Consider the following 54,790-nt stretch of genomic DNA (forward strand, 5'->3'; position numbering starts at 1 on the left):
TGAACAGGCCAAAGGTTGATTCTAGCCCTTGTAGGACCAACACTGCATGGAGATCACACATGCTGACATAGAAATCACGCAGACCGACGAGGAGATATCACACACACACACACGCACGCACGCACACACACACACATATACACACACATGCCCAGCATTCACGGAGGAGCCCTCTTCCGTGCTCTATGGTAAAATACCACCACCTGGGGCTTCACCTCAAATTCCTACCTCATCCCCACAAAAACGAGACAGAGGGTTTCATCACTGGTGTTTTCACCACTGTGCCTTTGGCAAGAACTGGTGTGGCACCCCCACGCCCACTTGTCCCCTGCTAGCACAGCTCAGTGCCATTTCAGTGAGACCCCTGCCTGGGGAGCTTGTCGCCTGCCCCCCAATCCTCTCAGAACCTCCCACAGGGAGGCCAGGTCTCCTCGCCCTCAGCAGCCGGGCCCAGAGCTGCCCCACGCTGCGGCCCCGTCCCAGCGCGGTGTGGTCGGGGCCACTGCCCCAGCCTGGGCACCTCAGGCAGGAAGCTGTCAGAGGCCAGGGCCGCCATTCGAACTGGAGCAGATGGTTTTACCGGGAGGAAGTTGACAGTTCAACTTCAAACACGGCTGACGCAGGCCTCGCACCGCCTGCTTCCCTGTCACACCCCTGCCCGCGCCTGCCCACCCCACCCCCTCCTCCCCGAGAGGGAGACCCAGGACGAGACGCCTTTCGCCCACAGGTGCCGAGCTTGCCAGGGCTGAGGCAGGAGGAGGCCGCGCCCATGGGGTTCCAGCAGCCGTCGCTGGCCGCCCTGTACCTGCTGGGGGTGCTGGGTGAGTACCGAGGCACGTACCGAGCTCCTGGGACTCGGGGTGCAAGCGGGGAGATGCCAGTTCTCAAGTTGGTCTGATGCAGGCTCAGCACATGTCCCGTCTCAGGAGCATCAGGGAGGGTTGGGGCCACCTTGCCTGTCTCCCCAATGTCCCTTGACCACCTGTCCCAGCTCGGCTTTGTTCTTGTACTGTGGGGGTCTTCCTGCACCCTTCCACGTGGGACCCAGGCAAAATCAGACTCTCAGCCCCCATCCAGCTCCCCCTGCCCACCTTGAGTGCCCAGACTTGACCTAGATACACCCAGACCAGGGCACCCATGGTCTGCTGGGCGGTTCTGATGGCACTCTGAGCACAGTGGACCACCGCAGGGTGGGGGCTGCCTCTGAGAAGGCAGCTGAGCATGTGTCAAAGGTGCTCCCCTAGTTCCAAGTCCCCCCGACTCTGTCCCAGAGCAGCCGCAGCCCGGCGGGCCAGCCAGGCTGTGAGCGCATACTGGGTCTGCTCAGAACTGGCCCAGAACCTGGGCCAGTGTGGAAGAATCTGGGACCTCTGAGAAGCTTGGTTGGGGGTCAGGCTAGAGGTGGGCGAGCCTGGGGCCTCCTGTTTTCCGGGAGGGAATCCATGGAAGCTGGCGGGCTTCCCACTTATGACACGTCGAGGGTGAACTGGATGAGGTCTGACCGCTTCGCAAGGGTTTGGAGGGTCTGCGGGGCGAGAGAGATGCTGACCTCAGGCCAGGTGGGAACAGGGGGGCTATCGCTTCCTGGTTTGGAGGGAAAGGACCTGGGGGCCACTGGCTACCTGATCAGGGAGGCTTAGTCCCTCCTAGACAGGCTGGTGAGTAGGGCGAGTAGGTACGTGTGTGTGTGTGTGTGTGTGTATGAGAAGGGGTGTGTGTGTGTGTGAGTAAATGCAGGTTTACCATCCACCGTGCGTCTGTGATGATGTCCTGGTGCACATGTGTTTACACAGCTCTTCTCGCATGAGCGCAAGACACACAAAACGCCTTCTGTCCCCAGGGCAGAGGCCCAGAGATGGAACCCCCCTGAAGAGGTGCTGCGGCCTCCTTGGCCCTGGGGATTCCTCAGACTGGGACCTTGACGCCACCAGGGTAGGGCAGCTGGCCAGGCTCCCAGCTGGGTATGGGCAAGGGGTCCTGCTCCCTGGGCCTCCCATCTGAAGCCCATCATGGGCCCAGGCTCCCCGCAGGATCAGGCAGCTCCCAGAAGCCAGCAGAGCCCAGAGTCAGGGAGACTGGGAGGCAGCACCTTCCCCGGGAGTGCAGGAACCATCTAGAACCCCAGGAGCTCATGCTTTCCGGTGCGTTTGTGTGAACTGGCGGAGGGTAAACACTCCCATTGCTCCGTGGCCCCCAGCTTTCAAAATGCCTTTAAAGCCATTTTCTTCTGTAAGCTTCACAACAGCCTAGGAGGGAGGCGGGCCCAGTGTCCCCCATTTTATAGTCAGGAAACCAGAGTTCTAGAAAAGCTGAGAAGCCAAGCTCAGGGCTCAGCATCTAGGGAGCACCAGGGCCGACCCCAGCCCAGCACCCCTTCTCTCTTGGGGGCTCCTATAACCCTAAGAGCTCAAACACACCAAAGCCATTCCCACAAGTAGGAAAAAGGCTTCGAGTCACAATTACCTTGTGCAGGCATGTCCTCACCAAGGGCAGGGGATGATGAGGGCAGGGGACGCCGAGGGTCAGGGCTTGGGCTACACGCCAACAGCACGCATACCCTTTGAGCCATTCCGGGAAGGGACGCCTGGCCACTGGAGCCCCGAAGATGCTGTGTCTCCTAGCTGGCCATCAGGGCTGTGACTTGGGGACCTTTGGGGCACAAAGATGCCCATGATGCACCTGGAGTGGTAGTGACAGCTGGTACCCTCTGTTGCTGCCTTTAGCCCCGACCTGCCTGGGACTCACCTGCTGGGGCAGGGGGTGGGGGGCACAGGCAGCCCTGAGGGTCATGCCTCCCCACCAGGACTGCAGAAGCCAGCCCTGGGGTAAAGCCATGGGCTCTGCAGCTTGGATTCTGGTCTGCCGCTTGCCAGCTGAGTGACCTTGGACCATTCTGTAAGCCTCAGTTTCCTCCTCTGTAAAATGGAAATAATAAGAGTATATATCTCGTAAAGATTTGTAAGGGCTAAACGAATCAAAGACTATAGGCTCTGAGTAGGAAAGTCAGTTCGAGTGCAGTTATGTGCCCAGTAAACATCGACGGTCCCAGTTACTATTACCATCATTGTCGCCAGGGTCGGGGTGAGCAGGGAACAAGTCGGGTAGGACGTGGTGGTGAGTCTAGCCAGATGCCAGCCTGGCCATCGAGCCTTCTCTTTCCCAGTCCCCTTCCCCGAGGGTCTCTCTGAGGTGGTGGCGTCTTTTCGGAGACTCGGAAGCAGGAAGGAGTGAGGCAGAGAAAAGGGTGATGCGTCCCGTAGGGGTTGGCAAGAGCGAACACAGCAGGCAGGATAGGCCCAAGAAGGGCTGGGCACCTACAGGAGATGGCGGCCTCAGGGGCTCTAGCTTCGGGCAGTCTTCCCCGGCCTGCTGTTCCGGCCTGCAGAAGCTGAGGCCCTTGCTGGCTCTGGGTGAAAAGCATCCAGCACCCAGCAGCCCAAGCTCCCCACCCCCATTGGGGAATAGAGGAATCTGGGGACTCCAGGGCCGGCACTGGCTCTTCCAGTCACTCTGCCCAGCTCCAGCACTCCAGCGGGATAATCCCCGCAGAGACCAAGGAGGGGTTTCAACCCCCTAATGGAACTGATTGAACACTAGTCTGTGTGTGTGCATGTGTGTGGGTACAGGTCTGAGCCCAGTGTGCGTGCTGTGTGCGTGTGTGCCACGTGCCTATGAGCCTGTGCGTAGGGGCTGTGTGTGCCTGCCTGTGTGTGAAGGCCTGTGGGGCTTGGAGTCGTGCAGACTGGGGCATGATTTCTGTAGGGCCCCTCACAAATGACAAGAATGCTTCTCAGAATCTCAGCCTTCTCATCTATAAAATGGGGATGACCAGGGCACTCACCTTCAAGGTTCAATGCAATTGTAAATCTGGTTCATTCAGTCACCCCAACAGCAAGCCTTTACTGAGCACCTACTATGTGCTAGCCACTATTCCAAGCACTGGGGACACAACTGAACCTTCGAAATCCCTGCCCTGGCAGATCCAACGTTAAGAATCTAGGTGTGATGGGGAGACAGTGACGGCATGGGTGCTGGGAGGTCATGGGTGGGGTGGGGCTGAGGGGTTGGCAGTGTCGGGCGCCGTGCTTACCCAGGGAGGGTGTAGGGGGTCTCACGAGAGGATAATGTTTGGGCAGTGGCTTATAGGAAGTGAATGAGCATGCCGTGGGGGCCCTGGCAGGACGGTAGATGGTCCACTGTACCTTTCCAGGTCCACACACCCTCATCCCGGACCTCAGGCAAGATGTGTTTGGGAATTTTCCAGTATGGATCATACTGCATGTGTACTGTGTGCTCATCACCCACCAACGCGGTCTCCGCAACACCCGCTAACTGAACATGTTCCCATTCAGTGGAACGTGAACTCACACCCTAAGAGAGACTCCTAAGGGCTGCAAACATCCTCCCGCCAAGTGCACTAGAAAAGATTTCTGGTTTGGGGTTCTGAGGGGCAGGTGAGGGACTATAGCCCCAGATCACTTCCTCCGTCCATACTACCATCACCATCATCATGTCCGGTTCCCACGGGAACCCTGAAACTCCCTTTTCCCTTGGGGCTCCGCTGGGACAGATGCGGTGGGAACAGGATAGGAAATTGGTGGTGACTGTTAGAAGCAAAAAGTGTCCTGGGCCCCAAAAAACACCCATGGAAACACCCAGGGTGAGCCCCTCCCTCCTTTGCCTCAGTTTCCCCTATCTGTACCCTGGGGTGAGCTGGCTCCAGGTTCTCCCAGTGGTAGATTCCCGTAGGGTCCTGTAAAGTGATGGTGATGGGGTTTCATGTCCTGACGCTACCATCAGCAAGCTGTGTGACCTTGGCCAAGTCACTCGGCCTCTCTGAACCTCAGTTTGCTGATCTGAAAATGAGAATGAGCATGGGCCCTTCCTCACAGGGCTGTGGGTGGAAAAAAACTTTGGGATACGTGAAGTTCTGAACAAAACAGAGAGCTCGTTTCTGTCACAGTGGAGATGCATATGTGGCATGAAATTCATGCAAATTCGATCGGACACAGCAGGCCACCAGCGAGAGAGCAATCACAATGTAGACCGTGACGGCCATCGTGCTTGTGATCGGCTCACATCCTCAGGTTGGCGCAGGCCCCGCAAGCAGGATTAGAGGCCCAAATCTGCCATTCCTTAGGCAGGCGCCAGTCCCCAGGCTTCTCCTGGCATAAGCTCAGTATGACTCTCTGTGTGTCTTGCCCATAAAGAGACTCCTGATCAAAAACCAGCCAGTGCCTCTGGTGCTCCACAGAAGCAGAATTTGGGGCCTTTGTGATCTTTGTTTCCTTCGAGCTTGATATGGACGCGGTGTAGACCCCGCTCTGCTGACTGGTGTCGTTTCAGAAAAGGGGCTTTCCGATCTTCCAAGTCAGCCTCTCATCAGATGATGAAAGGAAGAAAAATCCAGAACTCCCCCAAAAGGCAGCCCAACGTGGGGTGTTCGCGGTGATTTGATGAGACGTTTGCTGACTATTAGACGGACTCATTGTTGGAAAAATAGAACATCTGACTTCCGAACCGGGCTAAGTCCTTCTGTTTCCTGATCTGGGAGACTGGGTGATGGCAGCCCCCTTCAGTAAGGCTGTCGGGAGTGGGGTCTCCCGTACAAAGGGCTCGCCCTGGGGTTGCACCACGTAGGAGTGCCGTGAGGGTTCACTCTCACTGTTCCCATCAGTTGCATCCCAGCTCCCACCAGGACCCCGCCGCCTTGCCTCCGCTTCCCGGCATGTGGCCACTGCAAAGGATGTGCGCAGGTCCCAGCAGGGTCTGGGAGCGAGCCCCGGGGCGGCCAGCCTGGACCAAGCTCTAGCTCTGCCGAGTCCTGCAAAGGGGAACCGCGAACACGGAACATTTGCCAACAATTCCCAAACCCAAACGACTCTGCGGATCTCTGGAAAACGCCTTTGGTGCAAATCCTGACCTGAACGAACAGCAGACTATCTATAACCCCGCGCCTCCCACATCATGCGAAAATCCATATGTTCTGCTGCAGAACCCATCACGAGTTGGAAGCTGGAGCTCCAGACACGGGAGAGACAGTAGGGTGCCTCAGAGGTGCTGGCCAGCTCTCTCAGGCTTTCTCAGCCCTGAACGCAGCCTAGGCTCGGCCACTCCAAGCCCGACATCAGGGGACTCCAAAGGGGGGCGGGCAGGGGAGAAAAGGGGTCTTTGGAGGATTCTCATTCCTGGCCCCAGCTGCTCAGCTGCAGCCATGGCTGGCGGATTAGGAAATGGCCATGGCGTCCCTCGTGGGCCTCGGGGTCTCTGGGCTTCTATTTGCAGCTCCTGTAGCCACAGAGCCATGGGCCTCAGCCACACGCGGAGCTGGCGAAGCCACAGCCCCGGACTGGCCCAGAGAGAACCTGAGCCCAGTCTGCAGGGCTCCAGGGAAGGAGGCTACTGGTCACACCCCTGGGAGGAGCAGCTAAGAGAATGAAAATAGGTCTTGGACAATGAAAACCTGAGCATGTCTCTGGACGGACAGAAAGAAGAAGCATCCAGAAGGCTCCGGGTCAGTCACACATCTCACCGACCACTTCTGCTCAGTCCCTGCCAGCCACTGAGATACATCAGGACCTGAAGGTTATAGAACAGAGAAGTCTGAACAGAGAGGAAGCTGAGGATGGGGGCATCTAACTTCCTCATTTTACAGATGAGGAAACCAAGCCCAGAGAGGTTGAGTGACTTGCCAAGATCACAGAGCAAGTTCGCAGAAAATGCTCCTGAAGGTATGTTTCACTAACGGAATGCGATTCCAAGTTCACTCCCGATCATCAGGTCTGTACACCGTGAACATACCAAGAGTGGTGAAGGGACGGGAGGCACCTTGGGCCAGCAGTCAAGAGCACAGAGTCTGGGCAGATGTCTTGGCTTTGAGTCCCAGCCCCAGCAGTGACCTGCGGCATAGCAAGTTAGTTAGTTATTCTTCCACCACTTCTTCAACTATAAAATGGAGATTAAAATAATAGTATCTACTTGGACACCTGGGTGGCTCTGTCAGTTAAGTATCGGGCTCTCGGTTTTAGCCAGGTTGTGATGTCAGGGTCGGGTGTTGGAGCCCCACGTCAGGCTCCGTGTTGGATAGGTCTGCTTGAGGATTCTCTCTCCCTCTCCAGCTGCCCCTCACCTCACTAGCACATGCTCTCTCCTCCTTCTCTAAAATAAATAACTCTTAAAAAAAAAAATAGTACCGGGCACCTGGGTGGCTCAGTAGATTAAGCCGCAGCCTTCGGCTCAGGTCATGATCTCAGGGTCCTGGGATCAAGTCCCGCATCGGGCTCTCTGCTCAGCGGGAAGCCTGCTTCCCTCTCTCTCTCTCTGCCTGCCTCTCTGCCTACTTGTGATCTCTGTCAAATAAATAAATAAAATCTTTTAAAAAAAAAATAGTACCTACTTCATAGAGCTGTGGTGAGGTTTGAGAGAGTTAACATATGTAAATGCCTGGTACCTGTGAACTCTAACAGTGTTTCCGGAGGTGATGATGATGATGGTGATGGTGATGGTGTTGTTGTCGTTGTTAATGGCTAACAGTCATCATGATGGTGGTGATGGTGAGGCTGATGGAGGTAGTGATGGTGATGATGATGGTAATGGTGGTTGTCATGGTGATGGTAATGATGCTGATGGTAGTGACGGTGAGGGTGATGGAGGTAGTGATGGTGACAGTGATGGCGATGGTGATGGTGATGGTACTCATGGTGACTGTGGTGACAGTGACAGTGATGGTGATGATGAAGGAGGGACAATCCAGGAAATGCTGCTCTACCGAGAACATCAGGTACCCAGAGGGAGCCAAAGCCCTGGGATTCCTAGACGCCCTTCCTCAAAGAGCATTTTGGGGATTTTACTTGGTTCTCCAGCTTGTTCCGTCTTTCCCAAGAATGTTCTCTGAAGGGGGCATAGGTCATCCTGTGTGAGATCTGCGAGAACAGTCTGGTCCAGTCCCTGTCCCCAAGGGCTCCAATGTCTGGGGGCTCAAGCCCCTCCTCAGGGACAGGGTCTGGGCTGTGTTCATCTCTGCACCCCCAACTTGGCACTCTGGAGACACAACTAGGTGGCCGCGAGCTTGGTTTTGGAAGGCAGACTCACGGTTTCAATCCAGACCCTGGCAGGTGCTAGCAGTGTCCCCCTGGACAGGGCATTCTCCCTCTCCCAACATCGACACCATGAATATATTCGACTCACATCATGAAGCCATGTGAAGAGTAACAATGATATCCATCAGGAGCGACCCTGAGTGCTGAGTACACAGTAGGTGCTCAATTATTGGTAGCTGCTATTAATAATGAATGTTGACTGGATAGAGTATGAAGGTCTGAAGTGGGAAGCAGGAGTGGTGAGCCCTCTTGTCTGGCTCTCCACGCACCCCAGGCCAGCAACGCTCCCTGACTATCCTCCCCGTGCCTGCCCCAGGCCCCATGGGCTCCAGCATCCCCAGCTCTGAGCACCAGATGCGGAAACCTCACGGTGCGATGCGGGCGTTATTACTGGGAGCCTTGGCTGGAAGGAAAGGGCCAGCTGGCGGGGGCCTGTCTTCCCTTACAGTTCATCCACCAGCTCCAGAACACTCAGGGAAAAACAGGCTTTTTTAAAACACACTTTTTTTTTTTTTTTTTCTAAACACGTGGCAACAATTTCTCAAAAGCAATTTCAAGCGAACCATTTACTCCCTAAAGTCATCACCCTGACTGTCCCGGCTCCCAGCTACGGAGCCAGCCCAGGGGTTAGACAGAGGGAAATCAGAGCCCCTACTTTAAGGCTGACAGAGCTGAGCGGCAAACATGGAGGGGGCTCTGAGGCCACACAAATGCACACCCCCCCAGGCCCACCCAAATCCAACCTCCATCCGCCCCAGCCACAGAGAGCACTGTGCCGCCCGGCTGTGTTGTCTCGGCGCCCCGCCCCCATCTCCGAGCTGACTTCCTCCTCCAGAAGCTGAGCCACTGAAGATACGTTGCTGTCATGTCCATCCTGCCACCAGGATGCTGGAAAGTAGCACATGATGCTGGCGGCTCCCGCTCTCGGCCGTTCCTCTGGTTCTCTACAGCTGCGACGTTCAGACTCTCTTAGACTGAAAGCAGAGCTCACGAGGGTGTCACACTGCAGCCAGATGCAGGGAAAGGGCTCCCTTATCCTCACAACCAACCGTGTATTCTAACATTCTCTCTTCATAGTCTATGCACCAGAGGAAAATCCTTTTTACTGATGTTTATATAAAAAGTAAAGCTTTAAAACGGGGAAAACATGGATAGTTGCAACCCACAGAGTTGGTTTCATGACCCACCTGGGGGTTCTGATGTGTAGTATGGAACCCGGAACCCCATACCAGGGGGCTGCAGAAGAGACCACTACTCAGGCTGTGGGCGGGTGTGAGATGGGGTGGGGGGCAAGAGAGAGGCTCCAGTTCCTGACCCTCCTCTCTCCTTTCCGCAGTCACTTCCTGCCTCGGGGGGCCCTACCGGGAGAACTCAGGTAAGGAAGAGCCATACAGAGGCCTGGACCAGGGGGTGATGGTGGGGAGCCATGATTCCATCGGGCTGTAGGGGGACCTGCCAGAGTGAACCCCACCCCCACAGAGCGAGAGAGCGCCCCAGCACGCACAGATATGGACACCCACACAAGCGTACACATTTAGATGCCCGCGTGCCTACAGATGCCCTCAATGGCCATAAAGCTCCACCTGAATGCTGGTTCTCGGGGTAATTATTACTGGGACCCACTCACCACGCACAGAAAACATACTGGCCCATAACGCACCCTGCACAGTCCTGTTTCCTACTCAGTCCTGCCAGGTCTCCCTAATCAAAGGCATTGGCAGCTGACGCTGTGGAGAGGGGCTGCTCCAGACTGTAAAGTATGTGGAATGCTCTGCCTTCAAGATCACACGTGAAGAGGCTAGTGTTTCCCCAAATAGGGCTCCTGGAATGCACTGGATAAAAGCTAGGCAACACTGGCGACGTCCCTCACTGGAGACTGATTGTGTATACCGGCCTGGAAAAGGCTCTGAGAAGTCCTGCAGTGAAAAAAACCTGTTCAATACTTTTTTTTTTTTTTTTTTTTAAGATTTTACTTATTTATTTGACAGAGAGATCACAAGTAGGCAGAGAGGCAGGCAGAGAGAGAGAGAGGAGGAAACAGGCTCCCTGCAGAGCAGAGAGCCCGACGCGGGACTCGATCCCAGGACCCTGAGATCATGACCTGAGCCGAAGGCAGCGGCTTAACCCACTGAGCCACCCAGGCGCCCTGTTCAATACTTTTTAACTCAGCCGTTCTCAGACTCATTTCACCCCAGACCTCATTCTTTTACGTCTCCTGAGATAACATCATGCTGAATGTGTTTTGGGAGACATGTGCTGGAGGGTCTCACGAAGCCACGTGCAACCAGAAGGAGCTGGAGAGGCCTTAGCAGGCCCCTGTCCAGGACCTCGAGCCCTTGCAGTGGCATCCTAGCTCTGAGCTCTACCAAGTGCTTTGTCCATTCTAAGCCCCAATTTCCCCACCTATAAAATGGAGAGAACATCTGCTCCCGGGTGAGGATTCGGTGAGTCAGCTCCCTGGGGGGAAAGGGGCAGAATATCCTGCCAAGGCCAGGAGTTGGACAAGCCCCCTTTGTCGCAAACTAGTCCAGTGACCTTGCCAAGCCCTAGCCCTGTGCTCTGGGCTCCAAGCCCAGAAAAAGGTAGCCTGTCTAGAAGTTTCCAACAGGGAAAAACCTCCACCTCCCAATCACTTGGAAAAACCTTTTACATTAAAAGGAAGGAAGAAAGGAAGGAAGGAATCATGAACAGGTAACACAGTTGCCTGGCCGAAATCTTTAAAAATATACAAAGACCTGCAGTGACACATCTCATTCCCATTTCTGTCCCCCATCTGCCCAGTCCTTCCCCCCCCTAACACCCCAGGTAACAACCACATGGATTCCTGTCTTTTCTCTCCTTCTAGAATCTATGCAGGTACAAATATATAAATATCCTTATTTTTTTATTTCATGGAGCTTTATAAAATCACCCTAGCCCCATTCTGACCCACGATCCAACAATTCCACTCCTTGGTATTTACCTAAGAGAAACGGAACACGTGCCCACGCAGACAGACATCGGCTCAGGAACGTCTCACGCGGCTTTGTTCCCAGCAGCCGAACAGTGGCTAGATAAACAAATCGTGGCACAGCCACACAGCGAGCCCTCATTCCACAACAAGAGGGAACGGGGTGGGTGCAGTGATGCAGAGAAACTCCGAATGCCGCAGAAAGGGGATCAGATGAGGAAAACAGGACAACAGAAACACAAACATGCGGCCCGATTTGCGTGATTCCCCATACATAAAATTGGAGAGCAGGCAAAACGCGTCTCTGGCGACAGAAAGTGGATCCGTAGGCACCTGAGGCTGGATGCAAGGGAATCGGCCACACCTGGGCACGAGGGAACGTTCCAGGTGATAGACATGTCTACCTCTCAAGTGTGGCAGTAGTTCCAGACCTGGATGCGTTCGTCAAGTTCCCCTGAACAACTCTCACGTGCACACATTTCACTGGGTCTAAATCGTACTTCAATGACATTGGTTTGAGAAATCAGAGAGAGAGAAATAGAACAAGCACCAGGCCCTATTTCTAATGAAGCAGAGTTTGCAGAGTGGGGCGATCCTGCTGGACAGCGGGGTCCTGAGCACCCCCTTGCCCGCTGCTCTGAGTTCCCCTCTGCTCTAAGGTCTCCAGCCCCAGGGGCCCAGCTTTGGGGGACTGCTTGAGTGTCTGGGAAGCCCCCCTCCTTGCCATGTCCCCGAGGACAAAGCTCACGGGAGCCAGGCAGGCAGCCCCCCGGGATGGAAGACAGCCTGGCTGGGTAGGAGCCTGGCGGGGAGAGGGCAGAGGAGGGTTCCCACGGAGGGGACCCCCCAAACACACACCTCTTTGACCCCCAGGAAACATGGTGAGACTGACAGGCTCCAACTCACCGTGCCAGGGCCAGCTGGAGGTCCTCCTCGGTTCCACATGGCACACAGTGTCTCGGTGGAGCTGGAACCAGGGTACGAACCACAGGGAGGACAACACGCAGGCCTCAGAATTCTGCCGGAGCCTGGCTTGCGGGAAGGCCTTGATCTTGGCCCACTTCCCTGACTTCAACAATCCCCAGCACCCGGTCACCTGCTACGGACGCCTGGGATCCTTCTCCAACTGCAGCTACAGTGAGGCCAGACAGAGGAGCTCTCTGGGCCTGATCTGCCAAGGTGGGTGACTAGCCGGCCACACGGGTCCCCTGGGCCTGAGCACCAGCCCCGGGGGAGGCTGCCCAGGGCCTGGGATCTGGGGCCCAAGCCGGCAGGTGGAAGGGGGGTCCTAATGTACAACGATCACCCCCAGACACATAAACTGGTGGGAACTGGAGGGGAAAGGCTGGGGGGGTGGGGCTGGAAGAGATTGAAAACCTGGTTCTGCCATTGCTAATGTTAGCATCTCCTCTTAACCCTCACTTACCAACGGTAAAATGGGCCGGCGCTGCCCCCCCCACAACAGAATGCTTAGAGACAACATGTGGGTCAAGTGGGCCTAATGGGGCAAGCGGCACTTACATCATGAGCTCGAGGTCTCTCTCCAAACCATCCAGTACCCCCAACCCTCCCCCGACCCTGCCTTCTTTCCCCCCAACTTCCAGTCCTCCGTCCCGGGGCTCCTGCCCCTCCCTCACTGGAGTATCTCGTTGCAGAGCCTCCGAAGACACCACCTCCTCCCACGAGCCTCCCACCCACCACCACTCCAGAGCCCACAGGTAAGAGAATTCGGAGGTTCCCGGGGGCAGGGAGCGGGACTTAGCCAATAAGAACACGAGATGCCCCGTTGCATTGGAATTTCAGGTGAACATGATGAAGTTTAGTGTAAGTAGGTCCTGAGCAACATTTGGGAGCTCACCACCCCCCACGGCGGTCGGCCAGTCTCTCCTTTGACCTTGTGTTGGAGCTGAGAAGCCGGCAGCAAGCAAGCCCCCTCGCCCCCACAGCCGGCTGGGCGACACTCAGACCCGCTCCCCGCTTCGTCCCTCCACAGCTCCTCCCAGGCTGCAGCTGGTGGCCGGGCCCGGGGGCCTGCGGTGTGCCGGCGTGGTGGAGTTCTACTACGGCAGCCTCGGGGGGGCCATCAGCTACCACAAGCAGGACCAGGACCGGACCCAGGACCTGAAGAACCGCATCTGCGCGGCCCTCCACTGTGGCTCCTTCCTGAGGCACCTGCCAGAGGCCGAGACAACCAGGACCCAAGATCCGGGGGAGAGCAAGGCCTTGCCGATTCGATGGGAGATCCAGAACGCCAGCTGTGCGTCCCTGGAGCAGTGCTTCAGGAAAGTCCCGCCCTATGAGGGTGGCCAAGCTCTGGCCCTTGTCTGTTCTGGTGAGTGAGACCCCGTGAGGACCCAGAGGGCGCCCCAGATCGTCCACCATCACCTGTTCCCGGAAACCCCTGCGTGGAGCCCTGGGCACTGGGCACCGAGGAGAACGGGAGGGAAACAGAGGGCGAGGCTACACTCCCACCTAAGGCCCCGGAAATCTCCGCAGAGTAACACAGAACGAGCTCAAATGCACAGGTCGCCGCTCGGGAAGGTGGCATCAGCCAGGACTTCCAGGACGAGGCAGAGTCTCCTCAGGGGTTTGTTTGCTGGGACAGAGGAGAGAAGTCTTTTTAGGTGGGAATTATGACTCATGCCAAGGATCAGAGCAGGTGGTACACTGAGGGGGACCAGCCTTCCAGGAGGGCAGTTTGTAAATTGCAGAGACAGATGGGGCCGGAGCAGGGGTGACAAGTAGGAGGTCCCCCCAGCACAGCAGGCAGAAGGAGCCTGAGCAGGTCCCCACAGAGCTCCCCGGAGAAGCTCCTGCACCATGACAGGAAGACTGATGAATCTGGGTGTGGCTGAGGGGAAGAGACCCAAGAGGATGGTCTTAGGGACCCCAAAACCAGGGTCGTGGGAAGAACAGAGGAGGAAAAGGCCACAGATCAGAGTAAGAACAATCATAGCATGTCTCGGGAGGGAGTACGCCCCCATCACCAGTCCGGACTATAAGAAGTCAGACTTCCTGAGCACTTCCTTGGTGCTAGAGACCTTCCCAGGATGGTCGTTCATTTTCACAACCTGAGGAGGTGGGTGCTATTATTATCCCCACTTTACAGATAGAGAAGCTGAGGCTCAGAGAGGTTAAATTTCTTGCCTAATATCACAGAGCATTAGCAGGGATTTCCACTCGAGCAGCGTCACTCCAGAGCCTGCGGTCCAAGCCTCCACTACCAAAAGCACCAGCTACATCAGGCTGGTTAGGAATGCAGGTGCATTCCGATTTGCATCTCAGCAAGGTCCTAGGGGGGTGTGTGCACACTTCTGGAAGCCTTACTCTGGACCACTGGGCTCTCCCGCTAGCACACAGGTCCTCACTCCTCAACCCCGCCCAGCCCCTGGATACCTGGTGTGGATTAGCAAGACACAGCCCCCTCCAGGTAGATGCAGGCCCCCAGGGTCTCTCCACCTTGCCTTCCTGCTGTCTACAGCCTGCAAAACCAGATGGGGAGGTCTTGCCTTTGAAATTCTGTTCTAAATAGAACATTTACTAGGGCCTTTTAGATGGATGTTGCTATGGAAACTGCCCAAGCTGGTGTGATCACGGCTCACTCTAACCTGAGCACAGGTGTGCCTCAGCTCTGGAGCCCAGGCCCCACCTCGACAAGCAGAAATGGATTCAGTCCTTTCATGAAAGCCACCCCGGAGACTGGACAGAAGGATTCCTGGGTTCTGTCCCATCCCTGAACTGCCAGGACCCAGAGCAGGAAGTGTTTCCCATCCCTGGGCCTCAGTTTCTCCCTTCTGAAAAGCCCTCCCGTCTCCCAAGGAGCAGCAGGAGAAGGAGAGGATGGTTCTCCGAGGGACGTGGACCCGGAGGGAGCCTGCTTCTCATTTCCCTTCCCTTAGCCTCCCCTGCCTGGAGGCCAACCCCCTCCCGTGGCTGCCACGGGCATCGCCACTCCGCCAGCTTCTTCCCTGAAAGCACCCATGATGTCACATCTCAGGATAGCTACCAGCAGTTGCCCACACATACCAGGAAAAGAGCTTCTGGGGGAAATGCTAGAAGATGTGAGAAGGAGGGAAGAACAGAAAGGAAGGTGATCCCAGCAACCCCCCCCCAAGCTGGGCTCTGCCAGCGGCGGGCAGCTTAGGGGGCGACACATGGCTCCAGTGGTCAGGCACATAGACTAGGGACCAAGGGAGCTCCTTCCAAACCTGCCACCTGCCCTCCATTGCTTCTCCTCTCCAGATTTCCAGCCCAAGGTGCAGAGCCGCCTGGTGGGGGGCAGCAGTCTGTGTGAAGGCTCCGTGCAGGTGCGCCAGGGCAAGCAATGGGAAGCCCTGTGTGACGTCTCCTGGGCCAAGGGCACCGCCAGGTGGGAAGAGGTGTGCCAGGAGCAGCAGTGCGGCAAAGTCAACTCCTACCGGGTGCTGGATGCCGCCGAGAAGACCTCCCACGGCCTCTCCTGTCCCCAGGAGAAGCTGTCCCAGTGCCACCAGCTTCAAGAGAAAAAAACCCGCTGCAAGAGGGTATTTGTCACATGTGAGTTGGCCACAGCCCCAGGGGCAGATTCTGGATTTTCCCTCTAGGACCTAATCAGTGAGCGTGTTTCTGAAGGATGGGCTCCAGGACTAGATAGAGGGTTGCGGAGCCTTAGAAAAGGAAGGAAAGGTGGCAAACTGGGGTGTGGGGGGGGGGACGCGGCTGGCAACAGTGCACAGACAGCAATGGACATGAGCCGTGAAGAGGAGACTGGCCATAATGGATGAGAGAGCTCTCCGTCTATCTTCTAGTCTTCCAGGATGGAAGAGAGAAAAGCAAGGGAGAAATGGTAATCGAATAGCGCATGAAAGAGGGATGGATGGACAGACAGACGGATGGCTATTAGCATACGATGGCAAGGTGATCGCTTATGAGCAACTGGCAAAGGGTAGAACGTTAAATTGTCACAAGAGGGGCCAGTGACAGCTGGGTGATGAATTGCTGGATGGTAGGTAGTAGACAGATGGATGGGTAGCAGAGAATTGGAGAGAGGCGTGGAGAGGCGGGTGTATGACTGTCCACGCTAGTGAATTACTACAAGGAGGAGGGGGGGAACAGGGGAAGCCAGGCAGCCGGCCAGCAGCCTTCCTCTGAGCAGGCAGTTCCGATGCCCCGGGCAGGACCGCCCTGACCTCTCTGCCTCCCCCAGGCCAGGACCCAAACCCGGCAGGCCTGGGCGCAGGCACCGTGATGAGCATCGTCCTGGCCCTTGTGCTCCTGGCAGTGCTGCTGGTGGTGTGCGGCCCTCACGCCTACAGGAAGCTGGTGAAGAAATGTAGGTGCGGGTGCCCCAAACCCCCTGCCTTTCAAACTCCCGGGAGGCGGGAGGAGGGCACCTCTGCTTTGCCAACCGGCCCCGCCCCTCTCCCGCCCTCACGAACAGAAAGAGAAAGTCAGGAACATGGTAAACGCTGATTGGCCCACACGAAGCACCCCCCGCCCCACGCTAAGGAGAGGGCGTGGCCATTTTCAAACAGGGGCCCGCCCCCAGCCTCCGGACCTGGCTCCACCCCCTAGCAACCGCGCAAGATGCGGATGGAGCCACTTTCTCTCTGAGCCTCAGTTTCTTCATCTGCCTAATGGGCGATTGCACACCTTGTGAATATAAGGGGCTGGTATCCTTGCCTCGCAGAACTCTGGAAAAAACTATTCAGAGACAGGAAGTGGATTAGAGGAGCTGAAAAGAGAAGGCCTGGAGATGGGCAGTGTCGGCTAGGTCCCTAGCGCTGGGCTCTATTCTAATGCCCCATGGTCATTTCTTCTGAAGAGGCAGCCCCCTCAACACGCTCCTTTAGCTCTAGGTGGGTCCAGTTACCCTCTGAGCAAATCAGAAAACTGAGACCCCGAAAGGCTTCCGGGGGTGAAGTCCAGCAGTCCGTCCTTCAGCTGCACCCGCCGCCTCCTGCCTCCCTTCCCTCAGCATCTCCCCATCCTTCCCTCCCCGGATGGCTGCCCACCCTCGTCCTCATGGGCTTTTCCTGTCTCCTAGTCCGCCAGAAGAAACAGCGCCAGTGGATTGGCCCCACAGGAATGAACCAGAACAGTAAGTGTCCTGGGAGGCAAGGTCCTCCCTCAGCCCCAGCCAGTGTCCACGGGGCTCACACGGCTCACTGCTGACCATCTTGGAAGCCAGCAACTACCTGAGGCCTCTAATCCCCACTCCTATGCTCATCTAAGGTGGGACTGTGGTCAACAGATGTTACCAGGTGGTATCCATGGTCACACAGATTTAGAAATCAGTGAGTTAAGCAACATTAGACTTCGTTCTTTATTTCAGGACTTATTGGAACCTTAATGGGCATTTTTGCAAGATGCGTCCCACTCCCCACTCCACATCCTTCCTTTCCTTTTGGTAGGCAGGATGTGTTGGGAAGTCTCTTACCATATAAAGCCCCTTCGCTCCAGGAGAGAAGGGATGATATCGCCCTAGCACTTGTGTTCCAATGCCCTGATTAATAAATGTTTGATCAGCGGAAAGTCCACCCCACCAGACTGCTGGCCAACCCCAAGCTGCTCTAAAAGTCTGGGCCCTGCAAGAATGAACCTTCCTAGGGAGAAAGGAGTAGAGGGATGCATTGAAGAAGCTGTGGGTGCCCTTGCCTTTCCCCTAGCCCACAGCGGGAAATTCCAAGCCCCTACCAGGAAGCAGGAGGAGGGGCAGAGCAGGGAGGCTAACCACACTGTCCCCTGCCTCTGCTCAGTGTCCTTCCATCGCAACCACACGGCGACCGTCCGGTCCCAGGCTGAGAACACCACTGTCTCACACGTGGAGAATGAATACAGTCAGCCGCCCAGGAACTCCCAGGTCTCTGCTTATGCGGGTAAGCGGCCATCTATCTCCCCTTGCTTCTGGGGAGGAGGCAGGCTGCAGCACGGGTCACGTGATCACTGGGAGCAGGGATGCCCTGGGGGAGAGGGGGCTCACACTGCCCTTTGACAGCTGTCTCAGCGGGGTATGGATGGGATCCAGCCTTCACCGTCCTCGGCTTGCCTCCCCCACCCCCCAACCCCAAGACTGTTAGCCACTCAGCTCGGAGGCTGGGACACCTTTAGCCGCAGCACTGTTGCGACCTAACAGGCCAGTGTCTCCGCAGGGCCCTGTGGGCCGGATGGTAAATGAGGCCCTTTGGATTCCTTCCAGGCAGCACAGAGCTGGCAGGGGCCTGTGGAAGCCCTGTACTGAGTGCTCCCTGTCTGGCATGAACAATTAAGCCCCAGGGAGCCTGGAGTTTAGTATCATTAGTGAACAGCGCTGATTTGATCAGAACAGATACGACTATCAAGCCACCAGCTCGTAAAGCCCCTGTGATCTGCAGGCCCCCGCGGGCTCCTGGATTCTGAGGGGCTCTCTCTGGGTCACCTGGTGGGGTATGCCTGCTGCAAAAGATCTCTTTCCTTTCTGCAGCTCTGGAAGGGGCCCTGCGTCGTGTTTCCACCCAGCCTGATAACTCGTCCGACAGTGACTACGACCTGCATGGGACTCAGAGGCTGTGAAAGGTGAGCCCGGCTGCCGGGACCCCAGGACCCCATAACAGCCCTGCAGAGAAGCACCAGCTTCTTGGGTCCTCGCCTCCTGCCCATCCTGCCCGTTCAGAATGGGGGGCTCTACACATCTTGACTCTTTTTTTTTTTTTTAAAGATTTTATTTATTTATTTGAGAGGGAGAGAGCACAAGCTAGGAAACCAGGGGCTTGGGGCCTATCCCCCACCTCTGTGGACCATCTCCGGGGTGTGAGGCTTCCTCCTCTGACCTGTTTCCTTCTCTCCCCCACAGAACCAGGCACCAGGCACGAAACATCAAGAGCCAGACCTGTCTCCTGAGAACAGTCTGCACCCGCTGCCTGGAAATGATTTCTGCCCCAGCTAGAACATGGACGGAGACAAGGGGGGCTTCAGATATGTCCTCTGTCCCTGCCACTGTGGGTGTCGGATCCCAGCCCAGGGAAGACCCCCAACACAGCTGGGCTATCCCTCCCCATGTGGGAGCCGTGACAGGGACAGCCCAGAAACAAGACCTTCCCTATGCAGACATGTGGGGGGCAGCACCCGGAGGACCTCATTCTCTCCTCAGACTCTGATCCCAGCGAGCAAGGAAGCTCCGTCCTGGGACGCGGGGTGGGGCGGGCAGGGGGGGCTCAGTTCTCCAGTGTTTTTTTTTTTTAATATGTTCTTTGTAAATAATACTTTTTCTACTTCCTGTGAGCTAAAGGGCCTCCCCTCCGCAGTCCAGGGTCCAGCGCCAGGACCCCTCTGGGGACAGCGGTACAACCGTCGTGGTCAGAGGGGCTGTGCACCTCAGACAGAGTGCCTCAACCTGGCAGGCAGCTGCCACCTGACGCGGAGCCCCATTTTCACTCTCCGCGAGCCCCCGAGTCCCCCAGCCCCTCGCCCCAAGACACCTTCCGGAGCAGAGAGCACTAGATCTCTGGGACCCCTGGCTGCCAAGCCCAAGGGCGCCGTGCCAGCCCAGGGCCTGGAGAGGTCGCCTCATAAATCCTAGCCCAGGTAGGGTTCTGTTTCACACAGCAGTTTAAAGTTCAAAGCTAAAGAGGTTTCAGCCCATCACAGCTAACTTCTAAGCTGAGAGTCAGAGACCGGGACTGGACGTTTCTGGAAGTTAAATCATTCACTCCCTCAGCGGAAGCAGTCTCTGCTGGTCAGAGCGTCCAGACACACACGGCAGCCTGCGGTGCCCGGGTTTCCTTAGCGAGGGAAGGAGGGCGAGCGAGCGGGGCACATCTCGCTGGGAGCTTGAAGATCTAGAGCAGGCAGAGGCTGGGCCGGGCCCCACTAAGCCCTCGGGCACCAGTCCTAGGGAGGCATCCTGGGTCTGGGGCTTCCTCCGCACACTCTGCCACTGTTTCCACCAGGAGCAACAGCTCTTCACAGCCCAAGTCACAGAAGCCAACATGGGAAGTTACTAGAAGGATGTGGGGGAGAATCAGGGGATCCGGGGGTACTATATTGCCTCAAAGGTTCTGGTCAGCCCTCTGCCCACACCTTCCAACCAGGTCTCAGGTCTTCCCCGACCACGTAGGGATCCAGAAGCAGGGGCACCCGTTCACCTTCCTTGGCAGGGGTGAAGGGTTCCTCAAAGGGGAACTAAGAAGCGGCTTTTAGGGAGAGGTGTTGGGGAGCAAGAATTCTGGTCCCCTCAGAGGTCCTTCGAGCGGGACTAAGAATCACGTTGACATGAGACAGAGTCACGGGAGAAAATCGAATTTAGTAGGAGCGCGGACAGGGAATCCACACAGACACGGAAACTGCAAAGACAGGCCAGATGAGGGCTCTGCGTCGCTCCTGAACAAAGGAGGAGGGGTAGGGCTCTGGGACTGCAAAGGGAAGGAATGTTCTTCGTGGGACAGTAAGAAGACCAGATGTTTGGTAATTAGATGTTTGCCCTGCTGTACAGATAGGCTGCTCAGATAAAATTTATCTCTAGAAAGACCTCCAATTTAGATTCTTCTATGTAGTTAAAGGAGGAGCAACTGTTTCTCGTGAGCCCTCGGAGTCATGATTGCCCTCTGCTCAAACTAGTCGGCCAGCCAAGCGGCCCATCTTGGCAAGGCATGCCCTCGGTCCCTACAGGGCAGAGGCTGTGAGGCGCCCAGTGTCGCCTACCAGCACCTTTCTGCATTAAAGCTCTCTGCTCTCCAGCTCGGTCACCGTGCATGGCCTCCACACAACCATGACCTACTTAGCACCCCCCCCCCAAAAAAGGAGCTGCACTGGGGTGCAAGTCCCTTTAGAAAACTGTTTTCCAAGCCGTGGCAGGCTTGGGTGGGGCACCCCACAAAGATGTGTTCGGTTAACAGTTGTATAAGAACCATCTCAGCCTTGGAGTTGCCTTTGGTCAGGCTCAGGCCTTGGCAGGAAGACTCAGGCCAGAAGCCCCGGGAGGGGGCTGCTCCCCCTGCGAGCCACTCATGGGCTGCCTCCCTCACTGCAGACGAGGCTGTGCTGAGGCCTGGGCCCCCTCAGGTCCACCCTCTTGCCTTCCAGCAGAGCTGGGGCGGCCGCCTCTGAGCCGGAGAGGGTAGAGCTCACTGTGTGTCACCCCGACACTGGCCCGTTTGCCTGAATTACGTGACCTACCCGACTGTCAGGGGCATGTGAGCGTGCAGCCTGATTTAGGCGTGTTCTCCTGTTGAGTCAAGGAGCCCGAGGACCCAGAGGAGAAGCTCGCTCCGAGGAACCAGGGACAAGCCTAGCTTCGAAGTCATCATGCCGCTCGGATCTGGAAATCCTGAATGGGACCAACATGACAGCCAAAGGGACATCTCCAGGGGCCTCACCCCAGTTAACTTGGCAAAGTGTCCTTCCCACTAAGCTAGGAACCTGAACTTGGCGCTTAGGGCACGTCCTCGGGCAGCTGGCTCTGCAGCAAGGGGCCCATTGCGGTCTGGGGGAAGGTGCCCAGTGACCTCATGTGGTGGATGCAAGGCAGGGAGAGGTGTGGGGAGGGCCTAGGGAGAGGGGAGAGCAAGGCGCGGCAGGGGTGCCCGTGCACGGGTGACCAGCCGAAGCGCTCTCCATCAAACCCTCTCAGATTAAGTGCTTCTCACCAGCCCCTCCGGGCCCCCTGCCCCCCTACCAGCACTCTATGACCGGAGGCGAAGCCAGGGACTAGCCTGTGTTGCCAGAGTGCGATTTTTCAGCTTCCTCTGACAAAGCCAGACCGGCTTCTAACTCTCCCTGGTGTCCTGTGTCCTGAACCCCGGATGCATGCCAGGCGCCACCAGAGTTCAGGAGGGTGCACAAGGCAGTAAAAACGTGACTAAAGCCCAGGGACTCTCAACACGGGCTTAGATTTCGCAAGCTTTCTTCAGGGCCGTGGCCTCTTCTGACACCACAAAGGCCTGGCGGGGTGGTGGGGCAGGTGGCCAGCCAGGGCCCGGGCCCGCCACCCCCCAGGCTGTGTGACCAGGTCCCTGACCCCGCCATCCTGCAGTCTCCTCCCTGCTTACAGCTCGGGATCAAAAGGCTGTGGAAAGGCCCCAGTGAGATGTTGCATGCACGTCGGCGATCCCCTCGCATGTTCAGCACTGACAGTCCACAGCATCTCCGCACGTTGTCCACAGGCAGCCTGTCCCTGTCACCTTGCCAGGAAGGAATGACAGAAGGGCTGGCTGGAGGGTCCATCAGAAGCCCCGTCTCCCGACAGCCCCAAAACTGCCCTTCCTGTCGAAAGCAGAAGACGCCCTCCCAAACCTCCTGGTAGAACCAGCTGAGCTCAGGGTGGACTGGGGAGGGGGCAGGTTGGGTGGTAGCCGAAGAGCACTTGGCTCACAGCAGGCTTCGTGGCCCACTGCCCCTCTCTGTCCTTTTAGAGGAGCTGACGGCAGGTGGCAGGAATGCGGCGCCACCCCGGCTAGGCTGGGCCCCGCACGCCCCCTGGTGGCGGCCTGGGGCCTGGCAGGACCCAAGCTTGGCCCAGGAAGAGGCAAATCCACAGGCCTCGGCGCGGAAAAAGCCTAAGATGGAAAACCAAAGTGTGGGAGAAAGAAAAGGCCACTGAGAGCCAAGCCCCGGGGCAAAGGAGCAGGGGCAGGCAGTCACTCAAGAGAGGACATCCAGGTAGATGAGGCTTTGTGGACATGATCAAAGAGGCCTTTCAGCAGAGCCTGATCCTGACTCCCACCACCCCCCACCATCACCCCCTCCAGTCCCCCAACCCCACCCCAACCCCCGCCCCAGCAGCCACAGGTGCACTTCGCAAACCCACCGGAGCCGCCACACCATGTGTAACTCATCAAAGTTTATTATGGCAATGAATTCTACAAACACCAGCGATCGTTCACCCGGTCCGGAAGCTCTCGAACCAGCAGAGTCCATTAGTGATTTCTCTTTATAAATAACTTATGAGAAGCAAGCACAATTGGCAAGCAACCGAGGGCGCGGATGGAGAACGCCCGCTGATGGCGCGGGCCGGGGGCAGGCACCAGAAGGTCGAGTTTCCCCGCAGGCCCCCGGCACCCCGGGCCCCACCAGACGCTGGGTCCTCAAGTAGTGGACATTGCAAGGCACGTGTGACTTCCTAGCTGATAGCAGCTCCGGAGTCTGCCCTTGAGACCCGGTTCATATCCCCAACAATCAAGTTAATGCTTCGTTCATCACATCCCTTTGGTCTACTGCCTTCATTATTACTGAACGTGCTTAAAACCCCCAGCTGCCGGGGGCCGCGAGTGGCAGGGAGTCACAGTCCCTGCCCTGTACATTCCGAAGACGAGAGAAGAGCCAAGAAACGGACTCCGTCGACAGAGCGATGGTGTCTGAGAAAGCACCAGGTGGGAAGTCACTGCTGGGCGTCCTGTGATGTCTGTCTGAGGAGGGGTGCTGGGCGGGGGGCAATGCCAGGAGCCAGAGGACGGAGATGAACGGGGCGGGGGCGGAAGGGGGGCTGCTGTGGATGAGACTCAAGGCACTAGAGGAGTGGATGGCTGGGGGGCTGGGAATCCCAGAAGTCAGCCCGAAGCGGAGGGCCCCAAGAAGAGCGTGGCAGGGAGGTGACCCGGCCCTCCTCTCCTAAATGAGTCCGGCATGACCACGATCTCCTGGGCCAGAGCTGCGCCCTCCCATCCAGGCAAGGCGACCCCTTGGATTCTCCAACCAGTGCAAGCAAGGTCTGGGCTCCTCCTTCACAGCCCCCAGCTTCTCACCGCCCCGGCTCCGCCGCCACCGTTCAGACCAGCTCACACGACACGCTTCTCTGACACGGGCCTAGCAGAGTTCAATTATGGCTTTATGGGACTTAAAAGTCAGCAAGTGTTCTTCCTAACTGCACTCCCCCCCAATCCAACCCCAAACATGATGCGTGGGGCAGGCCATCCTTGAAAGGACCAGTAGACACGGAGTGGCATCCCAGGCTGTGGGCACCGGGATGAACCCGCCAAATCCCAGGAGAGAGGGAGGGGGCGAGCAGGGGCCAGAGGCCAGCCCCCGCCTCACTGAGATCACTGCATTTGGTTCCAGTGTCCGCGAGCGCAGGCACAAGGACGTGTCCTCAAACACGTGCTCCTGCTCGCTCACAGGGACACTCATGAAGAGGTACCGAACTCCCCGCCTGGCTAGCACCAGAAGACCTAAGTCAGTCACTAAAAGGAGGCGCCCCCTTCCCCCAACCCCCAACCCCTGCCCTGGGAGGCCAGGGCGCTGGAGCGCTGCGGTGGCGGAGCCAGTCACCCTGCCTGGTGTTTTCCAGGCCTCCACGCTCCCAACCAGGTCCCCGCAAGGCCCCCGTGTGCTGACACCAGTCCACTTCCAATTTAACCTCGAATCTCAGTGGCGGGTGGGCCAAGGGCTGTGGGACAGGTCGGAGGAGAGAAGGACCGAGGGCCAGGATGCTGTCTAATACCCAGGCCAGGTAGGACCCTGAGGTGGTGGAAACCCATAGGGAGGCGCGGGCCCAGTGGGGTAGGGTGGCTGAGGGGGTCCTGAGGGCTGGGGCTGACCTGGGAAGCTCGGGAGCGGGGGCTGCGTTGGGTAGGGAGGTCTTCCTCCTGGCGAGAGGTAGGGGGCCTGTTGAGGATAACCAGGACTGGGGGCCCGGCTCCCCGCCAAGGGGTACCCGGGGCCAGAGGCAGCAGTGGGGGCCACGGGATAGCCTGGCCGGGGAGGTGTGCTCCGCTGTGGGGACCAGGGGTAGCCCGCAGCACCCCGGGGTCCCGGGTGGGCTGCCGGGTAAGGGGGGCCCAAAGGCCCCCCGTAGGGAAACGAGGGCTGGGACAGCACCGGGAAGGGGGCCGGCTGGAGCGGGCCCTGGGCGGTAGGGCCCGCGGGGATGCCAGGGGATGGGCTGTAGGGCAAAGGGTAAGGTGGCACTACTGAAGGTGGCGGGGACGGCTCTTTGGCCACAGGGGGTGTCGCCGGAGGGGCCGGGCGAGGTGGGGGCGGCGGCCGTGGAGGAGGGGCGTCACCAGCCGGCTCCTGGGAAACTCTGGGCTTCCTCATCACATCCTGGAGCTTCTCCACGCGCACCCTTCGCAGATGGGACAGCATCCTCATGGAGGAAAAGTTCTCCAAAAACGTTTCCAAGGGCACCTCGCCCTCCAGGAACTTCTCAGCCATGGCCTAGAAGATAGAAGGTCTGGTGACAACAGGGGACTGCCTGGGATCCAGCCCTCCCCCTCAGCCCGAGGCAGGGCTCCCTGCCTTCCCTGGTCCCCACCGAGGGCTCTCTCCTTGCGTCCCTTCTCACGGCTGACACATTCTACCTGCACTCGCTGGGGCCTTCCGTCTCCCTCACCAGAACGGCCACTCCTGGACGGCAGGGGCTGTGCTGGCCACTGCTGTCCCCCGCCCCGGCACCGTGCCAGGCTCACGGCGGCTCCCGCATGTCCGAATAAATGGACGAACACTAGCTACTCGGCTGCTCGTGCAGGGGGGGCCCCGTGCTGGAAGGCCCTGGCGGCTTCCTCCACCCAGAGCACGGAGAACTGGAGGCAGCCCATCCGCCCACAGACTGAAGACATGGCCAGAGGCAGGCAGAGCAGAGGCCAGGCAGCTGGGGCGGGGCTGGGGGCCGAGAGGGCCTCCTCCGGACTAATGGTGTCCCCCACCTCTGCTAACCCCCCTCGCCCCAGCTCTGCAGACATTCAGCGCTCACTCCAAAGGGCTCCCGCTCTGGGGCCTGACCCCCCCACCACGGAAGAAGGCACAGCGAACCCCCACGGAAGAAGGCACAGCGAAGGCCACCTTACCTCAGACTCTTCTTCGATCTTCATGCCTTCGATCTGCAGGAGGTCTAACAAGGTCTCTGGCTGCAGCGCTGAAGAAAATTTCTCTGGGAGGGAGGGCAGAAAGATCCACATTCTACAAATGCCTTTCAATTCCACGTTAGGAGCTGAGCTTTCAACAAAGACCCTCGGAGTGTTCTCTGTGTGCTCAGAGGCCGAGCCATGGCTTCCAGGGGGTCTGCTGCGGAGCCCCGTGGAGCCCAGTTCTCTGAGGTCACCTTCCTGAGCAGAGAGGGGCTCTCTCTCTCTCCCCGCCAGACCTCGGCTAGCCAGCCTTCCCAGTGCCAGCAGGATGAAGGACTCGGGCATCAGAGCCCACCAAGCAGCCCCAGCTCTGTGCTGCCGCCCAGCGGAGGAGGCAAGGCTCCCACAGGGTCTCGGCACCAAGCTTCTTCAGGGCGGGGACCAGGACAGTGCTCCCCGCCGCCGCCCCCAGCACTTCACAGACGGCAGGTCCCAGGACACTGAGAGCCCAGCACAGCTGCTCAGGGCACAGAGGCCGAGTTGGCGGGGTCGCCCAGCGACAGCACGGGAGGCAGGCTCTCGACTCCAATCCCAAATCTAGCCCCGGAAGCCTGGCCACATTCCTCTCTGAGCCTCATTCTTCTCATCTACGAACCAAGAAAAACAGGACCCTCCCTTCCCGGCTGTTGCGATAAGACGAACGTGAAGCACTCAGCATGGGGCCGGCACGGGCTCATCCTCACGGCTGGCCCTCTCCTGTCCCCGGGAAGGGAGAGGGAACCCATCCTTCAGCACCATTCCGGGAGCTCCTCCCAGGCCAACCTCGAGCGGGGCCCCCAAGTTAACAGAGGAGCGCCCCAGACCAGACTCCCAGGCCGCCCCTACCCAGCTTCGCCTTCTGCTCCTGGCACCGCTCCACGAGCTTCCGGAGCTCCTGGTACTTGTCCGAGAGGTTGGAGCGGCTGATCTCCAGGGGGCCTTGGAACTCCAGGTTCCGCTCCGCCAGGCTCCGGTTGGTGGCCAGTGCCATCTCCCGCTCCAGCTGCAGGTCCTGGACCTGGAAGAACGGGACGCTGACCGTGAGAACCTCACCACCGTCACCCCGACGCACCTCATGTCAGGCTACACCCGGGGCCTCTGGGACTCATCGACCCTGATGGGAGAAGAGGTAATACCCGCAACTAGGGCCCGAGGGACCTGGGTTCAAACCCTGTGCCATGCGCTCTGAGCCGGGCGCCTCACTGAACCCCGAACCCAACACCCCGGGCCATGGACACAGCTGGGACACAGCTGAAGTAAGCAGCTTGCCCAAGTCACGGGAGGAGCAGCCAGGCCCACCGCAGCCCTGCAGAGCTCCAGCAAGCCAGGGGACCACTAATGTGAACAACTCAGAGGCTTTCCAGGAGGGAAGGGACCAAAATCCCAAACTACTTATCCCCGAGATTCTGAGGCGAGAGGCCTACTCTCGTGCACTGAGATGGCCTGAGTCAGAGCACAGGATGGCTACTCAGAGGCATGAGAAGGGCATGGCCAGACCAGGACGCTGAGTCCAGGAGACTTGTCCTTGCTTCCCAGGCCACACGTAGGTCCTGCAGAGAAGCTGCGCAGATGAGCTAACAGCGGGGCCCCCAAGAACTGGAGGGGCCTCACTGAACCCCGAACCCAGCGGGAGGCCCCCACCAACACAGGCAACCTGAGGCCATACACCAACCTCTGCCCCTGGCCGTGTCCCCCTGAAAGCATATCCCCAAGCAAAGCAGCGCCTTCCCCTCAGCCAGGTCCCTTGTGACCATTAGCAGGGGAGGCGACAGCCCCAGGAGCCCTCCCCAGACCTGTTCCGGCCTGCAGCTCCATCCTCGTGCCCAGAAGTCCTCTACCAAGGTGGGGTGGACAGTCGGACCTACCACTCCGAGACCGTGACCGTGCATCGAGACCCCCGTGTGGCACAAGAAGAGAGCGCTCAGCACCCAGAAGAGGGCTGAGGGCACGGCCATGCACGAGCACCTGCCAGGCAAGGGCCGCCATGGTCAGCACGTGATGAAGGGACCGGCTCCGGTGCCCCCCCACCCCTGGCCAGGGGTGTCCCCGTAGCCTGCCCTCCTGCTGCTCCCAGCCATGGAGCCTCGGGCTCTGAGCTCTGGGGCGGGCCTGGAGCCTGCTCGTCTCACTCCATACCTCCCTCCCCTCCACAGGGCGGCTGCTGGGGCCCCGGGATCGGGGGTGCCCACCGGCCCTCCCAGGTGCCGTCTTCTCCCTGGGTCTCAACCAGTAACTCAAGCTGTGTCACTCAGCCCTGCGTCTTGCCCTGCACATTCCTGCCTGTTCCACATCCTTGCCCGATCTCTCTCCATCGGGATTCACTCTGACACCCTCCACCAGTCCCCGAGGGGAGGGCAATACTTAGTTCCGGCACCCCGCCCGAAAGAGCTCACCGGCCTGCCTGGACCCCCCACCCAATCACTGCCCTCTGTGGAGAGAGGCCCCCTACCAGCCAGCTTGCTTCTCTCCAAGCAACGTCCACACCGCACACCGACCAGCTCCCCTCTCTGCACGGCCGCGCAGCGCTTTATAAAACTGGGTTCCACTGACCACAGTGGAAACCTCACCAGAGAGGTTTTGCAAATCTAAGGAGCTCGCCCTACTTCGCTTCCCTTCGATCCCAGGGGTGTTCTTGACCTCCAAGAACTCCAATCGACTGGTCGGGCTGGCTGCACGCCACAAAATTCGAGTCGCTTTCAGCCCCAGGGGTTGTCTGCGCTTACATCTCCTGCCATCCTATGCTTTGGCATCAAGTCTACAGCCGCCCGGCTTGGGAGTCAATTAATTATACTGTGTCAAGGCTCACTTCGCCAAGTTACACATCCTTCAGAGCAGGCCTTGGAATTCCCAGAACACCGTGTTCACGGCAGAGTCAAGAAACACTCGGTGCTTCGTTCACGACAGATAAATGGAGGATGAGGGAGTCCGGCTCGGTGCTGGCTGGGCCAGATCCTGGCCGGGTCACAGCCTGACTGACCGCTGAGGCAGGCTTGGCTTCCAGTCCTCACTGAGCGAGGCTCAAGGCAGCAGAATGTGCCGCACCGAGTCCCCCTACCTGTCTTCCCAGTTTGCTTCCTACTTCATCCCCGCCCCCTACTCTACCCCACTCCCCACCAGCAAAGATTGCTCACTTGGTTGGTGGGGCAGCTGGGGGCAGCTGGGAGCAGCTGGGGGCAGCCAGAGCACAAGGCAGGAAGGGGCAAGGGAACATGGCCTCATGGGGCATCCCTTACAGAAAGCGGGGAGGAGCCGGATGGGGTAGCCTCCCTCGTGTTGAGAACACAGCATGAACCCCCAGCAGAGACACACCATACCCGTTCATCAGTGAAAATAAAAATCTATTCCGAACGCTAATCCGATGAGCTTGGCATTGCTTGTGCTTGTGTCTGTCCCCAGCATGAGGGGCACCAGGGCTGGCTTCCAGAGCTGGGGACAGGCAGGAATCACTCAAGGTGGGACGGTGGGTATACCCAGCTCTTGGCCACATCCAGCCACCTGACCTCGCAGGGGTCACGGGGTCAAGGAGACGGGAAGGCAGGGAAGGCCTTTATGAAGCATAAAGCTCTACACACTCGGGGTTATTTTACTCCCATGGGGACTGGGATGGGCTGAATGGTCAGGTGCCAGTGGTTACAGGAAATGGGGTCAAACAAGAGATGAGCCCAAGCCCCAGGCCAAGGACGGCTCCTCCCAGAGCTGAAGGGCCCGACAAAGCCCTTAGGGAAAGGCAGCCACAAAACAGTACCAGTACTTTCAGAAACCGCCTCAGGGTCAGGCTGGAACACTAGTGGGGACTCACAAAGGAGCCCTGGACACCCCAGAACTCCTAGAAAGCCCAGGAACTGGATTCAGATCTCGGAGACTTCTCCGGCTTGGTCCAAACCAGGGAAGGCCACAGAACAGGTAGGAGCACATGGCCCCAACTCCCACTGAGCCGGTGTCCCGAAGCAGGGCCACAGTCCCATCTGCCAGCCTTCCTCGGGCCCTGTGACAGCCTCGCTCTACCTCGGGGGCCTCCTGGGCCAGCCGGTTAATGGCCTCCGGGTCATTCTGCATCTCCTCCAGCTCCTCCAAGGTCTTGTCCTTCAGAGTCTCCATCTTCCCTGTGAACACAGAACGGAGGGAAAGACCACACTGCAGTTTCTCACGATGCTTCCCCTCAGCAGGAAGCCTCAGGGAGGGGCAAGGGTCCCACCAGGCACCGGGCCACCCGGTCATCCCCTGTCTCCGGGAGACCAGGGAGCCACTCCTTCCACCAAACCATGAGCAGCAGGATAAGGGAAAGCCCTCGGCAGCCAGAGGCAACACCATGACTCCTCGGGGTACTAGATAAAGCCGTCCGAGGAGCACCCAGGAAAGGGCAGGAGGAGAAGCCAGGCCATCGGGGACAGAGACCAAGTTGGGTCCAAGGCCACCTGTGGACCCTGACACCAGCAGGCCCTCTTGGAAGCGTCTATTTCTTTTTTTTTTTTTTTTTTTAAGATTTTATTTATTTATTGACACAGAGAGAGAGATCACAAGTAGGCCGAGAGAGGTGGGGAAGCAGGCTCCCCACTGAGCAGAGAGCCCGATGCAGGGCTCGATCCCAGGACCCTGAGATCATGACCTGAGCCGAAGGCAGACGCTTAACACACTGAGCCACCCAGGCACCCTGGAAGCATCTATTTCTGCCTGAAACACACCTGGACCCTCACTCTTGGGGGCCGTGTGGTTTCAGCATCCCAGGTTCAAGGGCATCGCTGCCTGTTCTGCTTAGTGCCCCGACCCCCTGGGCTTTCCCTCGACTGTGCTCAGCGACCACGCTCTCCACGCGCCATGGAAAGGGACTGTCACGTGCAGGGCCTCCTCAGAGAAGAACAACAGAAGTCATCAAACTGGCCCCCGAGAACTCGGAAGGCAAAGAAAACCGACCAATCCCAACAGAACAGCCGCTGTGACAGAAGAGCTGGTTTCAGCGCCCCTCCCCCCCATCACTCTGCCAAGAGGGACATGGACAGTCTGTGTGATAGAGGGGTCACAGCCAAGCTCCAGGAGGGAGCCCGGGGACGAAGGGAAAGAAGCGCAGATACGCCGAGGCCACTGTCCTTTCTACTCACTGGATCTTCTGCCATCTTCGTCCTTACAGCCCTGATGCCGATCTTCCTCATTACAGAGTGATGTTCGCTCAAAAGATTCCAGGTTCCAGAGACCGAGACCAGGAGGCCCCCGTGCTCCCTGGCACCGGCGCTCAGCCTGCAGGAGCCCACGCTGCCTGGCACTCTAGAATCAAGGACCAACGTGGCAACTGTGTGGCCAGAGGGGACCTCCGGGTCCTAGCTTCCCCATCTGGAATGGAAGGCAACGGCCTCTCCGAGGTCATCAGAAAGAGGAAAGGAGAAACTGACCAACTGTGACAGCCTCCCACGGGCCACCAAAGTCCTGGTTTACTCCTCTTATGTAGGCATAGCTGTGACCGGTGCCCCCTCCTCAAGCTCAAAACGAGTTTCTTGACAACAAATTATAGGGTCACCCCAATGAGAAACGGCTAGCCAAACAGAGCGGCCACCACCATCTCTGATCTCCTAAGGCTTCATGTGGTCCCCAAGCTCCAAGGCAAGGAATAGCGAGTTTTGCTCATGCGGTCTCTCCTGATCGCGGGGGGAGGAGACAGGCAACTGTCCCTTTACAGGTGGACATCAGAAAAGTTAGTAAAGAAGAGAGTGAAAATCCAGACCTCCTTTCTGTCCCCATCTTACCCTGCTGCTCAAAAACCCTTGATCTGAAAGAGCAGGGGAACGGCCAGCTGAACAAGCCCTGGGAAGGAGAACTCTGGGGCACACTGCTTCCCACCCTGCAGACCGAGGGAGTCCACCATGAACCAGACCAGCAGGGCAAAAGTGGACAAGTGGAGCAGGACTCTGGAGACAGACCTGGTCTCAGTCCCGGCCCTGCCCTTCCTAGCCGAGGGTCTGCCTACAGCTGGGACCTCCCTGAGACTCGGGTTCTCCGTCAGCAAAATGGGCTGGCGTAAGGTTTGCAGACACAGTGCGGGCCTAGAACAAACGCTGGTGGAGGACTCCGACACCACAGAAATCATGTACTACTACGGCCGACGGCGTGGCCCGGATCCCACGCCAATCCAGGCTCCATCACAGAACCAGGTGTCCGCGGGCTCCCACAGTCGGGGCTCAGTGCAGACAGCTCAGCTCAGGCCCGGGCAAATGGTTGACCACACGCCCCCTGCACAGTCAGCGGGGTGTCTACGGAGGCCCCGGTAGGTGCACTCCGACACACAGAGCACCTGTCCCCCAGGCCCCTCCCACAGCGGTGTCACCGTCTGGGCTCCATAAGTCCCACACGAGGCAGCAGGGCCTCGAGCGGCAGATCACACACGTTCTGGTCTCAGGACACTTTTCACCCCTAACAGTACTGAGGAACCCGCAGAGGTTTCCCTCATGTGGATTTTAGTATTAGTACTGGCCGTCTTAGATATTAAAAGTGAAAAATTTTTCAAGTTTATTTTGAGTGTTCCTAGCAGCTTTCACTGGACTTGCCTGGAACTGGAAACAACCCAAATGATCTCCAATTAGCCAAGAGTCTTACAAGCGGCACTCCGGCTACACAGTAACGCTCGGCTCTCCGGTAAAAAGGGAGAAATCATTGTCTGCGACTTGAATGGATCTCAAGGGACTTTTTCTGAGTGAAAAGTCATTTATAGAACATTCTGCTTATATAACATAGGATTCTTTTTATATAACCTTCTTAAGATGAGAAGGTTGTCGAGATGGAAAACACGCTCGTGGTTGCCAGGGGGGAAAATTGTTAAATTCAGGACCACGCAAGCACCCATATGCCGGAAGCCACCAGAAGGATGACATGATCGCATTCTGTGTCCCCTCTGAAAACCACTGTATATTCATGCAGGAGGCATAGGAAAAAGCAAAATAATGCCTTAGATTATGAGAATCATTCTGATCTCACAGGCAGCCTGCAAGGGTCTCAAAGAACCCCCCCACCCAAGGTCCCCCAGGAACACACTTTGAGAACCGCTGGCCTCGAGGTTAGGAGAATGGACTCTGCAGCCAAATGGCCTGGGTCTGAATCCCTCCCTGTCATTTACTGTTTGACCTCTTCGTGCCTGGGTTTCTCTGTCGGAACCGCCGTAGCTGGAAGGCAGTGAGAGCACTGAGTAAGCACCTGCGTTACAAAGACCCTCGCCACCCGCTTATGTGGTGAGTACTGCCACCTTGACCTGACCTCACGGAAGCCTGGACAGGGGAAGTCCCTTGCCCGAGGTCATGCAGCCGGGCAGTGGCAGGGCCCTCCCCGCGGGGGCTTCGCACCATGCCCCTCGAAATCGCCAGAGTCCCGAGTCCTCCTCCAGATGCAGAACTGTCCAGGACTCCTCGTGTGACTTTTAACAAGTTTTCATTTTAACTAAGCTACCTAGGGCCAAACTCGTATGGCATCTGTGGCCTTTCCTTGCCCTCCGTCCAGCACTCTGACAGAGGCACAGCGAAGACCGCGGAGAGGAAGGGGCTCGTCGAGCGGTCCGTGCGGAGAGGAAGGATGCAAAGTCAGGGCTCGATCCCGTGTTGTCGCTCCTGAGCGACCTCTGTCGGGACCCCGGACACACGTCTCTCGGGTGCTTGTGGCTTGTCTCGTGTAGGCAGAGTGTGACCGGGCACGGGATGGAACTGAAGCTCCAGATTTGCTGGGGGGGGGGGGGGGGGGCAGGCAAGGCAGTGTAGACACCGCAGCATCCAGACCAACCAGCAGAACATCGAGGCTACAGCTCCTGAGAAGACACCCCAAGCTCTGGCCAGCTCTGTGGGGAGCTCCACAGAGAGCACGCCTGCGACACTGCAGGGCTTTTACAGGCCAAGAGACCCACTCTCCCCAGGGCCCAAGTCAGGGGAAGTCCAAGGGGAGGGTCTGTGCTGGGCTCGAGGCCCAGAAGGCACTGGGGGCACCGGGGACACTGGGAGCCGCCTGACCAGAAGGCAGTGACGCAGAACCCACCCTTCAACAACCGAGAAGACAGGATCGTCCTTCCCCAGCCACTTTCTTTCTCTTTCCCCCAGAAAAAGAAAATATTTTCATTAGAGGAAAGTCACCAGAACCAGAACAAAAACTTTGTAAAGCATTCAAGCATTTTGTACCACTCTGAACTGTTTCCTCACTGGGGCTCCCCGAGGCTGTCACTGGCATCTCTGTGAGCCAGCGCGTGTGTCCATCCTGGGACCAGCAGGGCGGGTGCGTGTGCAACGGAGATCTGTGGAAGCAAGTCCCCTCCTCAGGTCACACGAAGAGGGGCCCAGTGTCACTAGAACTGGCGTGGGGCTGCCGCTGCTTTCACGAAGACTGGGGTGGCAACAGCACCAAGCATGTAACTTAACAGCAAAGTGGCAGTAAGTGACTGCAGACATTTAGCTAGAAAGGGGACTTGGCTGGGTTAAAGAATGGTGGCCAATCAAGAAATCAGAGATAATTCTGGGGCACACTGAGGGTGCAACCCCTCCACCCACCACCCTTAATGTCAGTCTTCCTCTCCAGTCTAAAGCCCCATGCCTGGTTCTGTTTGACGGCCTTGAAATCCCAGAGACACAAAAACCCTAGAACTTGAGATTATGATCCGCATAATCACGGTCTTTCAGCCGGCGAGAACTCTCCCCAAAGTGGCAACAGAGGAAGCGCACAGCTCTCCTCCTGAGATCTTCCTCTCCCACCCCACGTCCCTGGTCGGGGAACCCCATCCCCAGCGGCGTACTCCGAGCTGAGGTCACCCCTGCTTGCATTTGGAAGATCAAAGGGTTGGGAGAATGTTCTAGCTCTTGTCTGTGACTCCCTGACTGGGAAAAGACGACCGCCCCCACATGCAGGAAAGAAACATCGCCTGGGCTAATCCCCTTTCACAGCAGACTTCACAACGGCCACACACAGTTTAAATGCCTCGAGAACTTCAGGTCTGAAACACCTCCATTTCGCCGTAGGTCAACCCCCGTTAGCCGGAACTCCCAAGGGCAGCCTGGGTCTTCTGGCATCCCAGAGGCGACAGGAAGTGGGCCTCGGCACACGGCAAGCAGGAGCGGCCACAGCGGCACGCGGGCCATGGCACTTCCAACTCCACCCTCTCTGGTCCCTAACTCCCCTAACTCAACATCCCCATATCCCTCCCGCTTCTACCACGCCCAATTCCACAGCTGGTGACACTGAGGCCAAGTGGCATATAGCTCACTTCTGTGCTCACAGAAGAGGGGACACCCGGCCTGGGAGCCTGACCCTAGCCTGCTGCTCCTTCCACCAGGCTCCCCACCTCCCTGTGCCCGGGCCTCCTCACACCACCTCACGGTCACAGCAGGCACATGTAAGAGCCACGTATCTCCACTTCTTCCAAAAAAATCTGTGTGCTCGGGAGTCCACACCCAAAAGTGCCACACATCGCTTTCAGGGACTGGACTTTCCTTACCTGTGAAATGGGTATAAACAGTCCCTGCCAGTCACATGGCTCCTTTCTTCTGAGATCAAAGCCCTTTGCAAACTCCCCCATTAATTTCTGTAACTGCTCCAGGAACTAAAGCAAATAGAAGGCTTAATTACCTCTATCTCAGAGATGAAATGAAACCCAGAAACAAATAATAAGGATATTGCCCAAGGTCCTGTAAGCTGCTGGGGTCAGACCACTGGAGGGCCAAGTCCCCTTCCGTCCCTGGTGTTTGAACAGCATGGGTGTCTTTGCCCCACCAGCTCCGCCCACCGCAGGAGAGCCATGAAGACGGTTTATTTACAAGGTTGTCCAAACCACAGAACTTCCAATCCCGCGCAAGCCCACTGATCACCCACTGATCACCCAGGCCCATCTCTGGTCCCTGCCTCCAGGACGGAGGTGGCTCACATCCTCGCCCTCTGACAACAGTTCCAGGCCTGGGCTTTACTGAGGCATCGCCCAGCCCTGGAAGTGACCAATGCCTTTCCTTCCGAAGTCACAGAGACCTCTCCTGATTCTCAGGGCCCCCCAGTGAGGCAGAATGCAGGACACCCCTCCCTGAGTTCGTAATTCAGAAAAGGCAGGAAAGCACAGGACACTCTGCCCGAGGCCCACAGAGCAGGCACCCCTGAAGCCTGGGCACCCGCTGCCAGCAGTGTCCACCTCCCAGTCACCCGATGTGCCAGAAAAATCCAAACCAGCACTTCTCAAAATGGCCACAACTGCCAGGGATGTCACCATACAGAGAACTGGGACATGACTGAGAAGTTACCTGGGGACCCACGGCCCAGGGGCTCTGTCTCTGGAGGGACTGACAAGTACAGTGACCAGGCCCCTCAGCACCCCTTGGACCCATGTGCCCGGGAGGATGCTGCACACTTCTCAGGTGCTGTCTAGAAACTGCTGCTGGGGGAGGGGACAGGAGAGAAGACAACAAGCTCCTTGGAAGGCGGGGAGATTGTCTCGTTCACCTCTGTCTTCCCAGCCCCTGGCCCAGCCCCCGGCACACTGACAGCTCGTAGCCGTGCTTGCAGGAAGATGCACCGAGGAAGGGAGGGAGAGACTGAGGCAGGGAGGGAGACTGAGGCAGGGAGGGAGACTGAGGCAGGGAAGGAGACACCAAGGCAGGAAGAGGGAGAAAACAGGTCCATCAGCTGGCAGACAAGTCAGACAAGACACAGAGGCGCAGGAACAGGGCTCTTTCCCCTTCCGCACGCCTTCCTTCATTTCTGCAGGCCCTCCCGGAGCCACTACTACACGCCAAGAAGTGCACAGACCCCGTCAGAGCGGGCAGGATGAAGGAGGGCGGAAGGGCGTGAATATACGCCCAGTTCCTACTGCGAGCCACGCACAGCCCGAACATGTCAACACTGATGCTAACTCCCCCAACTCAACTCCATGGTAAAAACCAAAAATATCACCAACACTCACAGCGAGGGCAGGTGCGAAGGGGTGGGACGCAGGGGCGGGGCCGGTGGAGCAAGGAGCAGGGAAGCAGGGGTTCTGAGGGCTGGGGCATGAGAAGCCTGCCAGGCCTCGCTGGAGGCCCTGCCCTTGTGCAGGGACAGGAGTCACGGGCCACCGGCAGGTGAGAGCAGGGCCCCAGGAGGAGCCGCTGCAGACCCACACGGCTGGGAGACGGGGAGCGGGAGGCCGCTGAGGCAGGCAGGCGGCCACACAGCCCTCACAGGTACAGGGAGACAGCTCCTCTTCTGGGGGGGTGATACCTTCGACGCAAAGGAGATCAGACAGGGAACAAAGTGGGAAAGATGATGCATGCCCTAATCTGTGTTCCCTCGGCAAGAAGAGAAAATCGCAGTTTCCCTGCCAATAAGCCAAGAAGGAAAACAACGTTCTTTTTCTTCTGGCTCCTCTGCAGCTCTCCCTACAGCAGAGGTCATGAACCTGGCCATCTACAACGGCCAGGCCCGCCACGGCCAAGCCACAAGGTAGGGAGGGTGTCCCTCTGGAAAGCCGGGGGCCTCAGTCCAGCTCGGGCACTCGCCAGGGGCAGGAGGGCAGCCGGGCTTGGCCAGACCTGCCGGGTCTCCCAGGGAAGCGAAAACTCCAGACCCAAGTGACTGCTCTCCACTCTTAAATTTCAGTCGCCAATTAGAACATTGTAAAACAACAACAGGCAGGGTGTGGCTTGTCAACACGGCTCCCTCCAGGACAGACACGTGGCTGCCCCAGGACAGATTCCACAGGAAAAAAGAGGGGTCGGGGTTGAGGTGACAAAGACCTTTCCCAGGCGTCCTGGGGCTCACCTCCTGCCACCAAGCTCTGCATCTGGGGGCGGACCAAGCTGGAGCAGCAGCAAGCGGAACCAAGGGCAGCCTTGGGGCTGCAGTCCGTGGGCCTCTCCAGCACACACAGCCACAGAGAGGGAAGTCCCAGGCCACTGGCCCTGCAGCTCACGGTCTCAACTTCCTTCTATCGCTTGCTATCTTGACTCAGTCCATCTCACATGCCTGGAGCGTGGGGAGCAGGATCGAGCGAGGATGATCGAGCAAGGATGATCGAGGGAGGATGATCGAGGGAGGATGATCGAGCGAGGATGATCGAGCGAGGATAGCAGACCCAAAGGCGACTCCACTACACCCCAGGGGCCTTAGGCCAGAGGCAGTGCCCTTTCCCACCACTCCCCGGGGTGGGCCGGAGGGGACGGAGAATGGAGCTGTGGATGGGGGATGCTGGGAAGGGTTCAAACTTTGGGCCTTCTTCCAGATCTGTCTTTAATGGGGAGGGAGAAGAGGGGAAAGTAAGGTCTGGATGGCGCTTGCCCAATGTGGATCTTTGCAGGACTGTTGAGCTCAAAAACAAACAGCTTCAATGGGTATTAGATCCTTTACATGGATAAAGTTAAAAAGTGAAGACAGAAAGCAAAATGCAGTCTTTTCTAAGCTCAGATCCGAATAAGGTGTGTCAGCCTCGGAGACGGCTGGCGATGCCCAGGGCCCCTTGCCTCTGTCTGAACGGCCAATGCCAGCTCTCCCCCGACGGGACGGAGAGAGAAGCACAGAATGTGGACTGATGCCTGGGGTTTGTGCTTTGGCTCCACAACCCTTTAGCTGTGTGACCTTGACCAAGTCTCTTAACCTCAGTTTCCTTATCTGGAAAATGGGCACCATGACAGTAATCCCACCTTAGGGGCTGTATGCCTCAGAAGAGCAAACGGCCCTGGAGAGGGCTTTGAAACCTCCTGAGCACTGAACAAATATTAATTACTCTGCCTCTTAGGGGTCATCCAGTGATTAGGAGTAACTCATGATACTCTTAGGGCTCGATATTGAGTCAAGCAAATGTGACCGCTACTACTGATTCAGAAGATGGAACTGGGACTGAGCAGGATGCCTCTGTTTCCCCAGCTCCCCTGACAGACAAAGCACAGTTCCGATCACTCCTCTCCTCACCATTAGGAGACCATGCTGACCCGCCAGCTACTTCAAGCCCAAAATCACACTGCAGGGAGAGTTGCAAAGGCTTTGGGCTTCTTGTAAATTTCCCACATCCACTTACAGCAGCATAAGCAGTTCCCACAGCAACCTGCACAGTTCAGTTTGCCTGAGTTATAGAGACCTGGCCCCTTCCCACCCCTCCTGTCCAAAACACCTGCGGTTCCCTTAGAAACCTTCCTATTCCCGCTGCTTAATGAGGACAGATTTGTTGACCTGATCTAGTTTTCTTTCCCTAGAATGATTCTAGCCATGCACCCAAGTATCAGGCCGGTCGTTCAGCCACCTGACTTCCCACGGAAGTTAATAAAAACAAATCAAACCATCATGGACTGCTCACCTGGTCCAAAGCACCATGAACCTGACCTTCCCTTTAATTTGAAAAGTTGCCATGTAAGCGCAAGAAGGGAGCTTTCTTAAGTTTTCTCTCTAGGGAATTTCTGGGATTGGGGCGGGGAACTCCTCCCCACCCCCCAGTGCTGAACAGTTAAGACAACAGGAAGGGAAGCAGAGGGAGTTCAAGGCTTAAGACCCAAATATTCCTGGATGGAATCCCAGCTTGACCTTTTACTAGCTCTGTGACCTTGGGCAAATGATTCCATCCTTCTTACTCTGCTTCTCACTGGTAAAATGGGGCTAACACTACCAACGTCATGGGCGGTTATAAGGACTTAAAGAGAAGAAAGCAAGATAACTCTAGAGGGGCTAGAAAAACCACCAAGTGGGCACTAGGTAGCATTAATCCGCACACTCACATCTTACCACCATTGCAAAATGCTGCCCGACACCCCGGCCAGGCACCCAGCTAGGCTCGGGAGGGAGGGCAGGTCCTCAGGACGGCAAAGCGTGTGGCTTTCCGAAACAGGCTCCAAAACGATCTGCACAAAGATCCCCAGATACAAGTATGCCAACACACCAATGAGGGGGTACACAACCTCTAAGGACAAGGCTTTTTTGAAAGCAATTGTCGTCTTTACGTAAATAATTATGTAACAACCACATGCTCCTCAGGTCCACTGAATAACTCCATCCGACAGCCCCTGTTCCCTCCGAGGCAAGCTGCTAAGCGAGAAGACCCAGGAAGGATGAGCCCCTTTCCTGTGCCAAATACGGAGACACTCCGAGTGGCACCAAGACTTCAGCCAACTGCTTTATCTACTGGGTGGGCCGCTGGCCAGGCCAGGGCAGTCCATCAGTAGCAGACGCAGTGCAGACCCTAAGCCCGAGGGCACGGCGGGCAGGGTGTGGGCGCTCCCCCCACCCCCCCACCCCTGCTACTCACAGTCCTTGGACGGCCCAGCCCACCCCTGCTACTCACAGTCCTTGGACGGCCCAGCCCACCCCTAAAGGGGCCCCTCCCAAGCCTGACGATCGTCCTCCCCTCACCCGTGTCCCAGGGGTGGCTCCACTCCACTACTCACCTTTCCCCTCCCCCAGACCACCTGCCCCGCCCGCCCCCATCTCCATCACGCCCTCAGCCTCATGCCCTCGCTCCCAATCCTGCAGGCTACCCCGACACCTCTCCTGTCCCATCGCCAGGGTTCATCTAGTCATTGCTCCGGCCACCTGTGGAGTCATTTTCGGAAGCACGGCTTCTAGCTCCCTCTGCCTCCCCGGAAGCCAGCCACCTCCTCCCCTTCCCTCATCCCCACCCCTCCGGCTGTCGGACTCTTTACCGACTCGCCTGGTGTGCCCTGTTGTTTTCGGAGTTTTCCCGTTTTCTAAAGGAGTTCTCCTTTAAAATATGACTCCAAACCCCCAGAGAACTGCACAGACGGCAGAGACCAGGCATGGGGTGGGGATTGGAGGGAGCCTTCCTCTTCCGGCTCAGTCTCCCCCAAAGCCACCTCCTCAGAACCTCTCCCTCCAGAAGCCCCCCGCCTCGACTCTTTCAGCTGTGAGAGCTCACCAGCAGGGCACAGAGAGAGAGCGGGTGCTCCTGGGCACTTCCAGAGCCCTGCGGGGGCCGGCGCAACTCTCAGAGAAAGAGCAAGGGACACGTCCCAGAGGAGCTGACATCTGAGGGACAGACAGGGGTTTTTCAGGAAGGGGAAGGCCCAGGGCAGAGCATTCCAGGCACACAGAAGGCAAGAGCAAAGCCTGGGTGCTACAGCCTGGAACGCCTCGTTGACAGGAGCAAACCAGGCTTTCCCGCCACTACTCGGCTCCCTCCCCAAGGCTCTCTGGGCCACCAGTGAGAAAGAAACAATGACAGTCGCCACATATCACATGCCGAGCACTTACGATGCTCCGGGCCGTGTCCTAGGCACTCTGTCCGCAGCAGCTGGGCTGATCCTCACACCGGGCCCTCGTGGCTGCGTGGCCTTCGGCTTTCCTCATTTTACGCATGAGAAACCTGGGTCAAACAGAAGACTTGCACGTGACCCCAGTCTCATGACAAGGAAGTGGCAGAGCCCAAATTTCACTGCGGTGGTCTGGCCCCGGGGCCCTGACCCTTCACCGTGGCACTGTGCCAACCCCTCAGTCAGGTGCACGCCCATGCCACACAATGCCCAGAACTGGGGACAAGCTTAGGACGTGGTCGTTCTTGCTGACATCTTTCCATTAGACTTCTAAAGGGCAGAGGCTGGCCACACAAGACCCCGGGGCTCCGGATCTCCCAGCACCTCCTTCAGGCCTTGGCCTGCAGGGAAAGAAAGCCCAGTGGCTAAAGGCTCTGGGAGACAGACCCGCACCCTCGGCCACTACTGGCTGGGGAGCTTGGGTGGGCTACTCCATCTCTCTGGACCTTGGTTTCTCCTCTGACATGGGCCTGTTTTAAGGATGAAATGAATCAGTGCATTGGGAAGTCCGATGCCCGGCTCTCAGGCCAGGCTCAACACGGGGGCAGAACCACCTTCATCACCGCGGCTGAGCTCCCTCCCAGCCCACTCCCTCAGCAGAGGCAGAGGACAGAGAACTGGACATTCTTCTGGAGGCAGCGTCAATCAACGTTGCCAGAGAACTCCAGGGGCGGGATGTTAACACAGATCAGTAACGCTCCGCTTCAGTCAATACGATGGCCAAAAAACAGGTTATTTAATAAGCAGCCCATTCTCGAAACTTCCTGACAGTAAAATACAAGTGGGACACCTTGCAAAGTCTCTTCCTCCTGTGGCCCATGGCTCAGCCTAAAAGAAAACCATCCTAAGCTACTCCACACCCAATGGCCGCTTTGTTTCTCCTTTGCCCCAACTGTTCAGATGACTCAGAAAGGATCTCGGGCTGCAGCTCTCTGCCTTGTCCCTACCCCTGCCCGCACTTCCAAACCTGCGCAGGGCAAGCTGAGCACGCGGGTGTGACCACCCCTTTAGGAAGGATCAGGATTAAGCTCAAGGCAGACACACAGGAGTCTGTATGAGGTCGCTTAGGGTCTGTCTGTTCAAAGGCCAGGACAACGAGACCACTGCTCTCACTGGTTTGAGGCCAGCCCAGGCTGGTAGAAGGTGAGGCACCTGTAGACCCTCCCCCTGCCAGTGATGTCTGATGCTATGAACTTCTGGGTTCCCCAGAGGCAGGCAGGTCCATTGAGGGCAACAGTGGAGCCCCAGAAAAAGAGAAACTAGGCCAGAGCCTCCTCATATCTGCTCTTGACTCAGGCAGGGATCCACGAAGCCCATTATCAAACCCACAAGGGCCATTATCAAACAGGCAGACTCCCTATCAGCAGCTACACTGGGCTCTGGACTCAGTTTCTTTCTCCAGCAAAAGGCCTACTCTGAGCCAGCCTCTCCAGCAGCTGCCTGCCTGGTTCTAACAGACTCCTCCCTCTCCAGCCCTCCCCCACACACCCCAGGAATCGCTAGAGAACACAGCCAATCAGAGTGTGCACATCCCTGCTTAGAACCTTCCATAGCTCCCCAGTGCTTTAGTATTACATTCAAAATCTTGTGCTTCTTGGCTTGGCATACAAGGCCCTATATCAGCTAACCCCGAACCCCCCTTTTCAGCTAGATCTCCTTCCACACCCTCAAGGACTGCTCCCCCCACCCCAACTCTCTGTGCTACCTACTCTTCCCAGAACAAGCAACATGCTTCCAATCACTTGACCAAAACTCCCCCCACACACACAAAAAAAGGTCAGTATGACAGAGATCCTGCCCCTCAGTCTTTGCTCTTACCATTCCCTCTGCCTGGAGTTCTCCTTCCTATGCCTTCTCCAGCTAGAAAATGCCTGCCCATCCTTCAGATATCAGCTCCTTCTTCCACAGACCTCAGCCCACCCTGCCACGATGGTCTGTAAGTACCACCTAGCATGTAGCACATAGGAACCGGCATGCTTCTCCAGCCAGACTGTGAGCCAGCTCGCTCAGATCTGCACCCCAGCACGAGGTCAATGCCTAGCAAACACAAGGCACTCGATGAGTGCTGACTGGACAGAGACACCCACTCTGTGCCAACACAGAGGAACAAGGACCAGATTTCTCTCCTGCCTCAACCAACCTAAAAACCAGACAAAATAAATGGAACAACAGTTTTCAGGCATTGGACATCAGACATTGCAGGAAAGGGATTTTTGAGAGGAAAGAACAAATGACTGGTCCCCAACACCACCTGCTGACCAGCTCACTGCCCAGAAAGAAGTTCCAGGCCATGATAGAGGGACAGAGTGCCTAGGCAAAGCCTGATCATCTCGGAGCCCGACAGTCCCCCCAGGTTGGGGCAAGGAAGTTGGGAGTCCTGGGAGGCCAAGGCAGCCAGACTTTATGGTGCCTAGACCAGAAAGGAGAAAGCAGCACAAAGAGAGGACTCTGGAAATCTGCAAAGGGTCTCCCTCCATTTTTCAGCTGAGTGCTGAGAGTACAGATCAGGATTAGGGGGAACAATCCTTGGACTGCAAATTGAGCCAAGAATAATCTGTATCTCAGCCAGAGTGGAAAAAGACAGTAATCCACAGGGTATCTGTGGAACACTGAAGAAGGTGCTGTCTTGTTAGTGGGGAAAAATTAACCCTGACCTAAAGATTGTTCTGATCCAGGTAACAAAACTTAAAAGAAAGACTTTAAAGAATGAAATTGTTTCCAAGTAACTTAACAGTGTCTCAAAACAACGCCAAGAATATACACAGATATACAAAATATCCAGCACCCAAGGGGATAAAATTTGCACCACCTGACATTGATCAAAAATTACCAGACATACAAAGAAGCAAGGAAGTGGAACCCATAACAAGGGAAAAATCAATCAACAGGAACAGACTCAGAAATACAGATAACAGAATTAGCATAAAAGGACATTAAAATGGTCACTACAACCATATCCCACATGCTCAAGAAGCTAAAGCAAAAATGGAGTGTGTTAAGTAGAAACATGGAAAATATTTAAAAAGACCCAAATCGAAGCCACAGAGACACAAACTATAATGTTGAGATAAAAAAACATACTGGATGGAAGTTACAACAGACTAGGCACTACAGAAGAAAAGATCCGTGAACTTGAAGAAATAACAAGATGAACTACCCAAAACAAACCACAAAGAAAAAAATGAGAAGACCAGGGGAGAAAATAAATGAAGCATCAAAGAGTTGTGGAACAACTCCAGGCATCCTAATACACTTGTAATTGGAGCCCTGAAAGAAAAAAGAGAAAGGAGAATAGAGAAACTATCTGAAGAATTAATGGGCTGAAAACTTTCCATATGTGATGAAGGCTATAAACCCATGGATCCAAGAAACTCAACTAATCCAAGCACAATAAACATGAAGAAAATTATACCAAGGCACATGATGATGATTAAGTTGTTTAAAAGCAGTGATAAAAAGGGGTGCCTGGGTGGCTCAGTGGGTTAAGCATCTGCTTTCAGCATGCTGATCCTAGGGTCCTGGGATCAAGCCCCACGTCAGGCTCCCTTCTCAGTGAGGAGTCTGCTTTTCCTTCTCCCTCTTCCCACCCCCTGCCACTTGTGCTCTCTCTCACTCTCTCTCTCTCAAATAAATAAAATCTTAAAAAAAAAAAAAAGTGATAAAAGCAGAAGGAGAAAGGGCACACTCGAAACGGAACAACAAAAAAACAAAAAGGACAACTGATAATTCACATCAAACAATGCAAGCTGGAAGACACTGGAACCACATCTTTAAGTAGAAATTAAAAGATCAGCTTAGAATTCTATACTCAGGGAAAACACCTTTCAATAACAAAGGCAAAATAAAGACTTTCTTGGACATCTAAATGATGAAAGAATTCATCACCTGCAAGAAATATTAAAGGAAGTCCTCAAGTCAGAAAGAACATGAAATGAAATGCATCTACAAAAGAATGAAGAACACCAGAAATGATAAACATGTAGGTAAATATAAAACGTTTTCTTTTTTATCTCTTTACATAATAATTGACTGTTTATGGCAGAAATAATAACAACGTATTGTGGGATTTATAACATATGTAGAAGTGAAACATGTGACAAAAGTACAAAGTCCAGAAGGAAAGAAATAAACGTATACAAAATGGTATAATATCATTTGGTGATAGACTGTGACAAGTTAAAGATGCATACTATGAATCTTAAGGCAACTGCTAAAAAAAAACAAACAAAAAAGAGTTATAGCTAATAAACTAGCATAGGAAATAAAAGGAAATAATAAAAATTACTCAACCCCAAAGAGATCAGGAAAAAAAAAAAGGAAATGGGAAGAAAGAAAATCGGACAAATTGAAAACAAACAGCAAGATAATAGTTAAGCCCAATAACACTAATAATCATATTAAACATAAATGTTCTAAACATCCCAATTAAAAGGCAGAGATTGTAAAACTGAATTTTACAAAATGCAAAACCTATTTATGTTGCTTACAAGAACCCATTTAAAGACACACATAATTTAAAAGTAAAGGGATATACAGAAATACATCAAGCAAATGTTGATTTTTCTAAACACTATCCATTTTCAAACTGTGACAAAAGATATATAATATAAAATTTACCAAACTATTTTAAAGTGTACAGTTTTGTGGCATTAAATACATTCACACCACTATACAACCATCACCACCAACCACCTCCAGAAATTTTTTATCATCCCAAACTGAAACTCTATTCTCACGAATCACTAACTCCCCATTCTTCCCTCCTCGGCCCCTGGCAGTCATCATTCTGCTTTCTGACTCTGTGAACTTAACTACTCTAGGAATCTTACATAAAAGGACTTATGCAATATTTGTCCCTGTGTGATTGGCTTGTTTTGCTTTGCATTATTTCTTCAAGTTTCATCCATGTTGTAGCACATGTCAAAATTTCCTTCTTTTTAAAACTAGATAATGTTCTATGGATGTACCACATTTTGTCTGTCCATTCATCTGTCAGTGGACACTTGGGTTGCTTTTACCTTTTGCCTATTGTGAATGCCGTTGCCAGGGATGCCAGTGTACAAATAAATTGGTTGAGTCTCTGCTTATACTTCTTTAGGGCATATACCCATAATTGGAATGGCTAGATCATATGGTAATTATATATTTAATTTCTTGAGGGATTGCCATACCATTTTCCACAGTTGTGCATCTGACATTCCCAAGAGCAATAATAAGGGTTCCAATCTCCCTGTATCCTCTTGCCAACACTTCCAGGTTCTTCTGATAACCACCATCTTAACTGGTGTAAAGTGGTATCTCATTGTCATTTGGATTCACATTTCCCTAATGACCAGTGACGCTGAGCATCTTCATGTGCTTATTGGTCATTTGTATATCTTCTTCAGAGAAATGTCTATTCAAGTCCTTTGCCCATTTTAACCAGCCCATTTTTTTTTTTAATTTTGAGTTGTAGTTCTGTACATAGCCTGGATACCAATCCAATAATTTTTAAAAGCTGGACTGGCTATATTAATATGAGATGAAGTAGATTTCATTACCAGGGATTAAAAGGGTCAATTCATCAAACAAATGACACTCTAAAATGTTTATGTACTTGATAACAGAGCTTCAAAATACATGAAGCAAACACTGATAAAACTACAAGGAGAAATAGACAAATCAATAATGATAGTCATAAATTTCAATGACCCCTTTTTCACTAATTGATAGAATAAGCAGAGAGAAAGGCAGTAAGCAGTTAAGACTTGGAACAGCACCACCAACCAACTTAACTGACAATTTATATGACACTCCACTCAACAAACCAGGAAGCATATTTTCCCCAAATATTCACAGAGCATTTACCAGGGGACCATATCCTGGGTCACAAAACAACTCTCAGTAAATTAAGACATCTCTAATCATACAGAGTACATCCTTTGTTTACAAACAAATTAAATTAGAAATCAGTGTTTACTGGACAGAAAGAGAAAGTTTCACTATAATGCTGACTTTGTATCTTCCGCTACTTGTAATCCTGCCAAGAAAGGAATAGATACATTAGCAGTGGGACTAAAAGTTATTTAAATGTCTTCAATGCTAGGCATACCTGACCTGGGCTATCTGTTTGATAACCTGTTCATCGTTGAGTCTCTCCTTTTCTCCTCTCCTGCCCATCCTAAGCCCCAGGGGCCCCACCTGTCAGCACCAGCTAAATCACGACAAACCTGTTTTGGGGTTTGCTCAAGTCTCTCACAGAAACCAGCCAAGGGGAAAAGAAATGCAGCAGGAGGAGAGGACCTGGGAGGTAAACATGCCTGACAAAGCACCCAAATGCTCAGAGACCTCACCTTACAGCAGTCTCTGAGTTACAGGGCAACTACCCCGGAACAAACTGGAACCTTATGAAAACTCTAGAGTCTAAGCAGAAACTAACAGATTTTCAGAACAACAGAGATCGAGCAGGATTAAAAGAAGTTCTTCAATGACCTGATTATGTCAGCCTGGAAAAACCCTACTGGTACTGGCCAAAAGTATCCAGAAATGCTTCACATGGCTAGTTAGCCCAATGCCCTTTCAATGGCTGATTTATGCCAGATTAGCAAATTTCACAGCAATAAGTAAACAGAAAACGAGACTCCTTAGAAACAATGTCACTTCCAAGTACAGAAAAATCTACAAACTCTTTAAGGTGGTGCTTCCCAAATTTCACTTTCAAAAAGAATCACTCATTGCCTATGTAAAAAAAAAAAAAAACCTGATTTCTGGACCCCTCCTGACAATTTCCAGAGGTTTGGCTCCATATTTTTAACATCTATCACAGACAATTTTTTTTTTTTACGATTTATTTATCTATTTGAGAGAGAGGGCAAGCGTGAGAGAGGGGAGGGGCGAGTGGGGAGACAGAGAGAGAGAGAATCCTCACGCAGACTCGCTGAGCACGGAGCCCAACACAGTGCTTGATCCCAGGACCCCAAGACCATGACTGGAGCTGAAACAAAGAGCCAGATGCTTAACCGACGGAGCCACCCAGGCTGTCCTAAGCATCACAGATGATTTTTAAGGTCCAGTAAGAACATTAGCTTTGAGATGAGACTAAGGGATTAAAAATCCTGACTTGAGGGGTGCCTGGGTGGCTCTGTGGGTTAAAGCCTCTGCCTTCGGCTCAGGTCATGATCCCAGGGTCCTGTGATCAAGCCCCGCATCAGGCTCTCTGCTCAGCGGGGAGCCTGCTTCCTCCTCTCCCTCTGCCTACTTCTCTGCCTACTTGTGATCTCTGTCTGTCAAATAAATAAATAAAATCTTGTTTTAAAAAATCCTGACTTGACACTTCCTGGCCATGTGACCCAATTAAGTAACATCTCTGCCACTCCCTTGCCATCTGTAAAATGGGATCACCACCTACCTTGACATGTTCTCAGAATTCACTATGTTCACAAGGCCCCTAAAACAGTGCCAAGAGCACATGGCAGTCAAGCAAGAAATCAGAGCTACTGCTACCTAAAAACCAGCCAGCAGAAGCTGCCCAGATGAAGAAATCTAAAATGAAATGTTCTACCTAATGGAGATTACAAAGGCTACAAGCCAGTTTCCAAGATAATCGAGGAAAAAAGCCCTTCTGGGCACTACGACCGCCAAGAACAAAAACTCTCACTTGAGCAGCAAGAAGTTCACCCAAACCCTTCCTCCCACCAAGAACCACAAGGTCCAGGCCTGGGCAGGGCTGCAGCTTTGCACAACAGCCGAAGAAAGTCCTTCCTCCCCAACTCCCTCTGTCACCGCCACCTCCAGCTCTAGGGCCAACAGTCCTAAGAGTCAGGTGGCGGCATCCTGGGGACACCAGTAGTAAACAGAACTCCTGAAAAAGAAGCAAGGGGCCAATGAAGAGAGTGGAAAAGGCCTGACTCAGCAACAGGATTAGTGAGTGAAGGGAAGTTGAGTCTGTGAGGTTTCCAGGGCCAAAGGAGATATTTCTAGGGTGGGTGAGGCCAGACACTGTACTGAGAAGGCACTGTCTCAGGGGCTGAAACCCCAAGATGCAGGGTCAACTCTGCCAGTAACTCACAACATAGCCCCAGGTCACTCCTTCTCCCACCTATAAGGTGGGAAGATAAGCACCTTCTTGGCTGCGGGGAAGGAGGAGGAACCAGGCACCCAAGGGAGATACACTGACACATAAACGCCCCACGGTCCTTTGTACCCAAGAGGAACTGGATATATACTGGTGAGAGATACAAATATATACAGATACACAGAGAGACACACGCGCACGCCAATGCCCTTTGTACCCAGCAGGTCCAAGGGTAGGATTCGGGCAGGACGCTGGGCACTCCTAGTCTGGGTATAGAAAAAAGGAGAACAGAGCCCCGAGGCTGAAAGCCTCTTTCTTTCACTGTCCTGGGGAAAGGGCACAGGCAGGGAGTCACAGATCAGAGTCCCTGTGACCCTATCTGCCACAGGCCTCCCCGTGTGACCTCTGGCTCCCATCTGTACAATGGGCGATCTGGCTCTAACGTCACTAGAACTGTGCCCAGCAAGATGCTCAAGTATGGGGTGGGGGGTGGAGGGGGGCGGTAAGAGGTGGAGAGGGGCGGTGGGGGGCGGAGAGGGGCGGTGGGGGGGCGGGGCGGGGCCCGAGGCCCCACCCGCAGGGGGAAGGGAGGGGAGGGCACTAGGGGCAGGGGCGCCGGCCTCCCTCCCTTCGGCGGCGAGGGGCAGAGGCGCCCGCGGCAGTCACGCGCCCCTCGCACCCAATCACCGGCCTCTGCCAGAATGAGGCGGACAGGCGGGGGCGCGCCGGGAGCCACTGCCAGCGCCACCCCCTTCCCCGTCCTCGCCCCTCCCCGGGTCCCGCTCACCTGCCCCCGGCCGCCGCCGCCACCGCTGCCGCCGCCACCGCCGCCGCTGGTTAAGCCACGGCCCGCGCCCACACTTCCGGGGCCCGCAGGCCCGCCCCCTCCCGCCGGATGTGACTCCGCGCCAACGTCCGGGACAGGGGACGGGGCCCGCGCCGCGCTGGACGGCGCGCGGGCCCGAGTCACCGCGACACCGCTGCCCCCTGCGCACCCCCCCACTACACACACTCGCAGCACCCCCTGGGCCACACCCCGCGAGACCCTCCCGCCAGCGGCGGACGGACGGCCCCGCCCCCTAAGGGCCTCCGCCCCGCCCCTGGGAGGGGCACCGCCCATTGGGCGGAGACCGACCGCCCGCCCTAAGTGAGTGCGCCTGCGCCAACATCCCGCAGCTTCTCAGGCCGGCGAGCGAGAGGTTGCGTTGTTTTATCCCGCTCGGCGTTGGGGGAGACTGCTCAGAGCGGCCCAAAAGGGGCCCGAGAACAAACGAGTGGAATCCCAGCACCTGGGGAACGCCCTAGGTGGTCTGAGCTCAGGCTGAGGATCCTTCACGCCAACCATACGCCCGTGGCCCTGACACCGTTTGGCCCCAACACGGGAGTAACCACGGACCTGTCTGTGTGCACTTCCCGGGCTAAGAGCAGTGCCTGTCAGTCTGAACTGGCTGGCGGCTTCCTCGGAACAACTCTGCGTAGTTACCCGAGGCCCTAGACGGCACTTGGAGTCCATTCCGTGGGGGGAGTGCATGACAGACGTCCTTATACATCCTCCCTTGCCCGGAATCACGAGACTGATGACCTGGGAAGAAGGGCCTGATGCCGGTCAGCGCTCTCCTCCCTGGGCAGCCTGTACTGAACAGCCAGGGGAATCCCCGCCCCTGGCTCAGGAGGGTCCACGACAGCCGTGTTGTAGAAGTGGGATCCCAAGAGGAGAGCCTTAGACCAAGGAAATCGTAGCACCCAAAACTCGCAATCTTATTAGGTACTGAATTAAGACCAACATTGCTAGTGAAGGAAAGCCAACTCAAACCAGTTTCTGCAGACTGGGAATGATTGGGTCACATAACCACAAAGTCCAGGGGGATTGGTAGCACCGGGCACAGCAGGATTCAAGGCTTCATCCTCCTCATTTGACTCTGCTCTTTGTGTGTGTGTGACATCAAAACTCCTTTCAGCAGGTAGTTTCAAAATTTCTCTTTCTAATTCTAGAGAGAATGGATCTGATTGGCTCTGGTGATCAAGACCAGGCCTGTTGGGCAGAGCTTCCTCTTTCTTGCCTCTCCTGGCGGCCAGGTAGCCTGTGAATTAATGACCACGTGATCACACTTTGCTCAGAGATCACCCCTAGAGAGCAGAAGGGATCATGAGGAAGGCAGTCTCAGCTACTGGTTTATTTGAGGGATATCCTGGTTGGGTTTTGCAAATATCTCGCTTTGAACATGTCAGAGCAGCTCCTCTTGACAGCAGCTGTCAGAAAGTGGGTTGAAACTGTTTTTGATTGGTTGGGCAGGGGGACCAGGGCAGATGACTTTCACTTTGTATCATAAACCTTTTGGGCTAATATAATGGTTAATCTTTTGCATATGTTACTTTGGTGGTAAAAAAGTAGAAAACAGGAACACCTGGGTGGCTCAGTTGGTTGGGCGTCTGCCTTCAGCTCAGGTCATGATCCCAGGGTCCTGCTCTGCCTGCTGCTCCCCCTGCTTGTGCTCTCTCTTAAAAAAAAAAAAAAAAAAAAATAGAAAACACAGGGTGCCTGGGTGGCTCCGACGACTGAACATCCAGCTCTTGATTTCAGCTCAGTTGGTGATCTCAGAGTTGTGAGATCTAGCCCTGCATCCTGCCTCAAGCTGAGCAAGGAGCCTGCTTGGGATTCTCTCCCTTCTCCTTCTGCCTCTCCGCCCCCACCCCGCTCACATGCACGTGCATGTACACTCTCTCTCTCTTAAAAAAAAAAATTAGAAAATACTACTGATGGAGGGGCGCCTGGGTGGCTCAGTGGGTTAAGCCGCTGCCTTCGGCTCAGGTCATGATCTCAGGGTCCTGGGATCGAGTCCCGCATCGGGCTCTCTGCTCAGCAGGGAGCCTGCTTCCCTCTCTCTCTCTCTCTGCCTGCCTCTCTGCCTACTTGTGATTTCTCTCTGTCAAATAAATAAATAAAATCTTTAAAAAAAAAATACTACTGATGGATTAACTTGAGTTTATATTCATAAACTTGAGTTTATATTCAACAATCCTTTTGCTCATGGCACTGTGTTAGCAGGTGAAATAAGGGAAAGTCCTGAGCCCTGACACCATGGAGCATCGTGACCCCACTGGGTGCTCGCCTCCGGACTCTCACAGGAGAGGGAAGTAAACCACCTTGCGTAAGCCACACTTATTTGGGAATTCCTGTCATTCCTGCCCTTTGGGTGTTAGACCCATTTCTGGAAAGCCCCCAAGGATGGATAAGTGTCCTCTTGTCTGTTCTTCAGATACCCCACACTTTTTCATTTCTTAGCATTTACTACATTTTTGTGTAACTTGACCGTTCATTCCCCCTGGACAGTGACTTCCAGAAGGACAGGCAGAAACTATTTTATACACCATTTTCTGCAAATGCTAGAAATTCCTAAAACAATGACACTAACCACTTGTGAAGGGGACAGACACAATGATTCCACCCAGAGTATCGAGGGGAAATGACACACGGCTGGCTGCATACTTTCCGCATCAAATGGGACTTTGCCAAGTCATCTGGGTTTGCGGTGTGGGCCCTTCTGAATAACCAAAGATGGAAAATTAGGGCAAAGGAGGGAGGGAGGGAGGAAAAGGTGGCAGGAAATTCAAGTCATCCGAGGCAGGTGGCACCAGAAAAGGGTGCTCTTCCTACTGTGTTTCCCCCATTTTTCCACTCCTGGCTCTTTTCAGCTGCCCATGGCTCTAGCCTTTGGTCCTGGTGTCCTATCACTGGCACTTCTGTCCCCTATATCGTGCCTCAGTTATCCCCCACTTCATTCATATTTCAGAATCAGCCTGACAGACGCAAAAGACACACACACACACACAGAGCGAGAGAGAGAGAGCAAAGAAGACAGCTCCTTCTTCTTCTCTCATTTTTTTCACCCCCATACATTCACTGCTAAGAACTGCAGACAGAAAGGTGCACAGACACCATCTCCAGCCTCAGGGAAGTCACATTCTTGGCTGGAATTTGAGAGGACACAGGAGCTCTCTGTTCCCCCAAATATCTCAGCAAAGTTGAAATAGTCATTGTTTCCTCTCTAACCTCTTCTACAAAGTGATTGTTTGGTTGGTTGGTTGGTTGGTTGGTTGGTTAGTTCCTCAGCACTGGATCTTGTTATGCCCATTGGTTGGAGAAGTCATGTCAGAGGAAGTGAGGAGAGCTGGACAGGTCAGAGTCCAGGTATAACAAAGAAGATATTTGAGAAGCTGAGGTCTTGGGGAGTGAGGGATTGGGAACTGGATGGAAAAGCAGTTTTTAAAAGAAGTTTCACTGTGTGGTACACATGACCCCCACTTCGGTCTTCAAAAGATCTTCAGTGAAGACTGCATGTTATTTTTTTTCTGGACTTGCATGTCAGGTTGGTCTGGCTGGTTTCCCACTGGGTGCCCACCCCCCACACCACCTCTGCACTCAGCACTTCTGCCTGCACGAGCCAGAAGGTAATTGTGCCACTGAGGCAGGAGCTGGTAGCTGCCAACAAAGTTATCCACTCTCTGGCTTTCCTTTAAAATTAGAGTATATTTTATTTCATAGCAATGTGCCCAGTAGCTAAAAAAACAAAAACAAAACCAAAAACAAAACAAAACACCTGCGTTTCCCAAACTCCTTCGTTGTTGATTATGACTGGGTAACTAGGGGCGCCTGGATGCCTCAGCTGATTAAGCATCTGACTCTTGATCTCAACTCAGGTCTTGATCTCAGGATCGAGAGTTCAAGCACTGTGTTGGGATCCCACTGGGCGTGGAAACTGCTAAAATAAATAAATAGATAGATAGATAGATAAATAAAAGTGACTTTGTGATATAAGCAGAAGGATTGAGAAGAGTTACTTGGAAGTCTGCTTTAAAGGAGCTGAGTCAGCTGAGAGGTGACTCCTCTTGCCTTCCCCACCTTCTCAACTGTTGCTTCAATTTCAGATGTGATGCCTGGAACTCCTGCAGCTATATTGGACCATGAGGTGACATAGTGGAAACCGTTCAGGCTCTGGATGGCCTACCCCCAGACTGGTTTAGGAGGGAGAGGGAAAAAAATCCAGTTTTATCTTGACATGGTCACTTTAAATCTTTTGTAATGAGTGCCCAAACTGAAACCTAATATGGGTATGGTTAATATGGCACTGCTTTATCATTATTTGGTTGGGTTTGATAAACGAATATATATTTTACGGATTTATTTCCTTTATTATTTTATTAAATTTGCACAGAAACTACACACACACATACACACACAGAGACACACATACTCTCTTCTGTCAATGCAAAATTGCAATTATACACATACATGCTTTTTTAAAGTATGGTTTGGGATTCTTTTTTTTCTTTTCATTTTTTGCCCTCGGTTTCCCTACTTATTAACAGCCCAGTATATGTCCTCTCATATAATCTCATCCAAATCTGAATCTGCTGGCAGAAGGAGGCTGAGGGGCAGGGTGGGGAGAAGCCAACAAATGTGTAGGCACGTGAATGAAGGTGGAGACCATAATGGCTTGTCATAAATATTCCAGATGGATCGCACTTCCCCACCCCCCTCCAGCCCCCGCCCCAGGTTTGCAAGACTGGTGGAATCTGCTTTGGCCACTGCAATGTGCACTGAGGTTACTGTAGGTCACTTCCAGGTAGACACCTTCACAAACCAGAGTCCAGTTTGGCGCCCATCCCCTTCTCTTGCACCAAGAGGGCAC

General features: G+C 55.1%; 2 protein-coding genes across 5 annotated transcripts; one reads left to right on the plus strand and one right to left on the minus strand.

Moving 5' to 3' along the window:
- Positions 1–667: 667 nt before the first annotated feature.
- Positions 668–19,247, plus strand: CD5 (CD5 molecule). 2 transcript variants are annotated; one of them, XM_059143700.1, is made up of 11 exons: positions 668–821; positions 9,436–9,474; positions 11,923–12,228; positions 12,705–12,767; positions 13,043–13,381; positions 15,292–15,585; positions 16,235–16,360; positions 17,075–17,128; positions 17,787–17,906; positions 18,491–18,582; positions 18,860–19,237. In XM_059143700.1, exons 1-10 carry the CDS (start codon positions 770–772, stop codon positions 18,577–18,579), a joined length of 1,482 nt encoding a protein of 493 aa, XP_058999683.1. In that variant the 5' UTR covers positions 668–769; the 3' UTR covers positions 18,580–18,582; positions 18,860–19,237. The 2 variants fall into 2 exon arrangements, with proteins under 2 accessions (XP_058999683.1, XP_058999692.1); XM_059143709.1 differs by lacking the exon at positions 9,436–9,474 and having other exon boundaries at positions 676–821; positions 18,860–19,247.
- Positions 19,248–22,823: 3,576 nt separating this feature from the next.
- On the minus strand, positions 22,824–50,112 carry VPS37C (VPS37C subunit of ESCRT-I). 3 transcript variants are annotated; one of them, XM_059143738.1, is made up of 7 exons: positions 49,888–50,112; positions 40,989–41,100; positions 40,654–40,763; positions 29,829–29,926; positions 26,670–26,841; positions 25,785–25,867; positions 22,824–25,155 (listed from the first exon to the last, which is right to left on the minus strand). In XM_059143738.1, exons 4-7 carry the CDS (start codon positions 29,919–29,921, stop codon positions 24,433–24,435), a joined length of 1,071 nt encoding a protein of 356 aa, XP_058999721.1. In that variant the 5' UTR covers positions 29,922–29,926; positions 40,654–40,763; positions 40,989–41,100; positions 49,888–50,112; the 3' UTR covers positions 22,824–24,432. The 3 variants fall into 3 exon arrangements, with proteins under 3 accessions (XP_058999721.1, XP_058999704.1, XP_058999712.1); XM_059143721.1 differs by lacking the exon at positions 40,654–40,763 and having other exon boundaries at positions 49,888–50,111; XM_059143729.1 differs by lacking the exons at positions 40,654–40,763; positions 40,989–41,100.
- Positions 50,113–54,790: the final 4,678 nt, after the last annotated feature.

Source organism: Mustela lutreola, chromosome 1 (assembly GCF_030435805.1).
Source record: "Mustela lutreola isolate mMusLut2 chromosome 1, mMusLut2.pri, whole genome shotgun sequence".
Taxonomy (NCBI): Eukaryota; Metazoa; Chordata; class Mammalia; order Carnivora; family Mustelidae; genus Mustela; species Mustela lutreola.

Bases quoted from the DNA above. Each gene is read 5' to 3' on its own strand.
- CD5 (XM_059143700.1), top strand. From the start codon at position 770: ATGGGGTTCCAGCAGCCGTCGCTGGCCGCCCTGTACCTGCTGGGGGTG. The intron at 9,475-11,922 runs GTAAGGAAGAGC...TTTGACCCCCAG, and splicing joins GCCCTACCGGGAGAACTCAG to GAAACATGGTGAGACTGACA. The intron at 12,768-13,042 runs GTAAGAGAATTC...GTCCCTCCACAG, and splicing joins CACCACTCCAGAGCCCACAG to CTCCTCCCAGGCTGCAGCTG.
- VPS37C (XM_059143729.1), bottom strand. From the start codon at position 29,921: ATGGAGACTCTGAAGGACAAGACCTTGGAGGAGCTGGAGGAGATGCAG. The intron at 26,842-29,828 runs GTAGAGCGAGGC...CCGTTCTTCCAG, and splicing joins TGGCCCAGGAGGCCCCCGAG to GTCCAGGACCTGCAGCTGGA. The intron at 25,868-26,669 runs GTAGGGGCGGCC...CCTCCCTCCCAG, and splicing joins GGAGCAGAAGGCGAAGCTGG to AGAAATTTTCTTCAGCGCTG.